This window comes from Humulus lupulus, chromosome 8, assembly GCF_963169125.1.
Source record: "Humulus lupulus chromosome 8, drHumLupu1.1, whole genome shotgun sequence".
Lineage (NCBI taxonomy): Eukaryota > Viridiplantae > Streptophyta > Magnoliopsida > Rosales > Cannabaceae > Humulus > Humulus lupulus.
Genome location: NC_084800.1, coordinates 78,039,706 through 78,111,794, shown reverse-complemented (window position 1 = coordinate 78,111,794; position 72,089 = coordinate 78,039,706). Strand labels below are relative to the sequence as shown.

Sequence of the window (72,089 nt, the reverse complement as noted above, 5' to 3'; positions counted from 1 at the left end):
ATGTAGATGAATATATACACGAAATGGTTCAATATATTAAGACTAATGTGTTAATGCTATATTTAGCCAACTTTTTACATTTGTACTCCAATGCACACTGTACAAACTAGTTAGAAAACGTCAAAATGACTTTTAATGTTTATTGAAAATATATAAAATAATTAATTTTTTATTATTAAAAAATAAATTAAAAATTAAAAATATTTTTCAATTAATAAATTGTATTAATGAGTAATTAAAAAAATAATATTTATTGTGTGCCACATTTTTTATCCATACTATATTTTGTACCAAATTTGGCACAACTTTTAACTTGTGTCAAATTTGATACATATTTTAGATGCCTTATTTTATGAAGACGAGGTAAAAAATATACACTACTCTTATGGCTCTCAATTGAAGATTAGAAAATATTTATAAGAAAAGAAAATGTGTGGATGAGTTTTAAATGTTTTTGTAATCAGTTTGAACTGTTGGATACAGTTTTTTCAAACATTCAATCTAATGGATTTTAACTAATTAATTAAAATGTGATAAGTCCTGTATAAAAAAACTATATACTTGAATTTTAATTACGTGGCTTGGCAAGTTTGATTTAAAGAACCATTTAGCTGAAACAATATTATTATTATTATTATTATGTCATCTTTTTCTTGTTAGTTCAACTTGCTAGCTAACTCCATCTCAAAAGAAAAAAAAAAACTTGCTTGCTAACTTATTTTTGGGACAAGAAAATTAAAAAGAAAGAAAAATCGTTGCTATTATTTGAATTCTAATTAATAGTCAATGTTTGCTCAATTAATTGTTGTTTTTAAATTAGTTTATTTTAGTTTACGTAACTATGAACACATACACACGCAAGGAAGCAAAATTGGAGATGAAGAAGAAGATATTGTAGAATAAGAGGCAGTAATTATCATGAATTTTTAATATATATACCAAGTCCAACTACTAAATTTGAGGAAATTTTCCTAATAGTCCAAACACACACACATATATTATTAATTATTAGAAAATTCATATATTAAGTGTGAGAATTTCAACCTATGTGATGCAAGTATTATGTTTAGTATATTTTTTCTATATAATAAATGTGTAGATAACGAAATTTTTTGGTTTTAATAGTTTTTTATTTTTTAATGTTAACTTTAACGGAATATTCTTATATTTAACAGAATATTTTTATATTTAACGATAGTTTGTAAATATTTAAACTTAAATAAAATAAAATAAATAATTAAAAAAATTAAAAAAAGATATTTTTTTAGATATTTTACAATGATAAATATTTTAAAATAATAAATAATTAAACAAATTAAAATATGATATTTTTAAGATATTTTACAATGACAATTATTTTAAAATAATAAATAATTAAACAAATTAAAATATAATATTTTTGAGATATTTTACAATGATAATTATTTAAAAATAATAAAATCATACGTTTTATAACTTAAATAAAATTTAACTAAATTTAAACCTACTTATTAAAATAATATCATATTAAACATAAAATATAATCTACTGTAAATTAGCAACAAATTGCTTTTTTTTAAAAAAAAAAATTAGCAAAAAACTTAAATTTAAAATCCACGTATAATATTTAATATTACATTAAACATATAATATATAATTTATTGTTGTCACTCCTGAATTCAAAATCTAGAGCAAACATAAACTTAAACAAAAATAAATGAATTATTTAATTAAAATATAATATTTATTTCAAAATTTATTTAATATTAATATAAATTTAATAAAAATAATTAATAAATTTTATAAATAAAACTAAACAAACGTGCATGTTACACTATACAAAGAATATTATAAAGCATGTGAAAATAACTCATATTGTGACAGAGAAGAATAATAATAATAATTTGAATGAGTTAACATCTTGGGAGGTTTTCATATCAAAGTCAAAGAGGTCTCCAATCGGTACTCTTTTCTTTTATACAAACCTACAGTCACATGTATGTCTTTTGTTTTATTATTAAATAAAAAATAGAAGCCAAAGAAAATAAGTCAGTCTCATAAATTAAACACAATTCCATATTAATTTTTGCCTCAATTCTTGGATCTCCTTTGCACACTTGGCAATAATTTCCATATAAATATATGATAACATTAATTAAGTCAATCAATTTCTTGAAATCTAGATATGCACAACTTGCAAAAATAGACAAAACATTATTTTTGGGAGTACTATTTTTTTAACTTAGTATTGAAGGCTTTCCAACATACATATATGTGGTAGCTAAAAAAGCCCCTCTTCTCGTTCTTTCTTTTCTTAATTTTTTTTCCTAATTAATTATTATCAAATAGATTATTTAAATAAATTCTGATAAATGTTCTAGTTAAATGTTAAGAAATGAAACAATTAATTTCTTAGCACACATTAGAAAGAAAACTTTAAGAGAAACTTCAACTAAATATCTAATTAATTTTTTTAAAAGTATTTATTGATTATTGTAAACGGCTTGATATGCTTATTTTAGTTGATTTTGTTCTATGAGTTTTATTTTCTTGGACTATGTTCAATTGATCCTATTAATTATAGATATTTTCCTTTACTTTTTAAAAAAACTTTTTAGCACTCCCTAAAAATCTAATATTATATCACTATTATTTGTTAAATAATTTAACCTTTTCAAGATTTTATTTTATTTTTACAAGTATATATAAAATTAGATATTGTATTTTTACTAATGATTTTGATGACAGTGAGATTTTTTAATAATATTTTCAAAGGATAAATATAATTTTTATTAAATGGCCAATATGATTCATTATTGGTAGAAATTATTAAAAAAAAACAAATTACTTGAAAGAGATGACCGACATATAGGTTATCAATATGTTCAAGAGGTCAAAAACTCCTAAAAATGATATTGCAAAATCTCCATATGAAAATCTAATGGCGTCTTGATAATCAAGTTTCTTATAGGGTGGATGTACCTCAATAGTATTTCTTTCATATGAGAGTTATTGACAGTATATGACACTGTCTCGCGAAGGACCCATGTCCCACGCCAAGCCATGTCTCGCAAAGGTTGCACTCTCTACACGAGACCCCATCTTGTGAGGGTCATCACTCTTCATTTATACTTTATATTTTCTTCTCTATTTTACTTGCCCACACTCGCAATTGCATGCTCGGTGATCATGGCATTGGACTTCGATGATGGAAAAACTAACTAGTAATATGAGGAAAAAAAATCAACAATCTCAACTACACTCAATGAATCACATAGAAAAACTCAGTTTTGAGCATATCTTCAAGAGACAATAGACAACCTTCGAGTACAAGGTACATTAGTAGGTCAGGTTCGTACAAGGCTGAGGCAGCCAGCGTACGAGTCTGACACTTGCATCAGAAGAGTAGAGTAGTGACAATACTAAGTTAATATTTAGTGGTGGCACTACAACCACATTCTTGACATACGACAGAGCTGACCAGCACTCCTTCAATACCACTACTACCTACAGCATATCAGAGTAGTACTATACTGCCCTATCGGGACCACATTGTAATAAAGTCACGAGAGCTCACTTTTAAATAGTTCCTCACCCCTTTAGTAAGGGAGGTTGGAAAATCATTGTAACATTACCCTTAAGAGAAATACACTAGTTTTTCCATTGTTACTTTGTATTTTTTTTTTTCAAGTTGATCTTCATCTTTTTACTTAGTTTTTTAATTTTTCGACCATAACTCATTTGACGAGTTCTTACAGTGTCTATCATATCAAAACAATCCCAGAGCGATAAGATTTGAATATTGCTCAGAATAGTGACTAGAAGAGAACTTGGAAAGCCAAGATTTTTTTCGGGTTTGTAGAGAGAAAAACAAGGAGGCAGCCAAGGTTTTTCTTTAATCTTAATTGTAGTTTTTATTAGCATAGAGTTATTGGCGGCTAAAGTCCCTCTTCTTTTACAAGTGTAGCATTTAAGTCCCCTATCTTTTTTTTGCCGGCAAAAGTCTCTAACATTACATAATTGTTGCATCATTTCCTCAAACCGTTATCTCTCCGTTAAAATGGGGAAATAGTGCAACAATTATGTAACGTTAGAGACTTTTACTGCTAAAAAATAAAAGATCAGGGACATAAGTGCTTCAATTTTCAAAGAACGGGGACTTTAGCCGCCAATTTTTCTATAAATTTTTTTCAAGAAAATCAAATAATTAACATATAAAAAAAATTCTTAGATTTTTTAAGGGGTTATTGACTGTCCTAGATAATTTCATATTAATTTTTTAATTACAAAATTAAGACAAAATATATATGTTTTTTACATTATGTCACATATTAGTTTCTGTATTTTTTTTATATCATTTAAATATTATATCTTTAAAAATATTAATCCAAATTTATTAGTTTTTACTTATATCTATTATTTTAAATAAAAATATTTAATATAATATATTTAAATGATGTAAAGAAAAAAATGATATATGACGTGATGTAAAAAATATATATATACTTTGTCTTAATTTTGTAATTAAAAAAATTAATATGAGATTATCTAACGTAGTCAATAGCTCCTTCAAAAATTTAAGAATTTTTTTATATGTTAATTATAGAATATTTGATCGTCTTGAAAAAAACATTATAGGAAAATTGGCAGCTAAAGTCCCCGTTCTTTTAAAATTGAAGCACTTAAGTCTTCGATCTTTTAATTTTTAGCGGCAAAAGTCCCTAACGTTACATAATTGTTGTACTATTTCCCCATTTTAATGGAAATACAACGGTTTGAAAAAATTGTGCAATAATTATATAACATTAGAGATTTTTTGCCAACAAAAAAAAATTAAAGAACTTAAATACTACACTTATAAAAAAAGAGAAATTTTAGCGGTCAATAAACCATTAGCATATTATAAAGGACTTTCTTTTTTCCAATTATGCTACATAATATTGTCATATAAAGATAAAGATTTGATGTAGGGAAGGAAATAACGTAAGTAGTAAAAAGGTTGAAAAATATAATAGCTGATCATTTTAGGTTTCGAGTATTGTAATATTGATAATTGTGTTTTTTTGTCATGGAAAAGTATATACTCTAACCTGTGTGTGTGACGTGTGATCATATATACACACATATATTTGTGTGATGATGATGATGGCCATTAGTTTTAAAATAAAAATCTTGTAAAGGGGTCCCCAAACCATCTACTAGTCGTTGCTATAGTTTTGATTAAAGACAAAAGACGTTTAATGTAGCTATTAGAAGTGACTTCGGGTTTTAGATCGACCGAAACACATAAGATATATCTCGTAGATAACGAATTTTTTTTATTTTAACGATTTTTTATTTTTTGAATGTTGACTTTAACAAAATATTCTTATATTTAACAGAATATTTTTATATTTAACGGTAGTTTGTAAATATTTAAACTTAAATAAAATAAAATTAAAAATTAAAAAAAGAAATAATTAAACAAATTAAAATATGATATTTTTTTAGATATTTTACAATAATAATTTTTTAAAAATAATAAATAATTAAACAAATTAAAATATGATATTTTTTTAGATATTTTACTATGATAATTTTTTAAAAATAATAAATAATTAAAAAAAATTAAAATATGATATTTTTGAGATATTTTACATTGATAATTATTTAAAAATAATAAAATTATTTTATAACTTAAATAAAATTTAATTAAACTTAAACTCACTTATTAGAATAATATCTTATTAAATATATAATATAATCTATTATCAATTAGTAACAATTTGATTTAAAAAAAAAACTAGCAAGAAACTTAAATTTAAAATACATGTATAATATTTAATATTATATTAAACATATAATATATTTTTGTCACTTTCAGAATAAAAAATATAAACTTAAACAAAAATAAATAAATTATTTAATTAAAATATGATATTTATATAATATTAATATAAATTTAATAAAAATAATTAATAAATTCTATAAATAAACTAAGAAAACGTATAATGTACAATGCACGTTGTTTGTTTCTAGTATTTATATGTATATGTGTATGAAATATAATTAAAATGGACTATGCATGAATTGAATTGCATACTAACTTATCGTGGAATTGTCGTCTATGATATGATCAGCCTCGACGCCTTTTGGGGCAATTTTATTATACTACGACTCTCTATATATGGATATACGAACTCTATTTACTTATTGCCCTACTAGTCCTCATAATCTATGTCTACTATATATGAAGATTAAGTTGAAAAAAAAAAAAACATGTGTAAGCTAAAGTAGTTGAGATGGCACACTTTTCAAAATTTTATTTCCAATTTTTTGTTGCAAAAGACTTGATCTAGTTGGTACCTTTTGCCATCCTTTTCTTACTATAACAAAATAGGTAATTACCAGCAGAAAGGTTGGTAAAAATAGGCGAATCTGCATGTAATAATTGGTCGGTAATAATCGTTATTATTGGGAGACTAACACCCTGCTGGTAATATATTAATACCAGCAGATTATTAGGGGAGGACTCCGTCGTTATACAAGTAGTCAACATTGTATTTGACTCATTTAATATCGGCAGGTCCCTCTATTATTAATATGCTTGTAATTAAATAATTATTTAAAAAAAATAAATATTAAAACATAATAATTCATTTGAATTTATTTAATAATAAATAAATATATAATAATTTTTTTAAAGATAATAAAATTTGACATAAATTAAAATTAATTATTAATGACACAATTAATATTCATTAAACAAAATTACATATAAACTAATCATAAAATAAACATAATAAAATATCAATTGTCTTAATTTAATTAAAAAACGTAAACTTTTACTCGATCTTTCCCTCTGCGGATCACGAGATTTGACTGTTACAATCATCCCCTTTAGGGTTCCGACGTCTCCGTCGACCACACTTCCGGCTGGGTCAAGACTCTGATACCATTTGTAATGCCCACGTCACTATAGTTGCTTCCTGGAATGACGACTAACCATGCAAACCAACACGAGTCTTTCCAGGGTGCTTTGTCCTCACTCGTATGCTTCCTGGGAAAACTTCCCAGGAGGTCACCCATCATGAGACTACTTTAGGCCAAGCACGCTTAACTTTGGAGTTCTCAAGTGATGAGCTACTGAAAAGAAGATGCATCTTGTTGGCATAGGTAGTACCCATCAATACATTTAAGCCATCTTCAATTGTGTAGTCCCATACCTACGCAGTCTTAGAATCATCACACTTGATCTTCCCCAGGCGATGTGAGATTGCACAATTTTTACCTGGTATTTCCCCATATGGATCACGAGATTCTGACTGTCACAATCACCCTCCCTTGGGGGTCCGACGTCCCCGTTAGCCACAGTTCTGGTTTGGCCAAGGCTTTGATACCATTTGTAACGCCCAAAGTTGTAACGTCCCAAATTCCCTAATATGGCTTAATGCCTTGATTAGAGGGCCAGAAGGGCAACAATTAGTTTATTGTATTATTATGTGAGTTATATTATTATATGACAAATATTGCATGTTTAAGTGTATTAAATATGCGTGTGGGTCGTTTATTATTAGAAAGACATTTTCGTAATTTTGACCCGTTAGAGGTATATTTGAATATATGATTATATATTTGTGATAAATGATGAGACCATATTATTATGTGGTATTTGGGTTATTTGGCACGAGACGATCCTAGCGAGCAAAGTAGCGGTTTGGTTATAACAGGGTCAAATAACGGGCTCAGGGTGGCCTAGGGGTAATTTGGTAATTTAGCGCATTACCGGGAACTTTTGGGTAATGAGAATAAATGTTTGGTGATATATTTGAAGATAGTTCAGACTTATTTAAAGAAATGGTGAATTATGGTGGTAAAAGACCAAAATGGCCTTAAGGGCATTAAGTGGCAAATTAGGGGTTTAAGGGCAATATGATCATTTTCTTTGGTTGATTTAAGCCTAGAATTTATAGGATTGAAGAACAAAACAACAACAAAATAGAGCACTCCCTTCCTCTCATTCTAGGTTTACACTCTCTCTCTCTTTACCTCTTGAATATACTTGGGATTTTGCTATTTTGAAATAGGAAAGCTTGGAATTTGGAAGCTTGGGACTATGAATTGGTATAGTAACAACAAAAAGTCGTTCATAGCATCCAAGGTAACAATTTTAACCTTTGATTCTTTGAGTTTCTATTTGTGTTTTGGCGTTCTTGGGCTTCAAAGCTCAAGATTTGGATTATGAGTTCCCTTGGAGATTTTGGTTATGTTTTAGTGTTATAAAGTTGTTTAGGTTAACTATCAGGATTTTAAGAATTTAAATATGGGTTTGATGATATGTTGGGGTCGGATTTGAGGTTTGAGATTCGCAGAACACAAAGAGAAAAACCCAGAATTTTGGGTTCTTTGGCATTGGCTTTATAGTGCGGGTCGGGAGGTCGGCTCATGTTTTTTGACTATGGCACCGTAGAGTCTGGTAGGCAGCACCGTACTATTTTCTAGGGCATGAATTTTTGTACTTTTTGGGGTTTTGGCCCGAGGGCTCGTGGGACGATTCCACCAACCTATTTGGTGGGATTAGAGGTGTTGAAAGCGCATGATTGGTCCCGGGATTGGGTTTTGTAACTTAAACTCATTGAAACACCGTTTATGGTTTGTGACTAGGTTTTCGCTAGGCTCGGAACGAGATCGTGCTCGAGGGTCGCTCTTATTATCTGTAGCACTCGGATTTGAGGTAAGAAAACTGCACCCAATATGTACTACGTGTGATTATCTGTTGATTGGGGCTGGGCCCATTATGGGACATAGCTATCACTATGTCTGTATCTCATTGGTTGAAATATATGATCATCCTGTATGCATACTTGAATTATCTGAAGTATGCCTATCTGTAACTGTATCGTATCTGTATTTGTATATGCATCTATAGCAGGATATCCGAATACTTGTTGGAGCCTTGACTTATTAGTCAAGAGAGTCAATAGCGCACTGTGCACTGATCGAAAAGCTAGGGCCTGATCAGGGACATACTATCATGTTGACCGGCCCTATGGTCACTTGGAGAATAAAGCGCTTGACTAGCTCTATGGCTAGTTACATAGAGCTAGGGAAAAGGACCCCGGGTGACTCTATGGTCACATAGTTAGGGCATAGGGCCCCAGGTTGACTCTATGGTCATCTATTCAGAGCAAAGGATCCCATGTTGACTCTATGGTCATCTGATTAGGGTTGTGGGCCCCAGAATGATTCTATAATCATTTATTTGTACTTGTATGCATGCATGAGTAGGTTATTACTGCTGGGCATGCTAGATATACATCTGAATCTGTATATGTTGTTCATGCACTCGTATTATGTTTTCTTGCTGGGCATTGGCTCACGGGTGCTATGTGGTGCAGTTAAAAGGAAAAGAAAGCTGAACCAACCATGAGTTGGAGAGCTTAGGTAGGGACGTGTACATATGCGATCGCTTGACCACCATGACCAAGGTTTCTCAGAGGAACTGGAGTTAAACCCTAATTTTGCCTCTTAGGTCATCAGATTGTAACTTTTGAGTTGTAATGAACTTTTTGGAACTGTAAACAACTTTGTAAACGTTTATTATGGGATCTCATGTACAGTTTCATGTTTTAATGAAATATCCATTCCTTTTGACCGAAATTTTTGAACCAAACCAGACGTCAAGATCTGCCAAAGGCCAAAGCAAAGGTTCTTTTAAATTCTTGAAAGAGAGGTCAGTAGCACTTTTCTCATTAATCACATTTAGATGCACGTTTATGGCCTAATGACTCATTTAACGAGTTAATCACTATTTAAAATACACAGTATAACGATCTTGGCTAATTAAGGCGTTACACTGATGCAATAAACTCTCAAACTGACCATACCTCTGCTGCGGTTGCTACTGTTGCTGCGACGAACTCACAAACTAACCATACCTCTACTACTGCAGTTGTTGCTGCTGCTGCGATTCCCCAAACTGACGATGACTAGGATATGACGTCTGAGACCCTGCAGGGACGTCGAGGTAAAAAAGAGGAGGGGACTAGGAGGAGTGTCCATACATGTACTGAAATTGTTGTTATGTGCCTCCATACATGTTAGGAGAATTCTGTTGAGGTGGATGAAAATGTTGTTGTTGTGGCATCGACCAAGGAGGTGGACTTTGAGAAGATATACAAACTTTAGGTTGTGATGGTAAATACCGTTGCAGAAGGCTGTCAAACCCGACTCATAAAGAGAACTGGTATGCTGAAGGTTACCAGATGGACCTTGTTGAGATCTCACCATCCGAAGCTTGTCACGCATTGCCTTCATCATCTCTGCCATATTAGCCATGTCTTCTTGGGGCGTATGAGCAGGCAGGGCTTGGGTCTGACTTTGAGTTGTGGAGCTGGAAGTTGATTTTTTTCCCTTTCCTTTTGCTGTAACCCATTCATCTTTGAAAGTCAGACCTCTCCCCGAGTACTTTACTCATAATCTCATACTAATCGACCGACGAGGAATCAGTACTAGATCCAGTTTCAGATCCCTCCGTTGGTCATTGAGACTAGCTTTGAAGCCGTGCCCTCTCAAGCTCTTCCGTCATTTTTTCATGTTCATAAAAAGTGTTAGAAATATAACATTAACATAGTTTTATGAAAATAATAGCACAAAATTTTAAACTTACAAAAATTTCTCGAGTTGCGTCGTTGACAAAAACTTATTTTGTCAATTTTCTCAAATGGCTACTTTCCAAGTATCAATAACATATTCATTAAGGTTCGCCTATACATGTAACGACCCGGATTTTCAAGACTCGATAATGCAGAAATATAAATGTTTTCATTTAACAAAATGTCTCAAAAACCCATAGAAAAAAAAACTTTTTAAAAAGTCATATGGCCATACTTAACATTTAGTTACAAACATGTTTTATAAAGATTAGAGTGAGCCTAGTTTAGGAAAATTACACAACATTTCCAAAAATAAAAAGGCTTCCCAAAAGGTCGGTCCACATGTACATTTGCAAGGAAGACTCCAGCGCTCACTGCTCTGCCTTGCCCTTGCTCTTACCTACAACATGAAACAACTAGGTAAGCGAAAACGCTTAGTAAGATCAACTTTCAAACAAAGCAGATGGAGAAATAGGGATCTGGACTCATCCGGATCCTACACAATCAATTTCAAGAACGCTAAAGCGTCCTGGCAAACTTATGGTCATGCCTGATAACCAAGGATAATTTAATTCATATCTAGATAAAAAATCCTGCACTCAGAAAAATCCCAGAACAAGCAGATATATTATATCACAGCTAATTCTTATCAACAATTATATCCCTGCACTCAGAAAATCCCAGAGCAAGCAGATATATTATATCACAACTAAATCTTATCAACAATTATATCCCTGCACTCAGAAAATCCCAGAGCAAGCAGATATATTATATCACCATATAATTCGAGACCAACGCTCGACAATTTCCAACAATTCAGGCGTAACACGCCCTCCAACATAATTGCTAATCTGTAAAAGAGAACCGAGTCTCCACACTAAGATCTAGCCGATAAATATTCTCATCAAGGGTAACTATCGTGTTACCTCGGGCATCGCTACTTATTCAAGAGTGTAATCCAATTTACACGGTTTTACGGAGACTTCTATGTTAATCAGTGGTGCTGGTGAGCAGTTGCCCCTAGGGTGTTCAGCCTCACTCAATCTTGGCAACCCCTAGTATCTCTAGGCACTCTCACTGAATGACCAATATTCACGGCTACTATCCGGGAATAACTTATCAGAGCACTTGGTCGGATTCTAACCGTCCAATGATTAAGTAAGCATGAGGGCCCCTAGGTACCATTTATCTTGGCGCCCCTAGGTTTAACCAGCTTATCCTCATCTCATGGCCACTCGTCGCGGTAATGAACCGAACATAAATAAAATCAAGCAGTGTGACGGGGATCAACCGTCTAGGATATGACGGACTTCTACCGTTCATATTTTCTAAATCAGTACTCACTAGACTAACGTCTCTAAGCAACTTTCTATGACAGCCTATATATGTGCATGTATCCCTATACTAACATACAAGACAATAATCATTTCATGTTGCAGCCATACAATATAAGTTGACTTACTTGGAGTCCTTAGCGCTCAGCAGGTTTTCACCTTCCAACGTTCAGTCCAGTTACGCTTAGCCAATACTCTTTGGTGTTCTTGCTTAAGGTTTTGACCTTCCTATTAGCTTTGGCTCCTCCAACACCTTTCAAAAACCCTAACCAACTTAGGGAAAACCCTTCCTAGACCAAGACTTAGCTTCCAAGTTTCTTTGGTGTTCTTGGGGTTGAAAATGGAGAGAACACTTGAGAGAGTCTTCAAAAATCAGATGAGAGTGAATGAGGGAGGGAGAGTGGTCGAATTTGGGGGTTAGAATGGCTCACACAACTCTTCAAAATATCACAAAACACTTGAGTGCTTTTCTACCTACTTGCCCACTTGACTTCTTAATTAAATGGGAGTTAAACTTTATAAAATTGGGTTCACACCACTCTAAAATAGCACATGGCCGGCCACCCTTTGCCATATATGTGATCATTAATTTTTTTTTTTATTATATTTTTTTTATAAAGGTTAATAAAGGTTTCATAAGAAGAAAAGTCCAAATTGGCTTTTGACACCTTTTTTTCACTCTTATTAAGTTTTAATCACCAAAATTAACATTAATTAATTAAATTTAATGTCTCTCACATTTAAATTTAAATAATCACATAATAAAATTTAACCTAAGGTCCATTCATGGAATAAAATTCCCCATTTCGGCAAAATTAGGCATTTACCACAAAATGCCTTAAAATTTCCATTTTCTTTTAGGTTTATTATTTTTGACCAAACTTTAACTTTTATGAATGTATTTTATGCCCAAAATATAATTGCCATGATTTTTCGTTTTATTTTCCGAGATTTTTACCCGATCAGGGTTTTTGTGTCGGTCCAGGACCGAAAGTCTTATCTTGACTTTTAAAATCACAAAATTCATATTTTGGCTAGCAATAACTCATGGAATACTTACAAACAAAATATAATATTATTTAAAATAATATTCTTAACCCGGGGGAAAAATCCCGACTTGAGTCGTTTAAAGGTACCCAAAAACGTAGGACGTTACAATACAAATGTAGAGATGGTGTGTGAGAACATATAATTTTGTTAAATTAAATTAATATTTTTACTTACAAAAGCTTATTTTGTCAATTTTCTCAAATGGCTACTTTCCAAGTATCAATAACATATTCATTAGGGTTCGCCTATACAAATGTAGAGATAGTGTGTTAGAATGTATAATTTTGTTAAATTAAATTAATATTTTTACTTACAAATTGGTGTCACTTAGCTGCCAATGATTTTGTGCCTTGTGTCAATGTATACTTCATTTCTTTTCTATTTTTCTTGTTTTGGTTGGACTGCGCAATAAATTTTGGGCTAAAAAAAAACTGAACAATATATTTCCAACTCTCCTTGGTGCAATGGTCAGGTGGGGCAATGGTGACACTCTCCAAATCTTTCGGCTTAGAGTAATATTTTTGGAAGTGAGTATGTCTGATGCTCGTTCTCTCATAATATATTTTGTGCATCTCTGTGTAGATAGTTTACATAACTCTCTCGCGTTCTGGATGACGATCAACATTATAAAAATGCTACATTAAAAAAATAACACGTTAGTTGAGTTTGTAAATGATTATAATAAAAAATTTAGACCATAAGACTTGTTCTAATTTATTACCTTGGTCTTTTGTATGACTTGATCCTTAAATTGTTGAGGTACATCAGCAAAATCCAAGTAATATCCTAGCAACAACATGGTGACTTGGAGGCCTATCTCACGGACAAAAGCTTGGTCCTCCAAGCCAACCACTTTGTTCGTCCTAGGATCAAGCTGAAGATCTAGTGGTTTCCCAGCATTCTGCCTTCGAATTTCATGTGGTATGTTATTAGCAAGGCCATGAGCCTTTCTTTTTGATGGCTGAGCTATCCATATTTTCAATAATCATAAAAAATGATTGTAGACCATTCCAATATTCTCGACAAGCACGATTTCTTAATGTTGTTCAAGTCTTTTCAATCGCCATCTAAAGTGTTATAAGAGTGTGTGAGTTTTAGTAATGTGAATAGGAATGGATAACAAAAAAATTTTGTTATCATTTCTGAAATCTTATGCAATATTATAATATCTTATGTGATTTTATAATTTTTTATTAAATATAATTATCAATTTAGATATTCAACTAATTTATAACTATTTAATATTATATAGTGTTATTTAATAAACGAATTAATAAATTTTCTTAAACTAATTTATTATTTATTTAATTAATTATTATTAATTTTTTAAACTTTTAATAATAGTAAGCATACAATTAAATTATTATTTATTCATAATTGTTTTAATTTGTAATAATAATAATAATAATAATAATTTTACAAATTAATTATTATTTAACTTTTAGACTATTTTTTTAAAATAATTATATAACTTTTATTAATTATATTTTAAACTTATTAATTTGATAATTAATGATAAATTTTAAAATTAAATTAGTAATTAGTTAACTTATATAATAATAAGATTATATCATAAGTTAATCAAATTATTATAACAACTTACACTAAACTTTTCTATTTATTTATTGACCGAGAAAATAAATCAAAACTTATATTTTCTGTGCCGATATCCCTTACATTGATGGTTATGGTCAACCACCATTAATCATAAAGATATCGGGACAGAAAAAATAAAGTAATTTCTAATTAATTACTAATTTGTTTGTTTAATAATTTTTAATTAATTATAAAAATACTGATTAACTCTAATTATGTAATATTCATTAAAATTTTAGTTTCTCATTATGTTGACATAACATGTAACAAAAAAAAAATAGTTTAATTAATTAAATTTCATGAAAAAATCGACAGCATAACGGTTTAATACGACCATTTCAAAAATTTTAAAATACTGCACTCAGAAAATCTCAGAACATTTATAATAACACATAAAATATTTATAACTAACCAATTTCTATTAGTTTAATTTTTTTATTTTAAATTTTAAAAACACAAACATATATAAAATTGCTAACACATAATTAAAATTTTAACACATACACAAAATAATATATACATAAATTACAGAAAAAACATACTTTTTAATTGATTTCACAGTGGAGCGGCGGAGGTGGCAGCCGAGCAGTGGACTCACAACGATGGTGGAGGACCTTGGACACAAAAATAGAATGTGCTAAAAATTTACATAAAAATTAAATAATAAAATGAAAATTTTTATACACATACCGTGGGGGGTGTGGCTCAAGTGTGGGGTGCCGTGGGTGTGGAGGGGCTCGGGTAGGGGGTGCCGTGGGTGTGGAGAGGCTCGGGTTGGGGGTATCGTGGATGTGGAGGGGCTCGGGTTCACGAAACACACGACAAGGAGGGTGGGTAGAGGATGGTGGCTAGGGCGGAGAACAGTGGCTCGGGGACGGAGAAGACAGAGGGAGAGAAAGGAGAAATGGAAGAAAAAAGATTGAGAGACGGGAAAACTAATGAACAGGATGTTGTGGTCTTTTAAATACGGGATAGATAACGGCGGGGGTCCGCCGCTAATAATAGGGTCCTGTCACAATTAAAAAAACGGTCAGAATTATCCTTTATTAGCTGCAGGCAGTCTGCCGCTAATAATATGTGAGACCCACCGCTATAATGTATTAGCGGCGGGCAGTCCGCCGTTAATACCCGTTCAAATAGAAGCCCGTGAAAATTCCTGCATTTTTCCTCTTCATTATTAGCGGCGGTCGCTAATAGTAAGTGGGTCCGCTGCTAATGATTTTTTTTTAAATAAAAAAAAATTAGAAATTTTTTTTAGTGGTGGACTACTGGTTCCATCGCTAATACCCCTCTTATTAGAGGCAGATCCAGGTCCGCTTCTAATGCATCCGCCCCTAATATTTAACTTTCTTGTAGTGTCTCAAACTAGTAGGTTTCATTATTTGCTCTCCATTTACCTTTTTTTTTTTTAAAAAAAAAGTGATTTATTTTCTAGCCTTTGATCACTTATGGCAAAGGCAGATATTACGTGGCATTTGGTTGCAAAACAAAAATGAAATGATATTGGTAATGGTAATATGAATGGAAATAAATGGATTTTTCATTCTTTTGTTTGGTTGAGACTTTAGAATTAGTAATTGTTGACGCCGTTTTTCGTCAACAGTGAAAGAAGAGCACGTAAACAATAAACAGTGATGCCCAATATAAATATGATAACACTAAACACGATTTTTACGTGGTTCAGCAGTTAAATCTGCCTAGTCCACGAGTCTTTGTTATTAAACTCAAGATTATCTCTGAAAATTCTTTAAGCATGAATTCTTCAGAGTTTTCTCTCCAGATCACCAAAATTCGATCCTTTACAATGGTGCATGACCTCTCTATTTATAGAGAATGTTGCAGAATATTATCCCACATATTTTGGGTAGTTACTCTTTTCGTGCAAATAGATTACATGGCTTTAAATGCCTGTAATCCGATATAAAAGGAAACGTCCCCTGAAGACCAGGGGCGTATAACTAATCAAATAATATCCCATGATTTTAGGGGATTTACAATAATAAATGTAGAACACATCTCTTATGGACAACACTTGTAGATGTTCAAGGTTATTATCATATATCTGCAAGGTCTCTCATCAATTTTCGAGCTAATGACACCTCCCGAGGTCACATGGTTTTCGAGATCGTACATGCGTCAGGCTCGGAACCCCTGATCCGAGGTCATCCCTGAGGACAGATGCATCTCGGGAGCTACCCTTTGAGATCATGTAGATTTCGAGGCCACCATATTCGAAGTCGTCTCAGCTTTGCAGGCTCGATGTCTAGTCTTGGAACATACTTCAGACTTTACGAGTTCATTCGCTGCAAATCCAGATTTCGAGGTCACATTTAACATGGCTCGAAATCTGGGTATAACATCTTGCCCCCTCAAAAGTATTTGTTCGAATCCTAAGAGAAGGAAACTTTTGAACTACTTCCTTCGGGAACCGTATCGTCATATACATGAAAATAGACACGCGTCATTTGGGTATTGCTCATTTTTGGTACTTGAGTACCTTGGACACCTGCCCACGATCATTCGTCTGCCACCTTTTCGGCACCATCTTGTCATTGACCCCTGACCGTCGGATTTTATGATGATTCTAGCCAATGGCCCAGATTAATCCTCTTTATCACTTTTCTTCCTTTATATATTCAAGGTCTTCTTCTTCCTCTTATTTTACACGCATCAGAAACGGAAAAGGGAAGGGACGAAACCAAAGACCATCCCAGAGAACCTCTTTCTCGTGCATGTTCTCTCAGCCGAAGAAACAAAGGACTTCCGGTTTGTTCGAGTCCGTGAAATCATATTTGCAGCCTCTCCTCCAGTCAGCAATTTCTCTGCAATCGCCATTATTGTGTAAGTGTCCAATCTTTGTTTTCCTTTATCCCAGTTTCTGTTCATATCGTTCTTGCTATGTCTTTGAATGTACTAGTTTATTTCCTTAGTATAAAACGTTAGGGAATTTTTGTCTGATAGGCTTTTATGTTTTTAAGTTTCTATACTGAGTTTACATCACTGGTTCATACCCAGTTTTGATGTTTGAGCAAGATTCCTGTTTTCTGGGTTTTAATATTTTAAGAGACGTTTCTTGTACACCAAGATTTCGGGTATAAAACCTTGCCATTGACAGATGCACGATTCCCAAGGTTACCTTTTCTGGTTATCCGCCACTCTTTTTCCCCTGATTTTCGGGATTCTAAAAAATAATTGTCTACTCCCCTCCCTTTCTCGTGGAACGCACGTCCTGACTCTTTAGTAAGGGTCTTAGTATCGAGCTTGTTTTATTCTCAAACTCCGAGCTCGTCCTATCGAGCTTGTAATTCTTGCATGCATGGCCCTCACCATTTTTTCTTTCTCGCTAGATGTCACAGAATCTGGAAAGACGGTGGGGGTCGTTGCTGGAAATCCCTTATTCGCCAAAAACCCCGAGCCCGGAATCACTGTTTTCTCGAAATCAACGTCGAATCCGTGAGTACGAGCTTGCACGCGAGCAGGAGGATATTCGAGCTCACTACTGCCGCCAAATAGACGAGGTCATAGAGAAGAAAAGGAGAAATCTTCGGGAGGCCCTTTACCCAGAGTTCAACTCAAGGCCTAGGCCGATCCCCCTCGACCCCGCATTAAAGGTCACCGTCGCGTTTAGTCCAGGAGAACTTCAATTTTCGCTGATGGGGGAGCCTTCTTCCTCGCAGCTGAGGAAGGAAATCTTCGAGGCCCAGCACTATTGGAGCTCGGTTACCTCGACATGTCAAATAACTGACATTTTGGCCCTTCATGGCCTCAGGTTGTCAGGTTCTTTGAAGTGTCGAGCTCCGGCCGCCCACGAACGAAGCTGTTACGCCCCCGGGGATCGTGACAACAGGCTGAGATACGCGGCATGGAGCCAGGAACACATGAAGGCGGGGGCGCTGTTGCCTTTGAAGTCTTTTTTCAAGGACTTCACGGATTTTGTTGGGTTGGCTCCGTTCCAGCTCAACACCAATTCTTACAGGGTGCTGTCTGCCCTGAGGTCGCTGTACCACGAGTTGGAGTGGGAAGGGCCTTCACCTCAGGAGATTTTATATCTCTTTTGTCTGAAAAGCAACCCCTCCCGAGCTCGGGGAGGAGATGGTTTTTACTACCTTTCGAGCTATCCTAAAGAGAAGAAGGTCTTTGAAGATCTGCCGAATCATCCACCGGATTTCAAAAAAGCTTTCTTCTGGACAGACGGTCTGTCCCCGTCTCGACACTACTCGTTCAGGCGGATTCGTAAGTATTTCAATTTCCCTTATCTATGTACTCGGGATTTAGTTGTAGGACCCGTACTTAGTTGAAATGTCTCTTGCTTTCCAGCCAATTTTCAGCGTCCTACTCCTAACGAGGCAATGAAGGGGCATAGAGAGACCTTGCTCCATCTCCCTCATGGCAGGAGGTCTCTCTTGTACCTTTTACATGAGGATAAGCTCCGAAAATGCGGACTTTTGGGAGAGGGCCAGTCCACCTGTGACTGGTCCAATAAGAAGTATGAACATTGGGAGCAGGTGCCTTTGCCCACAGCGTCCTCCCTCCGAGGAGAGTGGTGAGGCCTCCACTTCCAGTTCGTAGAAGGAGTCCGCCGTCGGGGAATAAGGCTAATGACGAAGCCTCGAGTTCAGATTCGGATGAAGGTAGAGCCCTCCTTACCTCGAGAATGTGGTCCTTCACCTTACTAAAGCATAAACCCAATAGGTTAGTCTCATGCCCCTATGATGGATACCACTTCTACATATGGAGTTGGGTAGACGACTGTGTTCATAGGTTTGATAGTGGGCTCGGGAAGTATGACACCATGTATACTTCGGACGAGGTGTGGAACGGGATAGCTGTCCAATACGGGACCAACGATTATAGGGACCTTTCGAGGTTGACACCCACCTATAGGGAAGGTACTCCCCTCGCCTCTTCTGAAGATGGGGGAATTTCATGGTCCCCGAGCTCTAGTTCGGGGGAGAGTTCCAGTTAGGTCTTTTCTTTACTTGGTTTTTTTTCTTTTTATTTTCCAAGCTTATTATCATTATGTCTAACTCCGATTGGAACTGTGTAGGTGCCATGGACTCCGACCTTGACAATATCATCGAGAGTGGTGGCGCCAAAAGGAGCAAGCGTCCTAGGGCACCGTCGCAAAAGGTGGATCGGCCCACCAAAGTTCCCAAAAGGACCGAGAAGACACCTCCTCCCCCAGCTCCTCTTGTTACCAGCTCCATCACGGCGCCGTCTTCGCAGGTTGGTGCCGCAGCTGTGGCATCGACTTCGCAGGTCGATGCCCCTAACACGACCGAGCGATAACTTCCTGTAGTGGTTCGATCGACACTTGGTCCACCTTCTAGAAAGTCTTCTGCTTCTCGAGCTCAGAAGCTGTCAGTTTCTATCCACATGGATGCATATGTGGTTGATAATGCCGCTGGGTCCCATGGGTCTACGTTGGTCTCGGATGTTATGTCCCGAATCGGCCAGAGCTTTGGCAGTCTCGAAGCTCCCCAATGGCATTGCTTGAACGACACCCAAGACTGCACTGTCCTCTATGAGAAGAGTATCGAGCTCGCTGCCGCGGTAAGTGTCCTTCTACAGTCCTACTTCTTGGTTATAATAAAACTGACCTGGTGCTAATGATGATTTCTTCCTTTGTTAGTCTCTTACCTTTACTGCCCAGCTCAACTATAAGTTGAACAACGAGATCCACTTGAGCAAGTCTCATGCTCAGGAGGCGAAGGATCTCCACCTCAAAGCAAGCGATGACCTGAAGGCAGCAAATGCAAAGCTTGATGCAGGAGCTAAGGAACTTGAGGGCATGGCCACCGATCTTGGGAAGCTGAAAGCTAAGCTCAAGGAGCTTGAGAAGGAGAATGCCGAGCTCACAGATCTTAAGAAGGAGATCGCTCGGCTCCAGGAGGCCAACAAGAAGCTCGAAGAGGAAAAGGCCACCACCTTTGCTGAGTACAAAGAGAAGAAGGACCAGGCGGTTGACTCGGCCATGTACCGAATGTGGGCCAATAACGAAGACCTGGATACCAGCTTCTTAGGTCCTCACGAGGCGATACTTCTTCATAGGTGGAATGCTCGGCTTGAGGCGGAAGTGGCTGCTCGTGAGGCCGATTCGGAGGGAGTCCAGAAGGATAGTCATGCTATTCGTCCTGAGGATTCTGGTGCTGCTGGTGCTGAGAAGGCCAAGGAGACTCCTCCTTCTTGAATCTGATCTCGGGGAAATCTTGTCTTGGGGCTGTGTCCCCTTATTCCTTGTAATTACTTTAATTTATGCCCATGGGGCTGATACAATTTCTTTTATTATTGACCTATATATGCTTTACATTTCTCAGCTCGAAATATTTTGCACATTTTATATTGATGAATTATTTATGTTTATTTATTCTTACAAAAATAGTGTGGATTTAGGCTCGAGACTCAATGCATTCATGCATTGTTTGCTCGAATTATCCGCTTCCAATCTCGTTATTTATCAAGGTCGGATATTACTTTAACCACGAACTCGAAAGTTCTCACATGGTATGTAACGTGATTAGTTTAGTTATATCTTTTCTGCATAGTTACTTTTTCTCGTCCTCAGTTTTTACTCCAAGGTTATGAGTTCGAAACAATTTTCCTTTAAGATATTCCAACCTCGATATCGACTTATCTCGAAATAGGTTTAGGTTCCTACTTATCGTTGATTAGTTTTTTGGCTGGTTTGTTCCAAACCTGTTAAGTTTGCACATTTAGTTAAATCCAAACGTTATTATCTTTTGATGATTTGGTTGCCCAAACTATTTAAGCGCGCGTATCTGGTTATATCCAAATGCTTTTGTTTTTGATAATTCGGTTACGTCCAAACTATCTAAGCTCGCGTATCTGGTTATATCCAAATACTTTTATGTTTTTGATAATTCGGTTATGTCCAAACTATCTAAGCTCGCGTATCTGGTTATATCCAAATACTTTTATGTTTTTCGTGTATGTTATTTTTTATTTTTTAAGCTCATGGTATATGTACCAAAGATGCCCCCTTAATATCCTATGAGTGCGACCATAGGTTATTAAATTAAGAGACATTGCAAAAATAAAAAGAGATAACATATTGAACGAAATAGATCTTTATTTGATGGAATTCAAAAGCAAACAAACTAATACAGATAGAAAATCATGGTTATAGGCAACACTTTTCCTACACTACTGATAGTAAGGTCTAAGGTGTTCGCCATTCCATGCTCGTGGTACCAGGCTCCCGTCCAATCTCGCAAGTTTGTACACACCGGGACGGATGACTGACTCTATTTGGTACGGTCTTTCCCAATTCGGCCCGAGCACTCCAGCTGCTGGATCTCGTGTTGCCAAAAATACGCGTCTCAACACCAGATCTCCCATTCCGAACTTTCGATCTCGAACCCTCTTGTTGAAATACTTGGTGGTTCGTTGCTGGTAAGCAGCGTTTCTCAGCTGAGCCTCTTCTCTCTTTTCTTCAATTAAGTCTAAGGTTTCCTCGAGCTGAGTGTGGTTTGAACTTTGATCGTAAATCTGAGTTCGGATCGTTGGGATTTCGACCTCGATGGGCAACATTGCCTCGCAGCCGTAAGCTAGAGAGAACGGGGTATGCCTTGTTGACGTTCGAGCTGTGGTCCTATATCCCCATAGGACTTGGGGTAATTCTTCGGGCCACCGCCCCTTCGCCTCCTCCAGCTTTTTCTTCAGAGAACTTTTGAGAGTTTTGTTCACAGCTTCGACCTAGCCATTCTCTTGAGGATGAGCTACTGATGAAAAACTCTTTATTATGCCGTTCTTTTCACAAAAGTTGGTGAACAAGTCGCAATCGAACTGGGTTATAGTTGCCAATGGTTCAGCCTCCGTCCACTTCGTGAAATAATCCACGGCGACTAATGCATATTTTACTCCGCCCTTGCCAGTCGGGAGAGAGCCTATGAGGTCGATGCCCCATACCGCGAAAGGCCATGGAGAAGTCAACATAGTCAGCTCGGATGGTGGAGCTCGGGGTATCGTGGCGAATCTCTGGCATTTGTCGCATTTCTTCACGTACTCAAAAGAATCCGTTTTAAGGGTTGGCCAGAAATATCCTTGGCGTATGATCTTCTTGGACAGGCTATGCCCCCCGGTGTGATCTCCGCAGAACCCTTCATGAATTTCTTCAATGATCTTCTTAGCTTCGGGAGGGGTTACGCATCTAAGTAATGGCATGGAATATCCCCTCCTGTACAGTTTCCCGTCGAAAATGGTGTATCGGGGAAGTTGATACATCAACTTTCGAGCCTGGTTCCGATCTCTTGGAAGGACGCCGTTCTCGAGATATTCAACTATTGGGGTCATCCAGGTAGGCTTTGTGTCGATCATACATACATCTTCCTCCTCTGGCACATTAATGCTAGGTGCCGAAAGGTGTTCTATGGGCATGACATTCAGTTCTTCATTTTCAGCAGATGTGGCGAGCCGAGCTAAGGCATCTGCATTTGAGTTCCGCTCGCGGGGAACCTGTTCGATTGTATAAAATTCAAAACACTCTAATGTGGATTTTGTCTTCTCCAAATAAGCTGCCATTCTCGTGCCGCGAGCCTGGTATTCTCCCAAGATTTGATTAACCACGAGCTGGGAGTCAATGTAGCAATGTATAACTCTAGCTTTGAGTTCCTTGGCTATACGGAGTCCCGAGAGTAAAGCCTCGTATTCGGCCTCATTATTCGACGCTTTGAAGCCAAATCTTAAGGCAGAATGAAATCTGCTCCCTGCGAGGGTAACCAAAATGACCCCTGCCCCCGCTCCATTTTCATTTGATGAGCCGTCGACGTAAAGTTTCCACAACTCGTGGGCCGGGGTTATTACTTCGTCGTCGGCTATGCCCGTACATTCCACTATAAAAGTCCGCCAATGCCTGTGCCTTAATGGTCGTTCTCGGGTGGTAGGTGATCTCGAATTGTCCGAGCTCAACAGCCCATTTAAGAAGTCGACCTGAAGCTTCTGGTTTAGACAAGACTTGCCTAAGTGGTTGATCAGTCAGCACATGGATGGGATGCGCCTGAAAGTAGGGGTGGAGTTTACGAGACGAATGGATCAAACTGAGCGCGAGTTTCTCCATCAATGGATATCTTGACTATGCCCCCAGTAATCTTTTACTGATGTAATAAACGGGTCTTTGTACTTTCTCTTCTTCTCGAACGAGTACCGCGCTTATCGCGTGCTCGGTGGTTGAAAGGTACAGATACAGTATTTCTCCCGTTTCAGGCTTTGACAGGATGGGTGGTTCTGCAAGGTGCTTTTTGAGCTCCTGAAAGGCCAGCTCGCATTACTCCATCCATTCAAATTTCTTACCCCCTTTCAATAAGTTGAAAAATGGAAGACCACGGTCCGTAGATTTCGAGATGAATCTGCTTAGGGCTGCCATCCTGCCAGTCAAACTTTGGACATCTTTGTGCCTTCGAGGCGAGGGCATGTCAATCAGGGCCTTGATCTTGTCGGGGTTAGCCTCGATTCCACGAGAGTTCACAATAAAGCCCAAAAAATTTCCTGAAGATACCCCAAAGTGCACTTGTGAGGATTTAGCTTCATGTTATACTTTTTGAGCACGCCGAAGCACTCTTCGAGGTCATCAACATGGTTTTTGTTGAGCCGAGACTTGACAAGCATGTCATCAACATAAACCTCCATGTTGTTCCCTATTTGTTCTGAAAACATCATGTTTACGAGCCGCTGGTATGTGGCTCCAGCGTTCTTGAGCCCAAATGGCATGACATTATAGCAGTATAGCCCTTTATCCGTGACGAAGCTCGTATGTTCTTGGTCGGGGGCATGCATGGGAATCTGGTTATATCCAGAATAGGCATCCATGAAGGACATAAAGCCGTGCCCCGCTGTGGCATCCACGAGCTGATCAATCCTTGGCAACGGAAAACAGTCTTTCGGGCAAGCCTTGTTGAGATCTGAGTAGTCAATACAGGTTCGCCACGTCCCATTGGGCTTGGGGACCAACACCAGATTGGCTACCCAGTCAGGGTAAAAGGCATCCCTAATGAATCAGTTTGCCTTTAACCTGTCAACCTCCTCCTTTAGAGCTTTCTTTATTTCTTCGTCCAGCTGTCTTCGCTTTTGCTGCTTCGGGGGGAAGCTCATATCTATATTCAGTGCGTGGCTTGCTATGTTCGGACTTATTCCCACCATGTCCGAGTGCGACCATGCGAAGACATCCTGGTTTTCCTTCAAAAAGCAAATTAATTGCTATTTTGTCTCTTCTTGGAGGTGTTTTCCGACCTTCACCTTTTTCATGGGATCTGCCTCCTCGAGCTAAATTTCTTCGAGTTCCTCTAAAGGTTCGAGGTCAACTTTCTCCTCAATCCTTGGGTCAATCTCATCGTCAATCTCTAAGACCGTTTCGTCTTTGTTTTGAATGATGACGAGTGTTTGTGCGCTTGTCTGTTTCTTTCCTCTCAAGGAGATGTTGTAGCATTCCCTCCCTGCTAATTGGTCTCCTTTCAATGTCCCGACTCCGCTAGGGGTCGGAAATTTAAGGGCCAGATGCCTTACTGATGAAACTGCCCCCAGCCCGACCAGGGCGGGTCTTCCGAGCAGCACATTGTAGGCTGATGGTAAGTCTACTACCACGAACACCATCATCTTGGTTGCCGAGAGTGGGTAGTCTCCCAAGGTCACGGGGAGCTTGATGGATCCCATGCAGGCGGTTCCTTCTCCTGAAAAGCCGTACAAAGTAGTTGCACACGCTTTCAGGTCGCGAAGGGAGAGTCCCATCTTCTCGAGGGTTGCTTTATAAATAATGTTGACTGAGCTCCCATTATCTATGAGAACTCGGTGGACCTTTTTATTGGCCCGTTGAAGAGTAATGACCAGCGGATCATGGTGAGGAAACTGGACATGGGACGCGTCTTCCTCAGTGAAGGTTATTGGTTGTGTTTCAACCTTCTGGATTTTTGGAGCCCTAGGTTCGGGCTCATAAGGAGACCCATCTCCAGTCTTCAACTCGTTAACATATCTCTTTTGGGCATTCCTGCCCACTCCTGCGAAATGAGGCCCTCCCGAGATGGTTATTACATCCTCTCCATCTATCGGCGGGGGCCTGTCTTCTTCCTGAGCTCGGGAGTTATTGTTTTGTGTCGTCGAAGGCGCGGCTACTCTCTGGCTCGCGGCCGCCTGACTAGAACTCTGGTTTTTGACATATTGTCGGAAGTAACCTCTCGAGATCAATCCTTCGATCTCGTCCTTCAGTTGTCGACATTCATCGGTCGTATGCCCGGTGTCTCTGTGAAATTGGCAATACTTACTGGAGTCCCTTTTCGATTTTTGATTCCTCATCGGGTCCGGACGCCTAAAGGGGACCTGGTTTTCATTAGCCAGGTATATGTTCTCCCGAGACTCGTTGAGCTCAGTGTATACTCTGTATACGGAGAAATATCTCTCCCCTTTCTTTTTCTTTCCTCCCTCGGCTTCGGGGTTACTTCCTTCGTTCTTTTTCCTCTTGGAGGGGTTCTCCGTGACAGGCTTTGGAGCTGCTGGGTCCGCCGAGGTTGAGGCAGAGTTGACGTTTATCGTTGTAGTTTCAGGCTGGGAAGTCGCATTGAGCGTCGACCTCGCTTCCTCTACATTGACAAACCTCTGCGCTCGTCTGTTAAACTCGGTTATGGACCTTACTGGTTTTCTTTGCATGTCTTCCCAAAGGGCACTTCCCGGCATTACGCCGGCTCGGACAGCCATTAGGTGCCCACTGTCATCCACGTCCCGAGCTCGGGCGACTTCCAGATTAAACCTTGTTAAGTAACTTTTTAGTGTTTCGCCCGGCTGTTGTCGAATGTTAGTTAAGGTGGATGCCTCTGGTCTGACGCCCATCATTGCTCTGAACTGCTTCTTAAAGTCTTTAGACAACTGCTCCCAAGAAGTTATTGAGTGTCTCTTATATTTTTCGAACCAACTTTTGGCAGGTCCTGTCAATGATGCTGGAAACAACATGCACCTGAGCTCGTAACCCACGTTACTGGCTCTCATGATGGTGTTGAACGTGCTCAGGTGACTATACGGGTCGGTCTTTCCTTCAAATGTTGGGACGTGAGGGATCCGAAACCCTTGAGGAAATAGAGTATTGGAAATATGAGGAGCAAACGGTTCGAGCTCCTCGTCAGAGTCTTCATATCGATCATTCCTTTGCTCGTTTTTCAAAAGCTTAAAAGCCTTTTCAAGCTGGTCAATTCTTTCTTGGACTGGGTCCACAAGAGGCACTGTCTGGAATCGGCTGTCATCGATCATAATCCCAGGCTCACGTCTCCGCAAGGGATCTCTACGCCTATTCAAGCGATCCCTCAAGTCCGGATTTGTTTGGTCACCATTACCCCGACTTTGGTTTAGGCGCTCTCGCAGGTCGGGACGATTTCTGCGGTTTCCAGTATTCTTACGACCTCGGTCATGCTTGCTGACCGACCTGGTATCTCCAGACTCATCACTGGTAAAACTCGTCGCCTGGTAATTTCGTGATGGATTCTTTCCATGTCGCCTCGTCTCCGCCGTGCGAAACCGAGATGTTTGAATTTTTTCAGATGGGGCGCCTCTCCGTTCCTGGAAAGCCTCCCCGTTTCCTTGTCTTTCTCCCGCACGCCTTTCGCCCTGATCTCGAACGGGTTGAGCATTCCTGCGGGGAGGCGAAGGATATCTTATAGGTGATGGAGGAAACCGTATAGGCGACGGTGGCTGCCATCCATATCGCGGCCTAGACGGTCCAGAATTTTCCCGAGATGAGTCCGAGCCTCTGCAGGGGTTCGGTTGTCCTCAGTTCCTGCAGGCACTTCCACAGGCGGGTTAGCCGGGGCCCGAGCCCTAGTACTCCTCTGGGGCCTAGGTGGAGCGGATGGCTCTGCTGGTGCCGGAGGTTGAGTCAGCCTCCTTGTGGCAGCATCTTTTCGTGGACGCCCACGGGGTCTACGGGGAGGAACATGCACGTCCCTTGGAGGAGGGACTTGGTTTTCGCGCGGAGGCGGGGGCTGAGTCACCTGCGCCTCTACGGCTATCCTCGCCAACTCCTCATTTTGTTTGTTGGCCTCTGCCAACTGCTGCTTCAATTGTCGGTTTTCAAGTTCCACAATGGGAACGTACCGCTCAGGATTGTAATACATATCCTCATCCCTTGGTGGAGCAGGTGGTCCCCGGGAATCGAAAGATCCACTTCTTTCTTCAACATCCGGGTTTTCCATTGGCTGTTTCCCAGGACGTCTTGGGTAATTCTCTTCCGGTGTGTTCTGATTGTTAGTGGCCATGACTCTTCAGGAATGAATTCTTAAGGCTCTCAATGAAAGCACCAAACTGTTGATGCCGTTTTTCGTCAACAGTGAAAGAAGAGCACGTAAACAATAAACAGTGATGCCCAATATAAATATGATAACACTAAACACGATTTTTACGTGGTTCAGCAGTTAAATCTGCCTAGTCCACGAGTCTTTGTTATTAAACTCAAGATTATCTCTGAAAATTCTTTAAGCATGAATTCTTCAGAGTTTTCTCTCCAGATCACAAAAATTCGATCATTTACAATGGTGCATGACCTCTCTATTTATAGAGAAGGTTGCAGAATATTATCCCACATATTTTGGGTAGTTACTCTTTTCGTGCAAATAGATTACATGGCTTTAAATGCCTGTAATCCGATATAAAAGGAAATGTCCCCTGAAGACCAGGGGGCGTATAACTAATCAAATAATATCCCATGATTTTAGGGGATTTACAATAATAAGTGTAGAACACATCTCTTATGGACAACACTTGTAGATGTTCAAGGTTATTATCATATATCTGCAAGGTCTCTCATCAATTTTCGAGCTAATGACACCTCTCGAGGTCACATGGTTTTCGAGATCGTACATGCGTCAGGCTCGGAACCTCTGATCCGAGGTCATCCCTGAGGACAGATGCATCTCGGGAGCTACCCTTTGAGATCATGCGGATTTCGAGGCCACCATATTCGAAGTCGTCTCAGCTTTGCAGGCTCGATGTCTAGTCTTGGAACATACTTCAGACTTTATGAGTTCATTCGCTGCAAATCCAACTTTCAAGGTCACATTTAACATGGCTCGAAATCTGGGTATAACAGTAACATAATAAATATTATTATATTTGGTATAGTATGGAATGAAATGAAATGGAATAATATTTATATTATTTTGACCAAAATACATTTACTTTCATAAATATTTTTTAATATTAGATTTTTTTTATATACCAAATTATCATTTTTATTCTAAATCGTAATATTTTATTAAATTATCCTTATTTACAAAACATTTTTGTAGAAAAAAGTACAATAAAATATCATTCATACTACAAAATTGTAAAATTTTTATTTTATAATTTTTTTTTATAAAATCTAATTTTATTTTAAATCATAGTAAGATATATATAATAATTATATTAATATATAAATATTATAAATTATTATTATAATAATATATATCATATAATATGTAATCTCGATTTTTATAAAATTTTGCACAAATATTTAGTAATTATATTAATATAAATTTAAATATTGTGAAATAAAATTATTATAATAGTATTTAATACAAAATTAGATATTTAATGATTATATTAATCTAAATTCACATGTTTTAAAATATTATTATTACAATAATATATAATACATAATAAATACATTATATATAAGTTTGTGTTCTAAAAGATTATTCTATTATTATTTTTAAAAAATCATTAATAAAGTTTTGGTTTAATTTTTCTTTTAATATGTTTATGTCATTCTTTTATATATAATATTGTTTATTTATTTAAAATTTATATGACAATTATAAAAAATTAATAAAAATAATTAATGAATTTTTTAAATAAAATTAAGCAAACGTGCACATTACACATTGCTTACCTCTAGTATATATATATATATACTGGGTAGAAGCAACGTCCAATGCACGTTTGGTTAGTTTTAAAGTTGTATACATTGTCAATAATTTTAATAAAAATTCTTCATTATTTTAAAAATATATATATATATATATATTAGAATGAATTATAGTTCTATAGTATATATAAATATTTATATCAATAATCTCTACATATATAACATTTAAACACAATGTTGATATATATTTACATGGCTACATGACATATATATAAAATACAATAATATTTAAAAAGAAATTAATAATAAAAATAAAATAAGAATAGAAAAAGTAATAGTGTAGACATTAATATATGTGCATCAACTATCTTTAGTTTCTAAAGTATCTCGCAATATCTTTTAGTGAATTTGATGAAGAAAAAGAATTACAATCACTTGATAAAAACAAAGTATCACACAAATTTATAAGATAAAAAATAGATATGTATGATTTTATTATTTTTAAATAAATATGATTTAATTATTTAAATTATCATAAAATATTTTAAAAATATCCTATATATTTTTATTAATTAATTAACTTATTTTTGTTTAAGTTTATGTTTGTTCTAATTTTTAAATTTGGTAGTGACAACTAACTATTATATATTATATATTTAATATAATATTAAGTTTAATTTTTATTAAATTTTATTTAAGTTAAAAAATATATGATTTTATTATTTTTAAATTATTATCCTTGTAAAATATCTCTGAAATATTTTATTTTAATTTTTTTAATTAATTATTTATTTACATTTAAGTCATATTTATAATTTACTGTTAAATATAAAAATATTCTATTAAATATAAGAATGTTCTGTTAAAGTTAGCAAAAAAAATTAAAAAATTATTAAAATTAAAAATTTCTATTATTTACATGCTTGCTATATAAAAAAGATATATATTAATTTTAATAATTTCATTCAATTCTCATATACCAAACAGTCTTATGCCGCACCGGACCTACTACTTCACAAAATAAAAAATCTTCGTATGCTTATATTACACTCTTCTTACACTAATCACTCTAGGAACCCTGATGGGGGCCACCATGGCCTCGCTTTTTAAAAAATAAAAAATTGAATAAAAATAATTAATAATTATTATTTATATATAACGTTCATTAAAAAAATGAATTTGGTCTAGCTAGCTCCGTCTTAAATGTCTCTTTACCAAACTAAAAGTGGTATTGGGCATAATTAATAACCAGCAACAATATTCATTTTTTCTTTTACTAACTAAGGAAATGAATTAAACTGGATCAGTGTAAGTAATTAAAACTGTTTAGTTAATAAATTAGTCCACTTTGTCTCACGTTGTTTCCTTTAATATCTTATTAATTAATAAATTTTTATGAATATATATACATATGATATGAGGTATACTGACATATTCACCGCTGGGAATGATAATGTCAAAACGTTCCTTTCATTATATTTATATATATAAATATATATTTATAGTATAACTTTTTTTATTGGGTTTCACTTTAAATTTTATTAGTGGAGTTCTCAGTATTTGTTGACTTGTCAATAATTTTTGGCTCAATTTTTTTATGATAATGTATATTGTAGCTATTTAGAACATCTTACAAATTTTTAGGAAATTTCGAATAGTTTACAGTACCGAAAACTATATTCAAATATGTTGCTTTCTACGCGCATAAAAAAAAATTAGTCACGCGTGTAATAACATGTTTGAACTTAGTTTTCAGTACTGTAAACTATTCGAAATTTTTTAAAAATTTACAGATGATCTAAATAGCTACAATATACACGATCGTAAAAAAAAATCGCACCGAAAATTGTTCACGGGTTGGAAATACTTTGAGCCCTGCCGTTATAACTTAAATTGAAGCCAAGAATTCCCCCGTATTTATATATATAGGAGAATTTTCTTATAGGGACTTCACTTGAAGTTTTGCCAGTAGGGCTCTCAGTATTCTCAACCCATGAACAGTTTTTGATGCGATTTTTTTTATGACCATGTATATTGTAGTTATTTAGAGCATCCTGCAAATTTTCAGAAAATTATGAATAGTTTACAATATCGAAAACTATGTGAAAACATGTTGTTGCACGCGTGATTAATTTTTTTTATGCGCATAGAAAATAACATGTTTGAACCTAGTTTTCGGTACGATAAATTATTCAAAATTTTTTGAAAATTTACAGAATGTTCTAAGTAACTACAATATACATGGTCATAAAAAAAATCGTGACAAAAACTATTCTCAATACTGAGAGTCTTACCCCGGTAGGAATCTTTAGAAAAAAATTGTCTCATATATATATATATATATATATATATAATGCTTATCACGTTCTTTAGTTAAGTCTCTTCCCCCCACACTCAGTAACTTCCCAAGTCAACTCTAAAGTAGTTTTGTATATATCACTCTTTCTACCGTTATACTATATTAATAGCCCAATCCCCCAAATTAATTTTTCCCAATAACTCATAGCCAACTTAGTTTTTCTTTAATATTTCTCAGTATCACCAATATATCAAATCAAAATGGTCGTTGCCGGATCAGGCAGCGGCGGCGGAGAGGGTTGGGCCACCACCAAAGGCATAACCTTGCAAGTCCTAAATGGCCGATGGTTCATGGTATTCGCTTCACTTTTAATCATGTCCGCCGCGGGGGCCACCTACATGTTTGGTCTCTACTCAAGCGACATTAAGGAGGTTCTCGGCTACGACCAAACGACTCTCAACTTGTTGTCGTTTTTCAAGGACGTGGGCTCCAACGTCGGCATCCTTTCCGGTCTAATCAACGAGGTGACGCCGCCGTGGGTGGTCCTCTCCGTCGGCGCCGTCCTCAACTTCTTCGGCTATTTCATGATATGGATGGCGGTGACCAAAAAAATCCCAACTCCCAAGGTCTGGCACATGTGTGTCTACATCTGCATAGGGGCCAACTCACAGTCCTTCGCCAACACCGGCTCCCTAGTCACGGTGGTAAAAAATTTCCCGGAGTCACGCGGCGCCGTATTGGGTCTTCTCAAGGGCTATGTTGGTCTGAGTGGAGCTATAATAACTCAGCTCTACCACGCCTTCTACTTCGACGATACAAAAGCCTTGATCCTCCTCATCGGATGGTTACCAGCCGCTATTTCCTTCGCTTTTCTCAGAACCATTCGGTACATGAAAGTCATACGACAACCCAATGAGCTCAAAGTCTTCTATAACTTTCTCTATATTTCGCTTGGCCTCGCCGGGTTTCTCATGATCATGATCATAATACAAAACAAACTTACGTTTACTCGGCCGGAGTTTGGAGCTAGCGCCGGAATGGTAATCTTCTTGCTAATTGTTCCAATGGCTCTCGTTGTTTTCGAAGAATATAAGCTCTTTCGGTCCAATAAACTCGACTTCACTAGGATTGAGGAAAAAAGTAGTAGTACCACTCTTGACGATCATAACCATAATAATCATAAGAATGCTTCGCAACCACCGAATTCGGTTTCAGTATCCGAACCCGAACCCGAAACTGAAGCCTCGTGCTGGAAAACGGCATTCCAGCCCCCGAACAGGGGAGACGACTACACAATACTACAAGCTCTTTTCAGTATCGACATGTTCATTCTCTTCATTGCCTGCATCTGCGGCGTCGGGGGTACTTTGACGGCAGTCGACAATCTCGGGCAAATCGGGTCTTCACTCGGGTACCCGAAACGGAGCATAAGCACGTTCGTCTCGTTAGTCAGCATATGGAACTATCTGGGTCGGGTCGTAGCGGGTTTTTCATCGGAGTTCTTCTTGACCCGGTACAAGTTTCCTCGACCTCTCCTGTTGACTTTGATCATATTGCTCTCTTGCGTGGGTCACCTTTTGATCGCGTTCGACGTCCCCAACGGTCTTTACTTTGCGTCGATGATCATCGGGTTCTGCTTCGGGGCCCAATGGCCTTTACTGTTCGCCATAATTTCGGAGCTTTTCGGACTCAAGTACTACTCAACTCTGTACAATTTCGGATCAGTGGCCAGTCCGATCGGTCTATATATCCTCAACGTGAGGATTACTGGGCATTTATACGATAAGGAAGCGACGAGGCAAATGGCAGCTTTGGGAGCCAAACGGAAATCTGGGCAACAGTTGATTTGTAATGGTGTCAAGTGTTTTCAGTTGTCGTTTCTTATTATCACTGCTGCGACGTTTTTAGGGTCCTTAGTTTCGCTGATTCTGGTGCTTAGAACCAGAAAGTTTTACAAGAGTGATATTTACAAGAAGTTTAGGGATGTTGCTAAGGCCAATGAGACCGAAATGGCTTTGGCTGAATATGGTATTAAACCATCTAATAATGGTACTACTACAGCAGCCATTAATGGAAAGTAAGAGCTGTACTCACACTAATTTGTGGTATATACATAAATTTTATATACATTATTAATGTGAGAGGTCGGGTGTTGAAAATAGATTTAATGAAGAAAAAAAGTTTAGATATGTTTAAAAAAAAGTATTTGTTAATTTCCGTTATGTATTATCATGGATACAATCACAACACATGCGATTATTAATGCATTATGATTCCCACACAAGTGTATGATTTAAAATGCTTTGAGTCACTATATGCCATTAAACATTCACAGACACAGAGCTGCCATTTTCTTTTTCTGGTAGAAATGTTGCGATTTGGTACATTATGCTGTCACCACATGATGCGGCAAAAAACAATTGGTGTAATAATTTAAGATCAGATCCAATTTAAAATAGATAACAAAAGACTTAATATTAGATTGTAGCATTTGCGATTTGGTTATGTGATCATTCAATAATATGGTGACCCAATCAACAAGATTTGGGCACCTCAACACCAATGGCCCTTGTTTTGGACATTTGGATGTGATTCTCCATGACATGTAATCTAATTTTATTAATTATAGTTGTTTAATTGTTTAGGTGTTTTATTTAGGAGTGAACACGGGTTGAATTTTCAGATTTCGAGTGCATCGAGTTCATGTTTTGCAGGTTTCAGATGCATCGGATTTGTGTTTTTCAGATTTTGGGTGGGAAAATATGGTTCTAAACCCACTTGATTTTTTTGGATTTTGGGCGGGGTCGGGTCGGGGCAAAAATGGATTTTGGACCGTTTATGGGCCTTGGTAAAAGTTTTTCAAAAATACTATTTTTTGACACTTTTTTTTAAGAAATTTTGACATATTTTCTTGCAAAAAAAAAAAGATAAAAAAAATAATAAATAAAAATATCAATTATTTTTTTACAAGATTTTTTAATTTCATTAAAAAATTATGAAAAATACATAATTTCTGAAGTCTAAATTCTAAAGGTTTGAAAAGTTGATTTTAAGAGAAAAATCATCAAACATAAGTTATAGAAAAAAAATGTTTGATTTTAATGCATTTCAAGAAACAAACTACAAAAAAAAATATAGTTAAAGGGTTAAAAATTTAAACTTAAATATACTAATGAATCCCTTCCCTAATTATATTTTTTTAATCCAATTCAGTTATTTTTTTTTAAATATATATGTTTGGGGTCGGGTTAGATCTGAATTGGGCAGATTTTGTGAAAAAAATAATCATCGAATTGCGAGTCAGGCAAGTTGTGTGTATTTTCGAATTTTGCGAGTCAAATTTTCACTCATAGCTAATTTTATTCAATATATTACTAAGTATGCTTTGTGGTGCAAATGTTCAACTTGTTGAAAGTGGAACAGGAGGAGTTTCCTTCTTGAGATTTGCCAAGGGATGGTTTGTAATGTTTGTTTTTTGTTTCCCTTCCCCAAAAATAATAATAATAAACAATATGCATTATTAAAAAAAGGATTACGTAACAATCTAAATAAAGAGGAAATTAATACTACACATTTTTCGACAGAATTTAATTACTCGTCAATTGTTCAACAAATAATTGCAGATGATAAATGATAATGATAATGATAATGATGAGATAAAGAAAAAAACGTGGGCCATGCTGGTTTGACTATAGTATGGGGAAAACTGTGTCCTTTTCTTTGGGAGTCCTCTCTACCAAGTGGCCAAGAGAAGAGACAAGTGTATTTATGGGGATGAAATAGAAGTGTAAGGTGCTGGTTCTGGTTTTGGTTTCATGACAAAGATGATATAATTAAAGACTCCACACTTTTGTAGTAGCTAGGGCTAGGACTACATTTGATATAGCTTGGGCAATCATATTCTCACTCGACCATCTTTTGTTTTATTGTCCAAAAATAATACATGGTGGAGAGAGGAGAGGGTAAGATTATCGTACGATCACCTCAAATTTATTATATGGCTGAGTAAATGACAAGGCTACCAAGTTTGAGAATCAGCCAATCCCAAACCATTGATAAAATAAGAACCCATGCTCTTTTTTTTTGTTTTTATTTCTTTGAAAGAGAAGTAAGATTAGGGAATAATTGAAAGCGTACGTAAAATAACTCTGACATTTCTTTTACATTGTACTAAAAGTATAGAAAACTCTTGTTTATTGTGTAAAGTACTAATACTTTTTTTTTTTGGTTTAAAAATGCTAAACAACAAAATAAATGTTTACTATTTATGTATATTGATGTATTTTTAGACCATATGTTTTCACTCTATATTTGTTTGGACTTTATGTTTTGATAAATTACTTGTTGGACCTTGTTGGACCTTGTATTTTATAAAATAGTTCAAATAGACCTATAAACCCGATTTTAATAAAAAATATTTGAACTAAAATCACAAATAATTCATCAAACTAACAACTCAGAATAAAAATACAGTCATTATGCCTAGGAACTGTGTTGTTATATTCAATTTTTTTGTTCATCAAAATTAGGTTTAGGGGTCTATTTGAACTATTTTACAAAACACAGGGTCCAAAAAATAATTTGTCAAAACACATGGTCCAAACAAGTAATGAGGCAAAACATATGATCTAAAAATATATAAACCCTTGTTATTATTATATGTAAATGTATATTTTATGTGTTTTTTTTATTCATATGGTGTGGATATCATTTTGAAAGAAAAGAGGGAGTCTTTAGTATATGCTTACTTTAAATTAATCTCTTAATTGCCTTGTACACATATATGTATATAATTTCCTTTCTGTCATATAGGGTTTGGTTAAAGAAACATGGAAAATTCCAAGACAAATATATATAATTATTTTCTTGTATGGATAGAGTTAATGAAAATTTATAAACGAATGAGATTTGAGAGGTTCCAGCCTATTGAAATTCGCACCAAGGATTTGTTTTCTTTTCTTTCTTGAAACTTACTCTTGGATTGTACAAGCTAACAATGACTGAAATCCAAAAGCTCTGCTCCTATTTGCGAATTTCTTTCAGTTTTACTACTTGATGTTCGTTTGTATCACTTAATTTTTTTTTTTTCATATGAAAAACTCAATAGTTACATCATTATTAGAATCTGCGAAAAAAAGAAGAAAAAGAAAACACAACTAAACAAAGCAAAAATAGCGGGGTTGTTATTTTGTCCCTCCTTTTATGATATATCCAATGGCTTTTTCTCTCCAAACTAATAAAATTTTTGCCAGCCCATGCATCAAAAGTTTCCGGGTAAACCTATAGACCTTAACTAGCTTAAATTTAACCTTTTACTTAAATTTTTGAGAAAAACGAATAAGTTAGAAATTATTAAGGCTTTGTTATAGTTTTTATATAGTTTTTGGCTATGGAATTTGCCATGCATTGAAATGAGTTACTTTACTAATAATGCTCCCAAATAACTAGGCAATGTCCTCGATGCAAACTAAAGACAATTTGGGAAACTCTCGATCTGTCCATAGACTTGTCTACAGTGGTGGGCTTCAATTGATTGGGACTTGTGCAAGATATAGTTATTCTTTTTTAATCATCCATGCCATGGTACTGTTAGATATATTTGCATATTACTGTCCAACACCACTTTAGTTGTTTATTAAGTTGTCATAATTTTATAATAGTAATACTCAAACTGAATATTATCTCTCTACGGAGATATTTCAAGTTACAACAAAATTCTAAGTATTTATTTAAGAGTAATGATATTTGCACTTAAAATATACATTAAAATATTATACATAGTAATGTGACAATTTAATATAATCAATCACATTTATTAAAAATAAAACTTAATATTTTAAAAAGCAGTGACATATCGTTATGTGTAATATTTGAATTTAAATGCATATTTTGGATACACATATAATTACTCTTCAATTAATCTGCCTATCTAATGTTAATTTAATGTCTTTTTACATATCTTCATGAAAGAGAATAAGATCAAACAACTCATAAGGAGAAGACCAGAATTTCCACAATAGAGGAAGATAATAGATGCAATCCCACATAAGTTAGAATACATATTATAATATTCAGAGTATATATAAATTATTTACAAATAAATCCAACATATACCCAATCACAGATGGTGGGTGCAAGGTAGAGTTATTTTATTTAATGCTTTTTGGTATTGTAAGACTTTAGACTAGTTATAAAGAAATGGTGAAGTATATAAGGAAGTAGGGGTGTACAAAAATTATCCGATTGAATGAGAATTGATCGCCAAAAATTAGTTATCCAATTATGATTGGATCAGATCATATCGAATTGAATTTTTTGAAGCTCCAAATTGGATCAGATCCGTTATTGAATGATATATGCAAAAATCTAATACATTTGAACCGATCCAATTATATATATATTTTTAAAATTTATTTATTTATTTAAAAAGATATATTTTAAAAAATATATATTTATTTATTTAATTAGGATTATACTTATAATTTATGTTGAATTTGTATGATCGTGCATGATTTTGAACAAATTAGTGTTTCTATTAATAATATTATGATTATTTGAGCAAATAAATATAAGTACGAGACACATCCAATGGATAAATCAATCCAATACAATGAATAATTGGATCAGCTGAAACAAGTTAATTGAATTTGATCGGTTGTGAAACTCTAATATCCAAAGAATAATTGGAGTAACGCTCTATTAATCTAAGACCGTTACATGGTGTGTTTAAAATAGTGTTTAACTTGTTAAGTGAGTCATTTGGACTCAAAAATGTAATTAAGGTTTGGGTAAAAATGATTAAACTTTTCCTTAAAACTTTAAACATTTACAAGGGATCCCAAAAAGAGTTTAAACCAAAACATAATTACATCAACATTCACAAAATAATCGACCTAGGCTACAAAATATACTTTTAAACCTAAGTCTCTTAGATGTCTCGACCTCGACGGTCGAGCATGTCGAATATGTACACGCTGCTCTAGATCCCTCCAACTCATGGGTGGTCCACTTTCCATTTGCCCTTACCTGCACCACAGAGCACCCGTGAGCCAAGTCCCATCAAGAAAACTCAACAAGACATAACAGATATTCAGTTAAACATAGATAGTAAAAAGCATGATTCACAGATAATAAACAAACTCGTTTTAGCATATAACCAATTTACACGACTTATGTCGAGTGGGTGTGTACAACACCCCCATAGTGGCCATGCTATAACGACCTACATTCCGCATGATTATCACTGAATACAACCTATGCCGACCAATCAATGATATATAATGCAACCAGATGCAACAAATACAAATTTAATACAATGGAACATAACCCTAGCTAAACATTCAAGTATACGGTTATAATCGTTCGCATATCGATATTGGGGCCAATGCCCTACTCTAGGTGCATGTGCCAGTTTTCTTACCTCGAGTCTCATGCTGAAGGTGAGACGACCTCGAGTACGATCCTTTTCCCGAGCCCCTTGGTAATCCTAGTCACAACATTATGATATGCTCATTAGGAACTAAGTCCAAGTACAGTCTCCAAAAATTAAACCATAACTCTCGAGACCTCCAATTTCTTTCAACAAGGTAATGGAATCGTCCCTCCAAGCCCTCAAGTGGGCCCTCAAAATAGATCCTCAAAACCCCGAGCTTAATTCCCAAAAATAAGAAAAACATGTTTTCTGGGTACCTGGCGCGGTCGCGCTAATGCCCAAAACTCCCGAGTTTTTGGGACACTAGCGCGGTCGCGCTAAGCCCTAATGCAGTCACGCTTGGTCCCTGGAAACTCAAATCGCACTCCTGATTTTTGTGTTCTTCCCCAATTTAAAACCTACGATTTCAAAGCACCAATTTGACCCCAAAAACCCCAAAATTCGACCTCAAAATGCATCAAACTCATAATTTAAACCTCAAAACATATACAACGCACTTTATACATCATCTAAACCACAATCAAACAACAAATCCTAATCAAACACATGAATTGGAAATTTTTAGAGTTCTAAACCCATATTCCCACAAATCCGAAAATCCTAAGCAAATTATTGGTTTCCAATCCAATTCCAAGCTTTAGATTAGAGGGTAAACATATTTCTATCATCAACAATAACATACATACTTCCTAGAAGCACCGATTTTCGAAATTACACTAACCCCAAAATCTTCATCAAGAGAAATGACGAAAATTGAAAAACAGAGAAGAAACTCCATAACTCTCTCTAAATTGAGAATCCTATGCTTGATGATGACTTTGACAGCCACTAATCCCAATTTGCAAGCTTCAATTATCCTTAAAGCCTTCAATATTCCAAGGCAAAAGAGAAGTGGCTAGAACGTGTATGGCTGGCTGCCATCAACACTTAGTCAATTTTTGTCTAATTTCATGACCAAAAGACCAATATATTCTCCCCCATCAATTCCCTTCTTAATAGATCTCAACGTCAAAATGCTCATTTGTTTATAATTCCTACTAAACTCAATTAATTCTACTAATCTCCAAATTAACAAAATCCATCCAACACAATTATTCTACCAAGTAAATTTTATTTCAGAATAATCTCAAAATATTGAAATCCCCAAAATACTCCTATGCTCGACCTGAGCCGATCATTTTTCTCCATTGTGATTTTTCTGATAAAAATGCTCGAAAGGACCCACTCATACTAGATATCACATATATTCACATAATAATATAATCTCAAAGCATATAACACATGATAATTATAATTATACCCTCAACAAACCAAAGTTACGAAAATACAATTTTTTAACAAAATTGAGTTTTTTAACACATTTAATACACATAATCATACATACTCAATTATAAAATAATATAATTCACATAATTACTATACTTGCCCTCCCAATACTCTAACAATGCTCTTAATCATACCACATGGCTTAAAAACATTGAATGTGAATCAAGGAACACCCCTAAGTAAATCTCATTCTTAAATATTCAATAAAAAAAATGTTGTCTACTCGGATCAGTGACGACTCCGGATTAGTCACAGATTTGTCAGGTCACAGATTCTTTGCTTTTTGTAATAAATAAATAAATGTATATTTTCCCGTGTAAGATAATGGTTTAACAAATAACACGGGAGAAGGAGCATAGCTTAAAATTGAACTAGAGATAAACACTAACATTACCATACCAAAAGGCAGCATATGCGAGCACTAAACCAGTAAATAAAGTTTCAAACCTTCTCCACGAGAAGGTGAACCTATAGCTCAACAAAGACCATCATCCACCATGGCCAACAGGCTCTTAATTTATTTTAGTACTAACCAATCCTAATCACAAAATAGCACGAATAAATTTCGAGGCAACATTAAACATATTAAGAAATCTAAAGCTTTCATGTCATGTATATAAGTATACACTACAAAACCTCGGCCCTTGGCCCCTATAGCCAGGTAATCATGATCCCTTGTACTGTTTTCCACAAGCTCATAGATAGCTATTTAATTTGATCCCCACACATACTGCTTCCCTTTATTCTATTTCTCCTCACACCTCGATCTCTTTCTCTCTTCGTCTCATTATTATAAAATGAATAAAACCCATGCATTATGAATTCATATATTAATATATATTGGTACTTCTATGGCGTAACTCTAAAAAAAAGGCGCAACAGTACATTTTCTTGTGAACAGTTTTCAGTATTAATTTTTGTTATGAGCGTGTTTATTGTAGTTAGCATACTACAAATTTTTAGAAAATTCCGAATAATTTACAATACTGAAAAATAAAATTAAAACAGATTATTTTCCACACACATAACAAAAAAATAGTTATGCATGCAATAGTCTTTTTGAACCTCATTTTCGACATTATAAATTATTTAAAATTTTCTAAAACTTTACATGGTACTCTAATAAATAAGTATAATATACACTGTTATAAATTATTTTCGAATTGAAAATTGAAGAAAAGTGCACAAGTACTTTACTTTTTATGCCTTTACCACAAAAAAAAAATCAAGTAATATATATAAATAAATATATATTTATATAAATAGAGAGAGAGCCAAGAAACATGGCAAAGACCTATTTATATGTGACTGATTATGATCAACAAGAGAGAATGCCATGAATGTGGGAACTTGTGGGGGTAAGAGCTTGAATCTTTCCCCTTTCTTAGTATGCATCGGCGGTTGTTACACTCAAATTTCGAGGATGAATAAATAAGTCTCGAAATATAAGCTCGTAAAGCGCAAGCTCAAAAATAATAAGCAGTGGCTGAACACTTGTATAAATATGCATGATTCCTGACCTGTTCTTGTCGGCGATTAAGCACAAGTTTAAAAGATTCGAGATTAATCTTCAAGCTAAAAAAAAAAAGAATCTTCTCTGACGCATATGGGTGTTATTCGAGTCTTAGTTGTAAGCTCGAAGGCATTGGTCTTCGAAGATTGATTTCGATGAAATCACTACCTGAGGAGGAGGTTGACTGGAATAACGAGCTCGAAGTATTGGACGATCTCGAAAGCGCGTCAACCTTGCGTTCGATGTCAGCAACGCGTTTTGCACACAACAGTTGTTAGGAGATTCCTATTTCTTAGGGATTCATTGTTATCTGATATTAAATCCCGATTATCATGAGATATTATGTATTTAATGTATTTATTTACATTTGTTTCAGATTGGAAGAATTGGTTGTAACTTCCCCGAATCAGGGGAAGATATTCTCCCAACCAGACTTATAAATAGCCTAGTAATTTTCATTTGTATTCACGCACAAATTTGTACTCAGAATACTCTGTCAAATTGCTCTGAGAAAGCTTTGAGAGAGTATCAAGATCAATAATATTGACTCATGGAATAGGCAGATTTTAAGTGCTAAACCACGTAAAAGTTCTGTTGTTCTTTTCTTCTTTCTTGAAATATTGTTTAGTGCTCTTCAAATTCAAGTTGAAGAAAAACGGCGTCAACAGCGGTGTTTTGGTCGTCTTCTGGATTTTTATTCGTCTTATTTTTAGGCTAAATATCATTTTGGACCCTGTGTTTTGCAAAAGTTACCGATCAAACCCTGTATTTTGTTAAATTATAATTTGCACAATGCGTTTTGCAAAATGGAACAAAAGAGTACCATGAGCCTGATTTTGGTGAAATATTTTTTCAATATGTCCAAAATACCCTCAAGTTAAAATAATTAACAATGAAAAATATATATTACATTTTTTTACAATATCAACTAAATAAAAAACAAAAATTTAATTTATTTTAAATTATATTTAATATTAAAATAAATACAAAATCATTTGATTCTTTCTCCCTCTCTTCTCTTTCATTTCTTCTCTGTAAACCTAGCCGGCCCTAGAGAATTCATGGCTGCATAACAATGTCAATTGAGCTCCTTCTTTCTTCTCTTTTCCTCCATCTCTCTTTTCTTCTTCTTCGACTTCTTTCCATCTTCTTCTTCTTCTTCTTCTTCTCATGTTTCTTTTTTGCAGGGCTTGCGTGGGATGGATGCTTGGTAGGGGCTTGCGAGTGTTGTAGTTGTTGGGATTAGGCTTTACAAACCTTTGTTTGCATTACAACTTAATGAAAAAATCATACAAGTAAATCAATCTCATAGAATAGTTAAACACAAATTACATAAACATAATGGATAAAAGTTTTGGGTTATGGGAACCCAAACCTAAGGGCTTGGGAATGGTTCTACTACCCAGGTTAGTAGAATTCAGGGTCTCGGATGCTAGGAGTTGGTCCGGAAGCCTTTATTAGTTCATTCTTGATAGTTATTCGTTATGGTTGTGACTAGGGTGAACCATTAAGCTAGGGAGAAAAGGACCGTACTCGAGTCTCCATACGTTATTCACCCAAGACTTGAGGTAAGAAAACTATACCTGGCATGTGTTTAGGGCTTGCCTGGCTATAGAACATGGTGATAACCATGCTTAAAATGTTTTATTAAACATGTTGATTGCGTTGTGCTTAGCTGTGTTAAGTAATGACTACTTATCTGTTATATCTGATTGAAAGGCTCAGCTTATAAGTCGAGAGGTTATCAATTATATTTGACTAAAAAGCTCAGCCTATAAGTCGAGGAACTATCTATTGTATCTGATTAAAAGCTCGACTTATCAGTCGAGGGTATATATATGGCTAAAAGGCTCAACTTATAAGTCGAGGGTTTAAAAAGGCTCGGTTTATAGGTCGAGGGTTTAAAGGCTCGGTACATGAGTCGAGGGCGGCAATAGCGGATGAACGCAAGTTGATATGGTTAAGCTAACCCAGAAGCGTAATATACGCTTGAACGACCCTATAGCCGCCTGAAATATAAAGCGCTAGGTATGCTTGGCCACCCCTAAGGCTGGCTATACAAGAAATTAGGCAATAGGCCAGGTGTGGCTCCATAGTCACTTGTCTGGATTGAATGCATGCATGAGTATGGTTATTACTGCTAGGCATGCTAATTATAATTTTGTGATATGATGATTTATTGCTTATGAGCATGATTATGTTTTCTTGTTGAGCCTCGGCTCATGGGTGCTATATAGTGTAGGTAAAGGAAAGGAAAAGCTAGACTAGCCATGAGTTGGAGAGCTTCACGGGCAAGGTGTACACTACATATGCGGCCTGCTCGACTACAAAGATCGAGGGTATCTGTTGGACCTAGGGTTGGACCCTAGTTTTTCCGCTTAGGTCGACCCTTTTGTATTCATGTTTGGTTTGTAACAGTTGTAACTCATTTTGGGATCTCGTGTAATAACTTAAATCCCTTTAATGAAAAGGTTATTGTTATCCCCAAAATTTGAAAATGATGATGTGGCAATAGAAATGACAAGTGGCAAGGAATGGTTAGGTGACCTGGCTTAGGAGTAGCCTAATGCATCAATGAAGAGTTTTGATTGCTTGAGAGGTGTCATCACCGACCAGTCAAGTTGTTGCATCCGACCAGTAATGACCTTGCTGCCCAGGAGTGACATTGCTGCCCAAGAATGACATTGGCCAATTGGTCATGCACATGTCCGACCAGCTAGGTGCATGTCGATCAGCTGAGTGCATGGCCTACCAGCTAAGTGCATGTCCTACCAGCTAAGTCCATGTCCTACCATCCAAGTGCATGATTGCCCAGTCAAGAGCATATCTGCCCAGCAGAGGTATGGCCGACCAGAAGGTGATATTCATCAACTAGGTAGAGCAGACTACGTCAAGATTCCCAGAAACGGCTTCAACAAGAATCGGTCTTGGCATACGCGAGAATCTCTCATTCTTCCCACAAATTGGGTGTTCTGTTATATTTTGAATATTTTTGTAATTTAGATATAATAAATATAATGAAATATCCCGATTCTAGGGGATAGCAGATGTATGTTCCTAAGCCTATAAATATATGCCTTATGGGATTAGAAAATGACTTTTTTTTTTTGGAGGGGGGGGGGGGGGGACTTGAGTTTTGATTTGAACGAGAGAGAAAGAGCTTTTTTGTGAGAGAACTCTTGTATTATGAGAATTTACACTAAAGAAACTCAGTTGACACAAGTTCATCTGATCTTGAGTGTAAATATATAATCAAATCTCTAAGTGGATTAGGCTATTACCAACATATTGGGGCTGAACCACTATAAAAATTGCGTGCGTTATTTACTTTCTTGTCAAAACCGTATGTGTCGTTTTATTTCTCTTGAAGGTTTCATCGTTTTTTACGTTCTCACGTCGTTGGCCAAAAACGCGGTCAACAGTTATTGTTTGACCAAAAATTTTAGTACCTAAACCTGGCATTAGTTTCAATTACACGTTTTGAGTTCAAATGACTCCTTTAGTGATTCAAGCACTATTTTAATTACATAGTGTAACGATCTTGGATTAGGAGGACGTTACAAATTTTATGTGAGATACAAAAGTGGCAAGACTTGACATAAATGAAGATTTGTTGTCCAAAAATCTATATTCCTAGCCTTCCCTTTGAAGATGCTTGAAGCTACAACTAGTGGAATGAGAATGAGATTCACAGGCCTTGGATCTCCATGCAATTCAAGCTTTCTTGATGAAGATCTTGGAGAAAACTAGTAATCTTGGAGCTAGAGAGAGAGATGGAGTTCTTCTTTAGTGAGAGAAAGAGGTGAGTGATCAAGTCACCAATGAACTCATTTGAACACCTTAAATAGTATAGGATCCTCATTAGACTCAACCAATGATATTAGAGCATTTAAATTTAAGTTTTTTGCGCTAAAACACATAATCGTATGAACATTCCGTAACGAACCAGGCGACGCGCCGCCTGGCACCAAGCGATGCATCACCTGCCAGGCGATACGTCGCCCTATACAAGGCGACATGTTGCCTTGTACTTCTCTCTCTAGGGTTTAGAGTGCCCAAGTGATGCGTTGCCTCCTGGGAGGCGACGTATCATCGATGCCTCTGTAATACGGTTCCATGAGGTGTCTCAAAACACCTCCAAATGCACCCCAACTTTTTAGGTACTCTTATATACTTCAAATAAACATTTTGGACCCAAAAGTTTGATTTAAAAATGCCTATACTGAAAGTCAACTTTCACATGTTGACGTTTGTGAAATCGTTATTATTTTAGCACATCTTCATGCTTAAACAATTCCACCATGTATTTAACCAATCTCAACAAGAGTTGAATGCTTGACAATGGTGTGAGGGATCAACGATGGCGTTGGGGTTGAGGACGGGGCAGATGGATTCCAAGCTTAGTCAAGAGGGGGTTGGTGCGATTGGGGGATATGGCGTCACCGTCAGGGACGGCGCAAATGGGTTTCAAACTGGTGCAATTTTCTTGGTGCGATTTGGCCAGGGATATGGCACGATTGGGAGCTTGGGGGCATATGGACTATTCTGGCTTTAATGGGGGATCTGAAGTTTGATGACTTCCATGGCTTTAGAATTGCATATCTTAGATGGAGAGAGATTTTCATTTGATTTCTAGTTTTAGCAAGATGATGATGATGGATGATGATGATGATGGTGATGATGGAGGCTCTTTAAAGAAGAAGACGGAGTCTGATAGAATGGGATTAGGGTTTAGGTTGATTAAGTTTTGATTTCTTTAGTTTTATTTGTTTATTTTAAATTATGTTTAGTGAATATTAAGATTGATAGATTAGGATTAAGATTTCTAAATTATTTTTTGATTTATTAATTAAATTTGATAATTTTGTTAATTTTTATAAAACTATTTATGTTGATTTTTTCTTATTTCCTATTTTTTTATTTAAATTTTTTAAGAAATATATTTGTGACCATTTATTTAATTCATTAATTAATAAAATATGAGGGCATTTTGGTCATATTTAAAAAAAGTTTGACCAAAACCTAGTCTAGGGTATTTTTTTGTTCAATTTTGCAAAACACATAGTCTAAATTGTCATTTAACAAAATACAGATTCTGATTTGTAACTTTTGCAAAACTCCATATTTAAAAAGATATTTACCCTATTTTTATTATAAAAATTAAGTTAAAAAGTGCTTCAAAAAAGTAAAAAGTGCTTTTGTTCGTTAACTTTATTGTTTAGCATGGAATCTAATAATGAGGCCATTAGGGTAGTGGCGTTATTATTAGTTTAGCTTTGTCAAAATAAGTCACCTGATAATATGCATATACAGTGGCATAGTGGATCAAATAATGCTTCGGAATAAGACTGATATTTAGTCTCCAAGAGCCAATTAACCCTTTGATTCTGTATATACCAATGTCCTTTCAGGAACTACTTGACTAAACGAGGGTTTCTAGTGTAGTATTGTGGTTTCAAGAATTATCCAAGTAGGCTCCGAGTTTCTACGAATCCAAATTTGTTCTCCAATTTTTGTTTTCAATATTTTCCTCCTATTATTAACTAACAATTAGAGAATTACTATAAGGCACCCTAAAATTCAAACATTATTAGACATAACATATGGCTAATGCTGCAATTGAGTAATATGTTTCACATATTTTAATTTTTCGATATTAATTTGTATCAATAATAGTATAAGGTGTTGGAGTTATTTTGTACTCTGACCTACTTTTAATAATTTTTTACAAAATAACTTCTATTTAAAATTTTAATCAGCTGTCTAAAAATTTCAACCAACTATCTAAATTATTTTACTAGCTGTCTCAAGTATACAATGTCATTTTGTAAAAAATTATTAAAACTAGACTAAAATACAAAATAAATTCAAAAAATATACTATTTTGCCGAAGAATGTAATAGTAAATAAACTATTGTAAGTATTTATATGCGTGGCCTTTCCATATCTTTTTAAAAAATATTACTCATTAGTCCGTTCCAATTTGGTGACTTTTCTATTTAATTTAATCATTACTATATAAAGTGCTATTTCATTTTCAGCATTACATTTTTCATGTAAAAAGTAATTCTGTATTCAGAAATATTCTTAAGATTACTTTCATTAGCTTTTTTTTTTTATCTTAAAATATACATTATCAAAATTTCAATTTTTTTATTTTACCTCAAATTTTTACATTACACCACTTATATATGTCATGAGTTTTTCTATTTTTTTGATAAAATACTATTTGAATATTGTTTAGAGCATGAATAATGCATCATTCTTTAAATCAAAAACTAAATTAGATCATCTAATGTAAAAGCGTTTTGACTACATACTTTTTCAAGCATTATAACTCATCTAATATGAGTGCTCTAAAAGGTCTAAAACTTCGTATTAATTCTAAAAGAAAACTATTATGGTGTTGACACTTAGCTCATCCTTGATGCTATGATTGAAGGGAGTTAAAATATCTGATATTCTTGAGTGGAGCTCAAGACAATAGCTGGAGGGATTCTAGATATACACACACAAAATACTTGTAATAACTTGGATATTTTTAGTGGATTTTTTTTTATCTGGAGAAGGTTTCATGGATGTAAGTTAAGAGATTTGGCTTTCTACATTGAATTTTACATGTCTAATTTCTTGTTTTTGAGTTGATGAATCTACTTGCTTATTATTCTTAGTAACACTAAATACATTGATACACTATAGTCAGCCTGGTTGATTGTAAAAGTAGCAATTTCACTAACTTATTACCTCAAAACATTTTTAATTGATTTGTAGAAAAACTATTTTTCATATTAATAACTTTATCTTTCAGATATTAGATCGTGATCTTTTTCCACAAATTGACTTGGAAAATTTCTGCTTGAACTTGTAGTACGAACTCATTCTTATTTTGAATTACTTTTATGCATGCAATAAAATATGTTAGTTAAGCTCAATTATAATTTTATCATACAAATCTTTATCTTTCAAACTCTTGTGGACTTTTCTACACTTACAATAGTCTCCATAAATATTAGACTTTGATATGTATAATCTAGAAGACTGAGATCATCACTTGTTTCTCATCTCCAATTTTTTAACTACAATGTTTTCAAGGCATCAGCTTTTATTATTATTATTATTATTATTATTATTATTGGTGGGGAAGGGATTTTTTTGGCTTCCCCTTTTGACTGAATGCAAAAAGCTAGGAAGAGGTGGGGTTGGAGATCTATTTTGAGTGGGTTGTTAAGAAATCCAATCTTAGGAGATTTTTCTATTTTTTATATATTTTTTCCGTCTGATAATTGAGATCAACATCCAAGACAAAATACATATATGCTTTTTCATATTCAAGGTATAAAATCTAAAGTTCTTTCATATTTATTATTTTTTTAAGCAAAGTTCTTGGGAAAATGTATAAAAAAAAATCAAAAGATCATAGAACCTTTGAATATATACTACAAGCAGCCACGGTTAGGCAGAAATGATGATATTATATATCTTAATGTTAAACATGTTTTTTTTTTTAAAAAAAAAAATTCATTACATGTGTTACAAAAATTTATTTATAATTTCCAACCCAACACAGTTCACTAGGAACATCCATGAGAAAGGAGTGATGTACCTCATAATAAAGGAGAATCCACAACAACACCACTAATTTAGGGAACCAATACCTGAGTCTTGATTGAACCCCCAACCTTTTATACAAAGCAAGATGCTCCACTGCTAGGCCAAAGCCACTGTGGTTAATGTTAAACATGTTACAAAAAAGATCTTTTACTAAAAGTTATTTTTGGAGTTTTATATGCTCTTAAATATGACATCTCAATTATATGTGTCCCTAGAATCCGTTAAAAAATTAAGCCCAAAAAAGTTATTACAACAGTTGAATACATGTAGGGTCACTTAATATTTTACTATTTGTTTATATTTTCTTAGCCTAGTTGATATAAAATAGGGAAAAAAAATAATAAAGTGAGATAGCTATAGCTCATTGGACACCAATAAGATGTCATTTTTCAACAAAAAAAAAAGTAATTGTGTGTTAAAGGCTTTGATTTAAATAATAATAATAAATGATTACGATGTGTAATATGTCTAATTTCTTCCGTATACAAATAGGTTGTGTATATATAATAATTAGGTGTACTTAAAAGAAACACAAATGCACTTGTTACTTCTCTTGTTAGTATCTTAGTTGAACATTTTTAGACTGATTCTTATCCTCATTTGTTGCGTTCGCATGGAGAAGTTGATTTAGTTTGATAATGCAAATTTTTTATTTTTAAAATAAAGACACACAACACATATGTGGCAGTGTATGAATACATATGTATATGTACGGCCCGTTGCCATATGGTCGCTCAAAGGAAATCTCATCTTTGAAAGATCATGTTGCCAACAAAAACAAAAACATAATATTCAACTTGTAGAAATTCACACACATTCAACGGATACCTCCTTAGGAATAGTGGCATTGACTAATGTAATGTGTCTTACAACTTGAATATTAATTAATTAGACTATACTAGCATCTATCTAGTACATGTTGACTCCAATGCCCAGCTGATATTGACAAAACCCATGCGCTGTCTTTGTCTCTATGCCTCTGTGTCAATCTATATTTTTATCTTTTTTTTTTTTTTTTGAATTTTCAATGCCAAATTGTTTTGTTTTAATTATTATTATTATTATTATTATTATTATTATTATTATTATCACTTGAGTGAGAGCTGCGGTCTTATATATCTTTGAATAAGGGGACTTGATGACGAGTATTGTTAATTTCGGTTTGGCTCTAGTTATTTTTTTACTCAACTTTTCCCCAAATTCTGGAATACTAAACCTATTATTCATTCTTTCAAAAAAAAAAAAAAACCTATTATTCATACTATGCAAAAAGTGTTTCGAATATTATAATCACGCCCTTTTGTTCTGTCCTTTTTAACAAATTACCTATAATTAATTAGTTGATTAGGACATAGCCTTTCATTTGTAATTAATTAATTAATTAATTGAATTTATCATTTTTTTTAAATAGTTACCGTATAATTTCTTTAATTTTATAAGGATATTAGCGTTCAAGCTATTTAAATTTTTTCGCAACTTGCAATTTAATTAAAACTTAATTTTTTTGGGGATTGTGTGTGTGTGTGGGAGGGTGCAAAATACCTAACATTACTATATTTAATTGGAGCTTTAAATATAAGTTTATTTTTAGAGGTTTTTTAGTGTTTAGGTTTTCATTCAGTTTTTAAGTTTATTTTAGGATTTTATAAAATATATATAATTTTACTAGTTTTAGTGATTTTTTTTTATTTTTTATAATTATAATTTTGTTTGTTGTTTAAAATTCAATTTTAGATTTTTAAAAATTAACATTTAATTTTGATTGAATAATATATAAAAAATAATTAACATGGAACAACATGCTACCTCGTAGGTAAATTCTAAAGACACGTATTATTATTGTCGGTGATTTTTCGTCAACTAAGAACTCATAAATATTGTAAAAAATAATAAAAATGACAAAGATTTATAGTGGTTTAACTCAAAATTTCAAGCTTAGGTCAACTTTGGAAAGAGTACTTTTATTTTCTCATTATGGATCAACCCTAAAATGGGTTGAGTTCAGCTACTTATAGAACTGTAGGTGAACGTTACAATATAATTCAGTAAAAAATGGTGATCGTTACAAACATTAGCCAATAAATTACAAAAATCACAATAGTTACAAAGACTAATGAAACCACTATATTAATTGTACTTGAGTGCTTGACCATTTCTAACCATTACTTGTGTGTTTGCACCTTTTTCTTGATATTGTGAGCTCACTCTTCTTCTTCGAGACAGGTGAATAAATTCTCACGGGGTAGCTGTGAATTTACCCTATAACAATCACCAAGTATTTATATATACTAGTAGTATGAGCACATACAAGGGATGTGCTATCATATTATTTTTCATCCATAATTTCAATTTCAGACAATAAAATTAAATTTGGATTAGAATTAATTTATGGTTTAATAATTCATCTTTAATCTATTAAATAAAACAAAAAATATATAACTTACTTTTAAAATTTATCCACAGTAATAGCCATTGATTCTTTTTTTCTTTGGCAATTTTTGTAATCTAAAAATAGTAACACAACTAATTTTGTATTAGTAAAATTGTAATCAAAGTAAAAAAAAATTAAGATTAAATTAAAATTGAACATAAAATTATACTGACTATTTTGCATATGACATGACCATTAATATTTACTATTTTTATTATGTATAAATTATTAATAATAATTAAATGTTGTATTATGTTGTAACTTGGGAACATGATATAATGCACAAATTTAAAATATATAAATCAACTCTTACATAATAGTTTGTATCATGGTGAACTTATATTTTTTTTGTCATTTTTATATCCTCTCATATAATGTTTCGTTCAACAACTTTAAAGAAATTTAATTAAACTAACTTGTAAGACTAATTAAATAATTATACAATACATTAATATATTAAGAGAAATTGGTGAAAATAGACCCCTTTTATAGTGCATTTTGCATAATAACCTACTTTCAAAACATTTTAGCTAAATGACCTCTTTTTTAAATGAGTGGGTATAATTTTACCCATTTACTCTTTCATTTACTTTGACAGAAAAAAAATAAAAAAGAAATTCATAACACTAAAAATCCCTAAAATCCACAAATCCCTTAATCGTTCTCTTCTGGTCTTCACGCACGGCTTCACGCATCAAAAATCCATAAACTGGTCTTCTCCTTCACGCACGACTGTCTTCTCCTTCACGCACGGCTCACGGCGCCGTCACTCACGGAGACGCAGGTATGCAACCCATCTCCACCTCGTCTCTTTGTTCTCTCATTGACCCGATGGGTTGCTGAAATGGAAGATAATGAACTGTAATTTCTTTGAACTGAAATGGAAGATAGACCCCTTTTATATATATTTGAACTGCAATTTCTTTCTCATGAACTGCAATTTATTTGAACTGAAATGGAAGATAGGTGGGGATTATATTTATTTGAACTACAATTTCTTTCTCACTGAGTTTAGTTGCTGAAATGGAAGATAGGTGGGGATTACTGCAATTTCTTTGAACTGAAATGGAAGATAGGTGGGGATTATATTTATGTGAACTGCAATTTCTTTCTCACTGAGTTTAGTTGTTGAAATGGAAGATAGGTGGGGATTATATATATTTGAACTGCAATTTCTTTCTCATGAACTGCAATTTCTTTGAACTAAAATGGAAGATAGGTGGGGATTATATTTATTTGAACTGCAATTTCTTTCTCACTGAGTTTAGTTGCTGAAATGGAAGATAGGTGGGGATTACTGCAATTTCTTTGAACTGAAATGGAAGATAGGTGGGGATTATATTTATTTGAACTGCAATTTCTTTCTCACTGAGTTTAGTTGCTGAAATGGAAGATAGGTGGGGATTATATATATTTGAACTAATGGAAGATAATGAGTTTGGAGCTGTGTATTTTATTTTGTCGACTTTTTGGAAAGTATTAGTATTCCCTTGCTGCCTCGAATTATCCTTGACAAAAGCTCCTCCCTTTTTAGTTCCTCCACTTCTTCTTGTAGCAGTGGAATACTCAACTTTTTCAGTACATATAACGAAAATATTTGTTACATTATTATTATTATTTTCTCAAACAATTTGTTACATTATTATTGTCAGCAAACTTTAATTTAATTTGTAGAAGTGACACTAATTTCAATCATTAATTCCAGATTAGCTGGCCTAAAATTAGACATGTTTAGTAACACTTTGATTGGTTTCCTGCATTGAATTGTGATTTCTGAACAAATCAATTGGGTTATTTACTAGAATAGGCACAATGCATGACTGAATTTATTAGGATAGAGTATTTGTTTGTATATTTTTCATTAGGAATATATTGTAGTGACAATAAGCTTTTGAGCATGGTTTGTGAACGGGTTAAATTGGTTGACTCAGTTTTTGTAATAGGTACTTAATTTTGGACATGTTAGTTGTAAATTTTTTGGCTCATTCTTTGCAATAGGTATTTAGTTTTGGACTGTCAAATTGTAAATTATTTGTCTCAGGTCTTGCTGAATATTTTACAGGTAGTGTTATTACAAGAAAAATGGTGTCTGGATGTTCAAGCACTTCATTAGTGGCATCTCCTAAAAAACAATCAATAAAGGAAGCAACAGAAAAGTCTCCAATGACATCGGCATCTCCTCCAACTCAAGCAATAGAAGAAGCAGTTAAAAAGTCTCCACAAAAATCATCTTCTCTTCCAATACATGCAAGAGAAGAGACAAATGAAAAATATTCATTGAAACCATCACCGCTATTGTCTAAGGTATATAAATAAATAATAGAATGATATCATTGTTGGATAAGTAAGAATAAGAATATAATTGATTCATAATGTTATAATTTTACAGGTGAAATCTTTAGACATACCATCACTAAGACCGATATTGATGGAGAATGAACATTTTACAAGTCGTGTATCTGTAGCCTACAGGATACAAGTGTTGAGGAATGTACGATCACTACTTTGTTATGAAGATTTGGAAGCATTCACAGCTTCTTGTTTTGGTCATCTTCTTAAACTAATCGATCTAGCGAAGAGTAGTGGGCAGTTGATACATTTTCTTTTACAGAGGCGGGTACAAACTAATAAAGAAAATGAGTTATGGTTTGATATTTATAGTCAACCTGTTAGGTTTTCAATGCACGAGTTTGCATTGATTAGTGGCTTTAATTGCAGAAAATCCAATGACCCAAACTTGAGTAGTCTAAGAAAGGGTAATAGGCTTAAAATAGAGTATTTTAGGGACATAGAAGGACACATTACTCTTAAAGATTTGGAAACTATGTTTGTGGATATGAGTGAAGAAAATCTAGTAGGGGAGTTGAAAAAAAAAAGAAGAAATACATAAAGAAAAATCGGGATCATTTGAGACTTGCTTTGCTTTATTGTTTGGAAGGAGTAGTGCTTGCACAACCTATAGGGGAGGAAAACATGGGTATTGTTGAGGACTTTGATGTCTTTAACAAATATCCATGGGGTAGGTTATGTTATAATCTCACATTAGATAGTTTGAAGACGAATTTGAAGAAAAAGTCTGTTAAGTACCAAAATAAGGTTGGTGGGAAAAAAAGCAAAGAATCATACAAATTATATGGTTTTCCTTATATTTTTCAGGTTAGTTGTTTAATAATATATTTGAATGAATTTAAACATCAGTATCTTGTCTTTAGTTTGTCTAATTTATCTCTTTTGATTTTTGGTTTTTTAGGTTTGGATTTATGAAGCAATACTTTTACTTGGAAATTTATTTGCAAACCAAAAAGAAGGAAATGTGACTCCTCGTTGCTTTCATTGGGAAGCAAAAGAGCCTGAATACAAAGAGATTAGTCAGGCATTGAAGCTTACTCATGGAAAAGTAAGTCAAAATTACCATTTTGGTGATGCGTGAATTTAATTTTAATATGGGTAAGGTAAATTTAAGTCGTTATATGTTTGTTTGACAGATTTACGTACATCATATCCTCCATGCTTCTGAGTTAGAGAAGTGCCAACCATACATGAAGGATTTTGAGTTATTGAATGATAAAGCCGATGACTTGATTGATACCTTTGTTAAAAAACTTAAGGTTTGCAGTCCTGTTTTGAGTGAATACAATAAGGAAGAAGAGAAGGTTGATGTTTCAGATGATAAAAAAATGTGCCCTTCAGCTTCAAATGTCAATCCAAATCAGAATTCGGGCAATGTGATAAAGTTATGGGTTGATTTGGAGAAGAAAATGAACACTCGTTTTGATGAGTTGATGAAGCGACAAGATGAAATGGACTCCAAATTGGACTTGGTGTTATCAATGATGGTTCGTAGTTCTGGTTGTAAATCTAATCAACCTGAGTTTGAGTTGGAGGCTAAACATAATGGCATAAAAGTTGATGGTGGTGAGTGCGGAGATGCATAAAGCTATGTCACTCCACCTACTTTTAATGGTGATGATGTTGTTTGCAATAACGAAAATGAAGTTGAGGTCACATCTCCTCATCCTAGGCCAATGAGAAAAAGGAAACGTGCTCCTGCCCTAATGACACCATATACAGACCCAACAAAAAGGAGAAAATTTAGAAAAGGTGAAGGGTTCAAAGTTGATCCATTTAGCAAGATTGACGAGCACAAGGAAGAGGCTTTTATGAAGTGGTTCAATGAGAACAACACAAGGTACTTTAATTTAATATTTTTCCTTGCATTATGATTGTCTTTACAGGCCTAACACAATTTAAAAATTGATGTGTGTAGCATGTTAATTAACTGTGGAACCGGCAGCTACCAAAGGAAATACTTCGAACAGTTATTTACCCCAGCAACATGGCTGTCTACTGATGTTAGTATAATTGTATTTTAATTTTACTTGTTCAAATATTATAAATGAAAGTTTTCTTACGCTACCCTTTAAAATGATATTACTAATGCAACATATAGATGAGGCTTTATGGGGCATGAGAAAAAGGTCACAAAAGTATCATGACCTCTTTGATCAGAATGTCGCCATTCTTGATGAATTCTTTTCTCAGTGGCTTTGCGGACATTGGGAGAAGTTCAATTTAGGTAAAAATTACAAGGACTTTGTATTTGATGATGTTTTTATTAAGTATGTTAATGGTGAGAAACCACTTAGAGGAAAGGCTTAGGAGAATGTTCACACACTTTACACACCACTAAATATCGAAGGCAAACATTGGGTATCTTTGGCAGTCAAGTTGGAGAAGTGGATCTTAATTCATTATACATTTTTGACAATTAGCCATGAATTTCGACAACTTGTCTAACATTTTATAAAGTTAAACAAAACTTAATCTTTATGAGATTATGATGATTACAGATTGAGTGGTACGTATTTCAATCAAACTAATGTGATGATCAAGGATTTAGTGGTAGATAATCTATTGAGGTACTATTATGATGATTGTGTTTATAGTATTAGAACAACACGTTATCATGTCGAATTGGATCTTAATTCATTATACATTTTTGACAATTAGCCATAAATTTCGACAACTTGTCTAACATTTTATAAAGTTAAACAAAACTTAATCTGTATGAGATTGAGTGGTACGTATTTCAATCAAACTAATGTGATGATCAAGGATTTAGTGGTAGATAATCTATTGAGGTACTATTATGATGATTGTGTTTATAGTATTAGAACAACACTTACTCATGTAGAATTGGATCTTAATTCATTATACCTTTTTGACAATTAGCAGCTAGTCTAAAATTTCTACAACTTGTCTAAAATTTCGACAACTTGTCTCAAATTTCGACAACTTGTCTAAAATTTCGACTGCCTGTCTAAAGCTTTCGACAACTTGTCTAAAATTTTGACTGCCTGTCTAAAGCTTTCAACAGCTTGTCTAAAATTTCGATTGCCTGTCTAAAGATTTCGACAGCTTGTCTAAAATTTCGACTGCCTGTCTAAAATGTTTGAAATGTCTAAAAAGCCTTCAATAACACAATAAAAGAACATATATCAAGGATTGAGTGGTAGATAATTTATTCATTACACATTTTTGACAATTAGCCATGAATTTCGACAACTTGTTTAACATTTTATAAAGTTAAACAAAACTTAATATTTATGAGATTATGATGATTATAGATTGAGTGGTACGTATTTCAATCAAACTAATGTGATGATCAAGGATTTAGTGGTAGAAAATCTATTGAGGTACTATTATGATGATTGTGTTTATAGTATTAGAGCAACACTTTATCATGTCGAATTGGATCTTAATTCATTATATATTTTTGACAATTAGCCATGAATTTCGACAACTTGTCTAACATTTTATAAAGTTAAACAAAACTTAATCTTTATGAGATTATGATGATTACAGATTGAGTGGTACATATTTCAATCAAACTACTATGATGATCAAGGATTGAGTGGTAGATAATCTATTGAGGTACTATTATGATGATTGTGTTTATAGTATTAGAACAACACTTACTCATGTAGAATTGGATCTTAATTCATTATACCTTTTTGACAATTAGCCATGACTTTCGACAGCTAGTCTAAAATTTCGACTGCCTGTCTAAAGCTTTCGACAGCTTGTCTAAAATTTTGACTGCCTGTCTAAAGATTTCGATAACTTGTCTAAAATTTCGACTACCTGTCTTAAAACTTTCGACAGTTAGTCTAAAATTTCGACTGCTTGTCTAAAAATTTCGACAACTAGTCTAAAATTTCGACTGCCTATCTAAAACTTTCGACAGCTTGTCTAAAATTTCGACTGCCTGTCTAAAGTTTCGACAACTTGTCTAAAATTTCGACTGCCTGTTTGAAATGTCTAAAAAGGCTCCAATAACACAATAAAAGAACATATATCTCAATATCAAACCAAGTCCAAAATATGAAATCACACAATATTATCAAAACATTAACACATCAAACCAAGTCCAAAATAAATTGAAAAATAATCACTTCTTGCATGTGGTTTTGTTGTGCCCATAACATCCACAATTGGAACACTTCCGTTGCTTTTTTCCCCCATCAACATCAGAAACCTTACCCTTTACTTTCTTTGATGACGATTCAGGTGCAGAATTACTCTTCTCCTTTGGAAACTCTCCTCTCGAAGGAATTCGTTTATTCTTTGGTCTCCCTGGGGGAATTAACTTAACTGGTTTGATAACGACTTGAGACTTAACCTCTTCTGGAAGAAGCCATTCTATTTTAGGTGGTAAAGGGTAAATAGATTCTGCATAAGCCATCCTCCAAAATTCAGTCGTGTAGAATTTTGAGCATAGACTATAAACATCTACTCCACGATGCATTGCTGCAGCGATGCCATGAATACATGGAATCTTATCAATGTCAAACTCTCGACATGTACAAGAATGTTCCTCAATATTAACTAGACCGTCTAGTGGCTCACCTTTAACATGGAACTCACTTAGATTAATGGGTGTAACTCTCATGTACCTTGATTGTTCGTATCTTTGTCTCATTATATCAATAACGTCAACTGTAAGTGGTGTTGGACAAGAATTTGCATTTGCCCTTCTCTCATAGAACCATCTGGAGAGTGTAGTGATAATTTCCTCCAATAAAGGAATGATGGGCCATTCTCGAGCTTCTCTAAAAACTTGGTTCAATGACTCAGAATTGTTGGTGGTCATGATGTTGTATCGATTACCGTGGAAATGACATCTGGACCAGCTTTCAAAAGATGCATTCTTCAGCTATGTTGCCAGACTTGGTTTTTTTGTAGAAATCTCAGAAATAACTTTGTGAACTCTAAAACTCTGTACGCTTTTGCCGTCTTCTCAAACAACTTTTTCAAACCTTTACCACTAAATTTTGTCTTTATATTTTGTCCAAGATGCCACATACAAGCTCCATGGTAAGCATTTTTATATACATTTCGAATTCCCTTTATAATGCTTTTGTGTCTATCAGATATAAACACTAAATCAGTAGTATCAGGCACTTGATCTCGTAAGCATGTCAAAAACCAATTCCAAGATGCATCATTCTCATAATCAACAATACCAAAAGCAAGAGGATAAATTTGAAAATTTCCATTTTGTGCAGTTGCAATGAGTAAATTTCCTCCAAATTGGTTTTTCAAATGAGTTCCATCAATAGATATAACTTTTCTCATGTAACGAAAACCTCTAATGGATACTCCCAAAGACAAAAATAAATATTTGAATTTCTGTTCTTCGTCAACAATTAATCTAGTGTACGTACCAGGATTAGACTTTTGGACCATGTACAAGTAAGAGGGGAGTTTTGGATAACTGTTTGCCGCTGAATCCCTTATAAGTTCATGTGCGCACTTTCTTGCCTTCCATGCCTTCCAATAACTACACTTTACACCAAGATTCTTGTTCATCTCATTAACTATTTGTGTTGGATTTGTACCTTTTTTCACACCTTCATATCTCGCTTTCAAGTGCTCTGCAATAATAGAACAAGTTGCTTGCCGATGATGATTTTGTCGCATTTCTAAAGAACAAGTGTGTTCATTACAATGCTTGCGAATAACAAACAAACCTGTTGCACATGTCTATGTCGCAAGAATTCTCCACTTACAATTGGGGTCAACACAAACCAAAACCACTAATTTCTTATTTGATTTTTTCACTTTGAATTCAAAGTTTCCTCATATAGCAAGCATGTGTACTTTCATCTTCAACTCTTTCTTATCCACAAAATATTGACCAACACAAAAAACATCTTCATCAATACTTGTTGCATTTGAGCTTGGTGTACTACTAACATGACTTCTTTCATTACAATGATCACTAGGGGATGCACGAGGAAGTGGTAAATGGTTATCTTCAAGAGTGTGAGGTGCAGAACTAGCATCAAGAACATTACATATGTATGCATCGTCAAAGGAGTCATCAAAAGTTCTATTTTCAAGACATGGGACATTCAAATTTACCTCAACAAAACCATCATCAATATTGTTTCTTTCCCCATCATCATCATCATCATCATCATCATCATCATCATCATCATCGTTGTCGTTGTCGTTGTCATCATCGTCATCATCTAAATCAACATTGCTATCATCGTTTAAACCAACATCATCAAAATCATCATCAGTAGAAATGTTTGCAATAGAATTAATATTTGTAGTAGAATCAATATTAGTAACAAGTTTATCCTTAATGAGCATATTTTCTATCTTCTTGATCAAACCCACACATAACGGAACCAAATCGCGCTCTTGCCATGTAAAAAAACTAACAATGTCTCTACTATCTTTTATTGCAATTGGTTCAATCTCCACCATTGTCGTTATCTTGTAAGTTAATTCTATATCGAAGAGGTTGCGATCGATTTCTGTAACTTCATAAATATGTTCAACTAACTCCTCATAAGTTAGGTTAGTTTGTACCAAACTTGATCTTGATCGTGAACCATTTGAAATCCATTTCCACGAGTCCTCATTCTTTTTCCACATTCCATCACATAATATTACAATATTTTTGAAAGACATCTGAAAAATAATAATACAATAAACAAATATAAATTATTGATATTACTTTGATTAAAAAGTTATATAAAAAAATGAAAATCAAGTTGAAAAATCTAGAAATTCGACAACCTGTTTGAAAATTAGACAACATGTCTGATAATTCGACAACCCGTCTAAAAATTAGACTACCTGTCAAAATTTTAGACAGGTGGTCGAAATTTTAGACAGGTGGTCTAAAATTTAGACAGGTGGTCGAAAAAATACGACTACTGGTCTAAAATTTAGACTCCTTGTCGAAAAATTAGACAAGCTGTCGAAAAATTCTGGATTTTTTTATCTCGAAAATAACCGAAACCACCATTAATTTTTTCAGATTTTCAAGCTTTAACCTCCATAAAACTCTAGAAATAAACCTAAATCCTTACTTATACTTTCAACATACTAAAACAATCATTTTGCATTTTAAATTTAAAAAAACAATATAAAAAATCTCATATTTTATAAAAATAAAAAAAACATTGTAAACCAACCTTTTGAATGAGTGGTGGCTGGATTTGTGGAGAAATTGTGGCAGCCGGTGATGAACAGTGTTCGCCGGCGGTAGGGGGCGGTGGTCGGCGGCGGCGGTGGTGGTGGTGGTGGCGGTGGGGGGGGGGGGGGGGGGGGATTATTATGGGTGGTTGTGGATGAGTGTGAGTGGATGGGTGAGAGGAAGAAGATGATAGTTATTATTAGGGTTTTTGTTTTAATTTATTATTATTTTATTTTAAGGGTAAAATAGGTAATATAAAAAGTTCATTAATAAAAGAGGCTATTTAGCTAAAAACTATTGAAACTAGGCCATAGTGCAAATTGCACTATCAAAAGAGGCTATTTTGCCAAGGGCCCCATATATTAATGTACATATATGGTTTTTCTCATACATTATGGCACAATCATTATTTATTTATTTTAGGGTAAAGGCACAATTATTATTACAAATATATTATCAAATTGATGGTTTACCAATTAAAACAAAAAATGGATATATATATATATATATGTGGAAATAAAGTAAAATAAAAAAGGATATCAATGGAAATATTTAGAACTAAATCGGTAATGACTCCAGATAAAAAAAAAGATATCAATGGAAATAAGTACATTGATTAGACGATTTTTTATAATTTAAAGGGTATATAGGCTCTTAGTATATTAGTAAATTGTAAAATTATTTCAGATGTAACATTAACTAGCTTAAATACGTTAGTAAATAGATTTCTCATATGAGGGCGCATGTCCTTGGGGAAACCACACCAGTTTATATCATGCGATTTTTTTTGTTCACCCATGTCATTACGTAGCATACAAATTAATCAATAGTTTTACTTGTGATAACAAATATTAGTGCTCAATAATATTGTACTTCGTGAATAATTTTAGAGAAATTTACATGGTTCGCAATTTTTAGGTGTATTATAACTTTTATACGGTGGCACGGTAATTTTTTCAAATATATGATTTGTATTATATTTTTTACAGTGTTCTCTGATCATTATCAATTGCCTTTTCGGAAGAAGATGACGAGTCGAGCCAACACAACGATGCCCCCACAAGTAATCCTTTCACCCCCATCCCTCTGAGATGTGGTCTTCATACTCCAAACTTAGAGGTTGCAAATGAAGAAAACAGGCGAAAAATAGGAGGGTGTGATATTTTTGCAGATAAAGCCATCGTTTGTGTGGAAGTCTGGTACATCTAGCAGTCAGTTTCTTGTTTCTAACGTAGATATGTTGGGTATGAGTGGTTGGAGTAAGCTTTGCTTATGAACCATCTTCCATGAAAAAATGTAGTTAAAGTGTAGTTGAAGGGTATGATAGACTATAATTTATATTTGTATAATATATATGTATATATATGTGTGTTTAAAAATGAAAGATAAAACCCAAAGCTACTTTGACCTAATAAGTCAAACCGACATATACGTGTTATATGTGTATATAAGTAGATAGCTCAAGCTTTTGTATTTTGTCAAATACTTGGAGCCACACAAGTCTATACCACCTACATTAGTATATATCAATCTTACTAGATACAAACAACGTGCATATGCAGCATATGTACGTTTGCTTAATTTTATTTATAAAATTTATTAATTATTTTTATTAAATTTATATTAATGTATTATAAATTTTGAAATAAATATCCTATTTTAATTAAATAATTTATTTATTTTTGTTTAAGTTTATGTTTGTTCTAATTTTTGAATTTGGGAGTGATAATAAGAGATTATATATTATATATTTGATATAATATTAAATATTATACGTGGATTTTAAATTTAAGTTCCTTGTTAGTTTTTTTTTTTTAAAAATTGTTGCTAGTTCATAGTAGATTATATTATATGTTTAATATGATATTATTCTAATAAGTGAGTTTAAGTTTAATTAAATTTTATTTAAGTTATAAAACGTATGATTTTATTATTTTTAAATAATTATCATTGTAAACTATCTCAAAAATATTATATTTTAATTTTTTAATTATTTATTATTTAAAATTTATTATTATTGTAAAATATTTAAAAATATATCATATTTTAATTTGTTTAATTATTTATTATTTTTTAATAATTATTATTGTAAAATATCTCAAAAATATCATATTTTAATTATCATTGTAAAGTATCTAAAAAATATCCTATTTAATTTTTTTTTAATTATTTATTTTATTTAAGTCACAAACTACCGTTAAATATAAGAATATTCTGTTAAATATAAGAATATTCCATTAAAGTTAACATTAAAAAAATAAAAAACCGTTAAAACTAAGAATTTTTGTTATCTATACATTTATTATATAGAGGAGATATAAAAAGTTTTTATTTTTATTTTTTATTTTAAAATAACATTTCATTTTAATTGGTGTATGTACATGTGTGTTTATTAAGTAGGATAGTTACGGGTGGTGTAGGGGCAAAACTATTAAATAAATAAGAATATTAATTTTTGTGGTAATGTGTGGGGGAAAAATTATTAAATAAAAAAAATATTGTCTTTTGTGATTATTGTACCTGCACCGGATCCAACATAATTTTGACAAATCATTTTTTATTGCTTTTCGGTATATTTGTAGTTTATTATATTTTGTATATTTTGGGTTTTTTTTAGTATATTTTTTAGTAATCTTTTTAGTTGTTTTGGTGTTGTTTTTTAGTTTATATTGGGTGATGCAATGTATTGAGTCTATTTTTGTGGGGTTGATATCTAGTTGACTTTAAGTTGCTTTTTTAATACTGCATTGTTTAGGTTTAGGTTTGTCTAATATCATTTTGTTTTTGTGTTGTTTTGATATATATATATATATTAATATATATATATATTAAGTTTATTATTGATACATTTTTTAATGCAATGATAAGTTTTTTGAGGTTGTTTTTGTTGTTTTTTTTTAGTTAATTTTGGGTTGATGCATTTAGTGTCTCTAATATTAATATTGTTAACAAAGGAGGTAGAACTTGTGGTATGTTAGCTTATTGTCATGTTTAGTTATTTTTTGAAAAATACAGTGTTCATTTTTTCAATTTTGTTTTTGGGTAGCTACGGGTTGCACTATGCTGTTGTGAGATTGTTGTCGTGTTGCATTTAAGTTGTGTTGACGCAATTTTTTGCAAACAGTAGATTTAGAAATCTAATAAGAGTATTAGTGCTTATTTGCAAACTGTAATGAACTTATAAGAACTATTTCGTACACACAATTTTTACATGGTTCAGTGGTTAAAAGTCACCTAATCCACGAGACAATATTATTGCTCTTCTCTCACAATTTCTGCAGAGTTTCAGTAATACAAAAAGGTCGTCCATTTTCATGTCCATTATCCATAGTATTTATATGGAATTTCCTGGACAGGTTTAGGTAACCGTGTACATAAATATGGTATTTATTTAATACAGATACACTACAAGAAAAAGAGTTTACAACGATGAGCCGTCGTTGTAGATCAAGAAATCGTCGCTAAAGGGATACAGCGACGACATATTATTGCCAAAACGGTGTCGTTGTAGGTCCGTATGTGTAGCAATCTATGATGACGACAAAACGCAGTCATCGCAGTAGTGTTTTACTACAGCGACGACATGTTGGTCGCATTAGTGAATCCTTTTTTTTCGGATGGACTGGGATATTGCAATGACATGTCGTCGCTGTAGATGGTTACAAAATTTGAATATTTGAATTTCAAAAACTTCTACAACGACGACATATGGTCGCTATAGGTTCGTCGACTGCTCCATCTACAACGATGCCATGTCGTCGCTGAAGAGTGCGTCGGTTTATATACCTTCAACGACGATATGGCGTCGCTGTAGTGTCATGAAAACTCATATTGTCGTGTTCAGCGTGCACCCTACAGGGACGACATGTGGTCGCTATAGGTATATAATTTAAAATATATATATATTTAATTAATCAAATTGATTAAAATGTATTTAATAAAATATTAAATATTAATTAAAGAAATAAATAAAACTAACTTATTTAATTAAATAATAAAACCAATTTAACAATATCAATAGTCTCCAAAATGTAAGATAACAAAACATAAGTAGTATTGTCTCCAAAATAAAAAAAACACAAAATATTAATAATTTAAAAATAGTAATATAATAAAACTAAATGTCATCAAAATCAATTCCAAAGTCATTATATTTGGGCTGTTGTGGTGGCTGTGCTGGTTGTTGTTGTGCTGGTTGTGGTTGAAAGCTTGCCATCATGAACTATATCATATCCATGTCCAAGTTGACATGCTGAAATTGTGGAGCTTGGATGTTTGGATTTGTTGCTTACAAAAATTATTGCATCTGCTTGAAGTTGTTGTTCTGGATCATAAAAGCTTGACTGAAGTGTTGAATCATGGACTGGAAAATCTCAGGTGGTAACGTTGGATGACCAATGGTTGTGGACGGAAACGGTGATGCCTCTAATTATGAAGAGGATCCGGTGACACTTGAGGCAAAGGTACTAGTGCCCTTCAACTTCCGTCCAATACCTCGGTTGTGGCCACGACGTTGACTAAGTACCTTTGAGACGACTTGGGTCTCATTGACAGTGGCACTTCCTACTTCAGATTTAGATTGAGATTGTGTCTGAACTTCTTGTGGCAAGGCATCTTGCAGTTTATAAACAAGACAATTAATACATAATATAATTGAATAATATATATATATATACAAAACTTAGAAAGTTACTTACATATGCATCCTTAGCATTCTTGTTCACCCATCCACGTGTTAGATGATTGTGCATGTCTTGGAACATATCGATAATACTGGGCAGTTCCTTAGTCTGAAGATTCATCTTTAGAAATTTTTTTTTAACAAAATCTCAGTTAAATATTGAAATTATTATTAAGAGAACTTAAAATATTTCAAATTATCTATATATTTTTATTTACCTTCTTAAATCAAGCATAAGCATAAGATGTCGATCCGTGGAGACTTTGTTTTGCTATGTTGGCAGCATTTGCCTTTGAGCGTGCCATGAACTGTGGAGTGGTGAAAAAGTCAACCAACTTCTGCCAACTCTCGTTGTCAATGTCCTCCGGTGGATTCTTTCTGGCTGTCTCGATATCATCATACCATCCATGTTCATCGAAGTGTCTTTTCTTGCGACAATTTCTATCCTTGTAGCGATCCTGAAACTCTCGCTCAATCCCAGTCTCTTTCAGTCGCCACTCAAGGAGAGCTCGGGGAAGAATGAAAAATTCCTTCAAAAAAATGGTGAGATTTTTTAAATTATACAAAAAAATACACATTACATGTGAATAAGTAGATAAATTTACCTCAAGCTTTGGCATCAATCCAATCTTGTGCTCATCCGGAACACTCTGCCACAAGTCATAATATAACGAGACATGGTGACCAATAAGGTTGCCAATAAGTCTCGTGAACGACATCCCAAAATCACCAACTACTTTGTAGGTTCCCTCCTTTAGATAAAATTGTAGATGTAACGCCCTACTACCCAGGGACCGTTACGTTGTGCATTTTAAACAGTGCTAAACTCGCTAACCGAGTGATTTGGCCGTAATCGTGTAACTAAATGTGATTAACGGTTTAGGGTTAAATTTTTTTGTTTAAGATACAACGTTTCACTAAAACGTTTACTGTATACATTGGGATCCCAAAAACATATTTTAAAGGTTAATTACGATGAAAGATTTACAACTAGCCGACCTAAGCGGCAAAATAGGGTTTAACCCTAGTTCCTCTTTAAACCATCGGCCGTGGTAGTCGAGCAGCCGCATATGTACACATCGTTACCTAAGCTCTTCAACTCAAGGATGGTCCAGCTTTGTAATGCCCTGGGTAGCCAAGACCGTTACACTGTGTGTTTTTAAAGGTGCAAGACTTGCTAATTAAGTCATTTAATTAGAAATGTGTTACTGAAACTATAATTTAACTAGGGTTAAAAGATTTTGGTCATATAAGATGCATTTCACTTAAATAAACATTTTATAGATGGGATCCCAAAAGAAATAGAGTTTAAAAGACAGTTTACAAAATTCCAAGACATATGTACAGCTACTGGCCACTCTAAGGGCAAAACAGACATTTAGGCTTCTTCCGTCCTGTACCACTCCTCGGCGTGGCGGCCAATCAGCTGACTATGTACATTCAGCCTCAAAGCTCTCCAACTCAGGACTGGTCCACCTTGCCATTGCCTGTACCTGCACCACGTAGCACCCATGAGCCAAGGCCCAGCAAGAATACTTATAATACAAAGTATAAACGATAAAAAACAGTCAAATATTTCAGAAATCGTCAATCAGATACAAACAGATCATATTGCTCATGTAAACAGTGATATAAATTTACAAGCCAACAATCAGTTTAACATCAATAAAAATTTCACACAATATCTAGGGTCGACGCCCTAAGGTCGCACCCTCTATATAAGTCATTGTCTTCGGCTCACTTAGGCCGAGCCCAGTGTTCAACCCACTGACCCTGGCTCGCTTAGGCTAAGCCTAGTGATTATTTAATTAACCTCAGCTACCAGTGACCGAGCCTCATCCTGTGCGCAAATATTGATTCCGGCACTCTTAGGCCGTTTATCATATGTCCCCATGGCATAATACAATCTATGACATCATATACAAGTAAAGGGAACTCTTAGTCCCAACATAACCACATAACCGGGTGTAGTTTCTTACCTTTGATTCTGATAGCTTTGATTAGTGAAATCGACCTTCAAGCATGATCCCGTTTGATCCCTAGCGTACACCAAGTCACAGCCATAAATTAGAACCATCGCTAAACTTCAATTCTGTAACCTAACCTCGGGACCAACCCCGAGCTCTCAGGAAGCCCTAATTCCACCAAACGGGGTGGTGGAATCGAACCCCGAGCCCCCTGGGCAAAAAAACCTAAGAAATTACCTAAAAATCCACTTCTGAAAGCTGGGTAGCGCTACAGCGCCACTGAGCGGGTGCTACAATGCTACAAGCAGAGCCAAAAGCCCCCAGACAACCTTGGCCTACAGCGCTACTTACAGCACCAGAACACCCTCTGATTTCTCCTTCGATTTTCCTTGAGCCAAAACTCCCTAAAACCCCTCCAAACCTCAACCACACACCAAATTGAGCCTACCATCCCCTACATCTCATCCCACTTAGCCCAACAACATAAAACTTAGCCACATGCACCATCAAGCAAAGAAAACAAGATTTGAACTCAAAACTCAAGAACTCATCAACAGAAACCAGAACTAACCCAACAACTTAGATGATCAAGCTCAGAATTGCCTTTAGTATCCTTCCAGCCTTAAGCTCCTTAATTCTTTAGGCTTAATTCCCTTAACTTCCATCCAAAACTCAAGTTCAGAATTAGATTCTAACACAGTTAAGAAAACTCAATAGAATCATTTAAATCCTACCTCAATTGAGTAATTAACTCCTGCTAAATCCTTGAGCTTCACCAAGGATCCTAGCCCCAAGCTTCAGCCTAAGCTTTCCTTGAGTTAAAGCTTCAAAAATTCTCAAGAGATGATGAAGAATGGGGAAACCGAATGGGAGAGAAAGGGTAAGCTCAATATTCTTTTTTTGCTCTTCTTTCCTTTTTTTTTTTTTTTCCTTTCAGCTTCTATTACTTTCTAAACATTCCACTAAGTCTATAAAGGTGGAATATCACTTATCCCTTTTAAATCAAATGACCATTTTGCCCTCCCATTAAAACCTAAGCCTTTAAACATTCTAAGGGTATTTTTGTCATTTGTTTCCAATTCCCGCTAATTCCTCGAGTGTCCCTAATAATTACCGCTTACTTCGCGACACCTAACTAATCACCAATTATTTTTCTCAATATCAAGTAGCCTCCAATATATTTCCCAAATTCAGATAAATACTCCCAGGCTCCCCCGAGCCAGGTATAAATCTCCACCGTGACTTTTTCGCTAAATCGCTCACTAGGATCGCCTCGAGTCACAAGCTGCAAATATATCCACATAATAATGTGGTCTCAACAATTTACCACAAATATTACATTTATGCCATCAACGGGCCAAAATTATGAATATGCTCTTTTAATCTAATCAGGCCTTACATGCATACTAATACACATAATCATGCATTTAACCATTTAAATCACACATAAAACAATTATGCCCTCCTAGCACCCTAATCAAGGCCCTTAAGCCTTATTAGTAATTTTGGGTCGTTACAAGCTTTCTTTTGCCTTTATCTGCACCACATAGCACCCGTGAGCCGAGTCTCAGCAAGAAAACTCAATATGCTCATGAACAGGTAATAACATGTCACTGAATCATAATAGGCATACTTAGCAATAATATTCATATTCATGCATGCAAGCAAGTCCAAATAAATGATTTCGGAGCTTCACGCCCTGTATAGATGACTATTGATTCCATCTTTGAATAGGCGACTAATGAGTCACACACTTTATAGGTGATTAATGAGTCACACACTTGGGCTCTGCACCCTAATCGGATAAGTGACTAATGAGTCACGCACTTGGCCTCCGCACCCTAATCACATAAGTGACTAATGAGACACGCACTTGGGCTCCACACCCTAAGCCACGTGACATTACAGTCATCTGAGCCTTTTAAGTAACTAGCCTTTAGACTAGAACAACGCTTTTAGTTTTCTTCAACCTTGGGGTCGGTCAAGCATTTAATGCTCATGTTGATTAGATCTAATCATTTCGGCTCTGCGTTCAATATGCTCCGCTCTTGACTCATAGGTTAATTCCATACGACCAGTGTTGTTTCTGACTAATGAGTCAGTACTACTCACAAGTAAGCAATGCACCCAGGCATATATCATTTGTCAAATATCCAAATATAAGGCATTCAACATACTTACTCAACATTCGCTAGCATAAGTATGATCATGCACATTTACAAAGACTCAAGCTCTGATCAGTATCATATTCAACATTCATGCCATGCCCTAATCACATGTTTCTTATACATCACATGCATCACATATTGGGTGCAGTTTTCTTACCTTTGGTCCAAGCACGGGTGTAACGCCCTAAACTCTAGGGACCGTTATGGTGTGGATTTTAAATAGTGCTAAACTCGCTAATCGAGTCATTTGGCCATAATCGTGTAACTAAGTATGATTAGCAGTTTATGGTTAAATTTTTTGGTTAAGATATAACGTTTCACTAAAATTTTTACCATATACATTGGGATCCCAAAAATATAATTTAAATGTTCATTACAAGAAAATATTTACAACCAGCCGATCTAACTGGCAAAACAGGGTTTAACCCTAGTTCCTCTTTCAACCCTTGGTCATGGCGGTCGAGCAGCCGCATATGTACACATCGTCACCTAAGCTCTCCAACTCATGGATGGTCCAGCTTTCTTTTGCCTTTACCTGCACCACATAGAACCTGTGAGCCGAAGCCCAGCAAGAAAACTCAATATGCTCATGAATAGTAATAACATGTCAACAAATCATAAAGTGTGTGTCTAGCAATTATAGCCTTAATCACGCATGCAAATAAGTTCAAATAATGATGGGGTATCTAGGATAAGGAATCCTGCCCTCCTGAGTGGATGACTATCAAGTCAATCCTAATCAGATGAGTGATTGAACACTGGTGGTTCCGATAACCATGTTGGGCTTATAGCCCTAATCAAGGTCACTAACATGGGATCTGCACCCTTAGATGAGTGACTGATAAGCAAGTCACTAACATGGGATCTGCACCCTTAGATGAGTGACTAATAAACAAGTCACGACTAATAAACAAGTCACTAACATGGGATCTGCACCCTGAGATGAGTGATTGATGAGCAAGTCACTAGTGTGGGTTCCCTACCCTTAGCCATGTGACGATACGGTCACATGGGCCTTCTGGCCCTGGCTCTGAGTAACTAGTCATAGACTAGACAAGCGCTTATAGTTTTTCATCGAACTTGGGGTCAGTCCGGTATTAATGCTCATGATGAGTCATTCAATGCAGATGTTGATTAGATCTAATCTTTCATCGGCTTTGCGTTCATGACGCTTATGCCGCTCCTGACTCTTAGGTCAGTAACATACGACCAGTGCCCAAAACTACTGTCGAACTTGACTAGTAAGTCACAACTTCACAGCTAGTTCTGACACCATTATCGATTCTGACTAGTAATTCGGTGCCATTCACAAGTAAGCAAGATTTACTAAGCATTTGATATGCAATCCATGTCCACATTTAAAAACTCAACATGTCGCAATAATAACCATGCATGTCAAATATGGGGTGCAGTTTTCTTACCTTTGGTCCAAGCACAGGTTACCAATAAATGAGCCACAAGCATGATCCTGATTCCAAGCCTCTAGTAAAAACCTAGTCACAACCATAATATAAAACCTAATCAAAATGAGTAAATAAATACTTCCAAACCCAACCCAAGCCTCCGGGACATCGAATCCCACACAACTGGATAGTAGGATCGATCCCAGGCCCTTAAAGTTAAGTTCCCACAATTATGGGCAAAAATTCCCTTAAGTGTCGTGGCCCACCATACACCATGCCGCGACCCGCCCCCCCAGACAGAGCCTACCTCCTCCGTCAGCAAGCTTTGGC

General features: G+C 34.8%; 3 protein-coding genes across 3 annotated transcripts; 2 read left to right on the top strand and 1 right to left on the bottom strand.

Annotated features, from left to right (window-relative positions):
* The first annotated feature begins 31,804 nt into the window (after positions 1-31,804).
* On the top strand, positions 31,805-33,869 carry LOC133797893 (protein NUCLEAR FUSION DEFECTIVE 4-like). The gene has a single exon (XM_062235991.1). It carries the CDS (start codon positions 31,989-31,991, stop codon positions 33,807-33,809), a length of 1,821 nt encoding a protein of 606 aa, XP_062091975.1. The 5' UTR covers positions 31,805-31,988; the 3' UTR covers positions 33,810-33,869.
* A 12,490-nt stretch (positions 33,870-46,359) lies between these two features.
* Positions 46,360-54,771, top strand: LOC133795675 (uncharacterized). Its single transcript, XM_062233132.1, has 6 exons — positions 46,360-46,488; positions 46,607-46,734; positions 53,920-53,984; positions 54,083-54,345; positions 54,431-54,709; positions 54,760-54,771. Exons 1-6 carry the CDS (start codon positions 46,360-46,362, stop codon positions 54,769-54,771), a joined length of 876 nt encoding a protein of 291 aa, XP_062089116.1.
* A 3,721-nt stretch (positions 54,772-58,492) lies between these two features.
* LOC133795674 (uncharacterized) lies at positions 58,493-60,024 on the bottom strand. Its single transcript, XM_062233131.1, has 2 exons — positions 59,327-60,024; positions 58,493-59,225 (listed from the first exon to the last, which is right to left on the bottom strand). Exons 1-2 carry the CDS (start codon positions 60,022-60,024, stop codon positions 58,493-58,495), a joined length of 1,431 nt encoding a protein of 476 aa, XP_062089115.1.
* Between the last annotated feature and the right edge of the window lie 12,065 nt (positions 60,025-72,089).

Excerpts from the sequence above, each read along its gene's own strand:
- LOC133795675 (XM_062233132.1), top strand. The coding sequence starts at position 46,360 with ATGGCGTTGGGGTTGAGGACGGGGCAGATGGATTCCAAGCTTAGTCAA. Across the intron at positions 46,489-46,606 it reads AAACTGGTGCAATTTTCTTG|ATGGAGAGAGATTTTCATTT; the intron begins GTGCGATTTGGC and ends TGCATATCTTAG. Across the intron at positions 53,985-54,082 it reads TGACTCAGTTTTTGTAATAG|GTCTTGCTGAATATTTTACA; the intron begins GTACTTAATTTT and ends TATTTGTCTCAG.
- LOC133795674 (XM_062233131.1), bottom strand. The coding sequence starts at position 60,024 with ATGCGACAAAATCATCATCGGCAAGCAACTTGTTCTATTATTGCAGAG. Across the intron at positions 59,226-59,326 it reads TTTGAGAAGACGGCAAAAGC|ATGTCATTTCCACGGTAATC; the intron begins GTACAGAGTTTT and ends AAGCTGGTCCAG.
- LOC133797893 (XM_062235991.1), top strand. The coding sequence starts at position 31,989 with ATGGTCGTTGCCGGATCAGGCAGCGGCGGCGGAGAGGGTTGGGCCACC.